Below are 72089 nucleotides of genomic sequence, written 5' to 3'. Positions count from 1 at the left end.
GGATTGACGTAGCAAAATAGAATAGATAGGTAAATGAGCGCCGAATCATGCTCTTGGCCCCCGACCAATAAGAATCAAGGATTGACGTAGCACAATAGAACGGGTGGGTAAATGAGCGTCGAATCATGCTCTTGGCCCCCGACCAATAAGAATCGTGGGATTGACGTAGAAAAATAGAATGAGTAGGTAAATGAGCGCCGAATCACTTTATATATAATTTGAGTGGAAATTGCTGGCCTCACATTGAAAGTTAGACCAAAAGCTCGAATTCTAGAGCTCCTAGGCCACGACCAATAAGAATCAAGGATTGACGTAGCAAATTATAATGGATAGGTAAATGAGCGCCGAATCATGCTCTTCCTGGGCCACGACCAATAAGAATCAAGGATTGAAGTAGCAAAATAGAATGGATAGGTAAATGAGCGCCGAATCATGTTCTTGTCCCCCGACCAATAAGAATCAAGGATTGACGTAGCACAGTAGAATGGGTGGGTAAATGAGCGTCGAATCATGCTCTTCATGGGCCACGACCAATAAGAATCAAGGATTGACGTAGCAAAATAGAATAGATAGGTAAATGAGCGCCGAATCATGCTCTTGGCCCCCGACCAATAAGAATCAAGAATTGACGTAGCACAATAGAACGGGTGGGTAAATGAGCGTCGAATCATGCTCTTGGCCCCCGACCAATAAGAATCGTGGGATTGACGTAGGAAAATAGAATGAGTAGGTAAATGAGCGCCGAATCACTTTCAATATACATAACCTATTTTTTACATAAAAAACTATACGCTTACATGGATTAATTACCTTTGGGACAACCAATTTGAACCCGTGCAACGGACGGGCGCTTATATATAAAATATTTATCGACCATAGTAATGGTAAAAATGAAGGTGATGAGAGTGATGACGATTTAACTATTTTATAATTTTTATGATAGCAACTTTTAATTTGTTACTGTTGCATTTTTTCCTTGGATTAGAACTCGATAGAAACATTAATTAGATTCCACTGATAATCTCTCCGAACCAAGTTGAATCTGTAAAAAAAAGTAATAATTTTCTTTTTTTTTTTTTATTACGAAAATCTAATCATATCTTGAAAATATTTGTCAATTGGTAACTGAAGATGATTAGTACAATTTCAGAACTGGGAAAAAATTACAAAATTTAAGCAAAATCCCCGAATATAAAAACATTGAATTACTTAACTTATGCATTTATATCATAGTAACAAATTCGGTATGACAGACTTAAACCCGTGCAACGCACGGGCTCAACACTAGTTATAATATGATTTCAGGTGATTTTCCTTTGTTGTGGTTAAAAGCTGAATCAAGCTCGATTTTTAGAGTTTCTGGCCCCATCATAGAAAATTTAGACCAATAGGAATTATTGGCTCTCATTTGCCCGTTTCTGTTGCCCATGGATTCTGTGCGGGTGACCCGTGACAATGGTGTAAAGCTTTTAACCCTAAATATTCATTCCTCTTTTTTTTCCACCGCATCCCCTCATCTTCCCCGCGCGCTCATTCTTCTCCTCCATTTTCGACGCTCTCTGTAGGTACATAGAGAATCCAAAGAGAAACATAAACGTTTCAGCGTTCTTATCTTACTCTCTGGAAAATATTTTGTCTCTTTTGTTTGAATTTCATTGTAATCATCACGAGCTTTCGATCGGATTCTCGTGAACTGAATCGTCAACATAATCGTGAAACTGAATTGGGGTTTGTTTACTTCTTTCTTTTTTTAATGAATTAATTGGTTGTATTTTGATTTTGGGGTCTACCACTTCAAACTAATACCAGGTTTTATGATGGTTTTAATGATTACCCATTCTATATTCTTGTATATCTGTGTTTTCCATGATATATCTCGATTAACCATACAAGGTATTCACTCCGCTTAGAATATTCATCACTGGCTATGTCAGAAATCAATCCAATATTACTCTCTTTTTTTTTTTATCGAAAGTGAAGATATTATTAGATGAGGAGAAATATACAAGAAGCTACAAGCGGTAGCAAAATAAACAAAAAACAGAAAGGACTATTACATGAAGATAGTTTCCCATGTATTGTGCAATGAACTTGCAAAGTTCAGATGCACTTTCTTTCCCGCAGCATCTTCCTAGCTAAGAACTAAAGATTAACATCAACGATCAGGTCATCATCAGTCTTAAAGGTATAGTTACGAAGATCACAATTTGTTGAATTTTTTAGTTGGATTGCCATATTAATTGAACAATTTATTATAAATTTATACGCTGGAAAAAGGTCCTGTTATCCATGTAAACAAATATCTTGGTGCATGATTTATCAGGAGAATTTTGGAGGCCCTTATGTATGGCATAATACCTTATGTTAGCTTCCATTTCTCTTGATTCTCCCCCAATTGGTTTCTTTTTTTTATCCAAGTGTTGATGGTGGTTTTTAGACAAGGGGTAAAATCGTAAAACCTTACTATAGCATGACGTCACCGGTGATGCTAAACACATTTATTAGAGCATTTAACGCACTCATGTAAAAATTACCAGGTAATTTATACAAAACCCTTTTTCAAATACTAAATTAGGGTTTCGACATACAAAACCCTAAGTCTACGCATACCGCACAACCATTGTGCAAAAGCATGGCAAACATGCCAAATGTACGTACCGTGCAATCATCACGCAATACATAGTAATTGCACGCACTATGCAATCATTGCGCAAAGCATGGCAACCATGTCCAAAATTCCAAAACGCGCAATCATTGCGTTTCATGGCAATCATGCCAAAACCGAGCCGCGTAATCATTGCGCTTCACGGCAACCATGACAAATCCTAGACGCGCAATCATTGCGCTATATATGGCAACCATGCCAAAATATCAAACGCGCAATCATTGCCACACGCGCCATTGGCACATGCCAATCAACCCTTGCAACTTAGGGCATGCCAAGCCGTGCATACCTAAGGCCAAAGCCGCCACACGCGCCATTGGCACATTCCAAGCAACACTTGCAACCTAGCATGCCAAGCCGTGCAAACCAAGGGACAAAGCCGCCACACGCTCCATGGGAACATGCCAAGCAACGCTTGCAACCTAGCATGCCAAACCGTGCAAACCAAGGCCAAAGCCGCCACACGCGTCATTGGCACCTGCCAAGCAACGCTTGCAACCTAGCATGCCAAGCCGTGCAAACCAAGGCCAAAGCCGCCACACGCGCCATTGGCACATGCCATGCAACCCTTGCAACCTAGCATGCCAAGTCGTGCAAACCCAGGGCCAAGGCATACCCCACATGCCATTGGCACATGTCGTGCAACACTTGCACTTTAAACATCGCCACTTGCACCCGAAGTGCAACCTAAGGCCAAGGCATACCACACATGCCATTGGCACATGCCGTGCAACACTTACACTATTGGCATTGCCACTTTCACCCGACGTGCAACCTAAGGCCAAGGCCTCCACACGCGTCATTGGCACATGCCAAGCAACGCTTGCAACCTAGCATACCAATCCGTGCAAACCAAGGCCAAAGCCGCCACACGCGCCATTCGCACATGTCAAGCAATGCTTGCAACCTAGCATGCCAAGTCGTGCAAACCTAGGGCCAAAGTCGCCACACGCGCCATTGACACATGCCAAGCAACGCTTGCAACCTAGCATGCCAATCCATGCAAACCAAGGCCAAAGCCTCCACACGCGCCATTGGCACATGCCAAACAACGCTTGCAACCTAGCATGCCAAGCCGTGCAAACCAAGGCCAAAACCGCCACACGCGTCATTGGCACATGCCATGCAACCCTTGCAACCTAGCATGCCAAGTCGTGCAAACCCAGGGCTAAGGCATACCACACATGCCATTGACAGATGTCGTGTAACACTTTCACTTTAAACATCGCCACTTGCACCCGACGTGCAACCTAAGGCCAAGGCATACCACACATGCCATTGGCACATGTCGTGCAACACTTGCACTATTAGCATTGCCACTTGCACCCGACGTGCAAACTAAGGCCAAGGCATACCACACATGCCATTGGCACATGTCGTGCAACACTTGCACTCTTGGCATTGCCACTTGCACCAGACATGCAACCTAATACCAAGGCATACCACACATGCCATTGGCACATGTCGTGCAACACTTGCACTATTGACATTGCCACTTGCACCCGACGTGCAACCTAAGGCCAAGGAACGCCACACATGCCATTGGTACATGCCGTGCAACCCTCGCACTTTGGCATGCCGCGCCTACATCAAAGGCCAGCCGGCAAGTCTCTCAAGCTCAACTTATCAAACACCAGCGACATGCTACACGTTTTCCACGAAAACACTCGAGACATCAAAAACGTATGTCACAAACTGGGGGATGCTCACTAGGGTTTTGGTTTGGCGGTCTACAGCGTGTGGCATACACAAATTCCTGTTTCAAGATAGTGTCATAAGAATAAAACGGTTAGTAAATGCAGGGATTAATGGTGAAACGCTCTTCCATTATGGAACATCAATTCCATCAAATTCCATCAATACCAGGCGTTACCACCTCTTCCCATTTAACTCATCCGTTTATTTTTTTACGAGGCCAGAGTACGTTTCACTTTGACTTGTATAAATAGGTCTTACCTATTTCCACCGAAACACAAGTTTTTGTTCAGGGAGAAATACAACACTCAGAAAGGCAACTTTTCTAGCTTTCTCAAAGCGTTCACCTTCTGATACAAGTCAAGTACTACTCTTCCAGAACTGTTCTGGTTCCAACACTCTCTTCGCTTGCAACCTAGCATGCCAAGCCAAGCAACCAAGGCCAAAGCCTCCACACGCGCCATTGGCACATGCCAAGCAACGCTTGCAACCTAGCATGCCAAGTCGTGCAAACCAAGGCCAAAACCGCCACACGCGTCATTGGCACATGCCATGCAACCCTTGCAACCTAGCGTGCCAAGCCGTGCAAACCCAGGGCCAAGGCATACCACACATGCCATTGACATATGACGTGCAATACTTTCACTTTAAACATCGCCACTTGCACCCGACGTGCAACCTAAGACCAAGGCATACCACACATGCCATTGGCACATGTCATGCAACACTTGCACTCTTGGCATTGCCACTTGCACCCGACATGCAACCTAAGACCAAGGCATACCACATATGCCATTGGCACATGTTTTGAAACACTTGCACTATTGACATTGTCACTTGCACCCGACGTGCAACCTAAGTCCCTGAACCCTCGCACTTTGGCGTGCCAAGCCTACATCAAAGGACAGCCGGCAAGTCTCTCAAGCTCAACTTATCAAACACCAGCGACATGCTACACGTTTTCCACGAAAACACTCGAGACATCAAAAACGTATGTCACAAACTGGGGGATGCTCATTAGGGTTTTGGTTTGGCGGTCTACAGCGTGCGGCATACACAAATGCCCGTTTCAAGATAGTGTCATAGAATAAAACGGTTAGTAAATGCAGGGAGTAATGGTGAAACGCTCTTCCATTATGGAACATCAATTCCATCAAATTCCATCAATAACAGGTGTTACCACCTCTTCCCATTTAACTCATCCGTTTATTTTTTTTACGAGGCCAGAGTACGTTTCACTTTGACTTGTATAAATAGGTCTTACCTATTTCCACCGAAACACAAGTTTTTGTTCAGGGAGAAATACAACACTCAGAAAGGCAACTTTTCTAGCTTTCTCAAAGCTTTGACCTTCTGATACAAGTCAAGTACTACTCTTCCAGAACTGTTCTGGTCTCAACACTCTCTTCGCTTCCCTCCCTAAACCAGCCCTTCTCCGCCTCTTTGTGACCGAAGCAAATCCGGAACTGCCATTTCTTGGTTTAGGACAAATTTGTATAGATTGATCTCTCGAATCTAAAGTACTCCCGTGCAGTACATTTGTTTAGGGCTTAGATTTATATCTCGTTTGCCTACGAAATTACCAAAATCAGCAGAAATGATTTTCACCCATAAACAATTGGCAACCACAGTGGGAGATTGATCTTTCAGTTACAATGTCAGTTTTCAATCCTCGATCTCATACTTCGATCCAGACATCAGGACGGCAGAAGCGAGCGATCTGTTCAGAGATCCACAACTCGAATACCAAACAACCTGGTTACCAGTCGCAAACCGCAAGAGATGGCTGGGGACTTCAAAAAAACCGAAAGCAAACGATCCAGTCATCAAATGACTCAAAACGATTGGGGACTTTCCACAATCTCGGCGGTGCTTCCCACAAAACATGATCTTACACACGGAGGATCCCTTTTTTCATCAGGAGATCCGGGAAACCGAGTAAGTCTTTCCTAGACAGAATATATGGTTTACAATTTCAAGTTTTCACGGGAATGATAAAACCAATATCCATGTTATGTTTCATCTCATGTCATCTACCAACACGCAACGTTCACGATTCCATATCTTCCCTGGGATGTTCGTACCGCTTACAATCATAACCAAAAAACGACATCATCCTAAAACGTTCATCCTGAATAATAACCCAAAACTCTCATATGCAGCACTTGTATATCAACCCAGAAATCCAGAAAATCAAAACCATAAGCCAGGTGTTTCATTTGCCTTTAAAAATAAAGAAGAATTTCAGAAGACAGAAGTGCATCCAAAGGAATCCATTCAACAATGGTTTGCTCTTCTCGAAGAAGAAGTCCTTCGTCATTTGGAGGACCGCATGTCTCAGCTCCAACTCTTTGGACAACCTCCGCATCTTGTTGTTTGACCACGTCCGCAGAAGGACCTTTGGTCACCTTGGCCTGCAACCTTGGATCTCAGAGAAACCCTAACGCCCAGTCTTCTTGGAATCAGTTGCATGCCCATGTGTACCTACTTTACATCATAACGATTACCAGTCACTATTCATGAGATAGCTGACGCTTCTACGGTAATATTCGAAGAGAAGAACAATATTTCTAAAGATTTATGGGAGGCATACATATGGATAGGGTTTGCACCAACATAAGACAACACTGGAGTACATACCTGGAATATGCTGGCCCACTTTATTGCTACCGCGCCACGCCAAGACAGCGCCAACGTCGGAACCAGCACCCACGCCAAGCCAGCGTCCATGCCAAGCCAACGCTCGTTCCAACAAGATCCAGCGCTAACAACTTGCATCCTTCCAGGTCCAGCAGCTTGCATATTTTCCAGCGCACTGACAGCTTGCGTCCTTCCAGCACCGGCAACCTGCGTCTTCCAGCGTTGACAGCTTGCGTCCTTCTGATGCCGACAACTTACATCTTCCCAGCGCCGGAAGTTTGCATCTTTTCCAGTACTAACAATTTGCGTCCTTCCAGTGTCACATTTGCACTTCCATCTTGCATATTTACAGCAGCTTGGATCTTTACAATAACTTGCATCTTTACAGCAGCTTGGATCTTTACAACAGCTTGCATCTTCCCAGCGCTAGCAGCTTGCATCCTTCTAGCGTTGCACTTGAACACCACGTAGGGAATCAACAATCCAATTCCATCACACGTAAAGATCAGGAACGACTTCTCCAAAATCAAAGCAAGGAAAATCAGTAAACCCCCTGGGTTCACGAAGACTCTCTTCCTGTCAAGAGATGCATGATTTATGGGGACTTCGCCCACAAAACTATGCGGTCCATGATGAAACATTTATGTGAAATTATATGTTTCCCCAAGGCACAACATCAAGACATATTTGCAGCCCTCAACCGCACCGCATCAGGGAAACAACCTTTTCCAACCAGAGAAATCGTTCCCAAATCCCAACCTCTCTTGGAAGAGCACGATGGATAGATGAAACTGGGGACTCCTAACCACTGTCCGTTTGAAGGGCGTCTAGACTTACAGCACACTGATTGACGCAGCCTCTCCAGCGGATCCTCTTCAATGCTCGCTTCAGCAGCCGCTCCGCTTTAATATCCGCTCCAACAGCCGCCCCGCATCAGCTTTCTCTCCATAAGCTGCTTTAGGATCCGAAGATGAAACTTCAACGTTTTTACTCCAGAAGTTTCAACGTTCTCTCCGAGAACCGAAGCCACTTCAACGCCTCCTTCCTGTCAAGGATCGTGTCGTAGCCGCTGCTCTTTCTTTCTAAGGATCTTGTCGTGGCCGCCGCTCTTCCTTGCCGAGGGTCGTGCTATAATCGCCACTCCTTCCTTCCAAGTTTGCTCACTTACGCATCCTGACAATCCATTTACTTCCATGGTCAGTATCTTCTGATCACATCTGCTGCCAAGAACTGTCGCCGCACGTTTGTCGATACCAGCCAGAGTTTCACCATAGAAACAATCACTGTAAAGATAACCCGTAATCCTCCATATTTTAGTTACGCGTGGAAGAAGTAACAAAATCACAAGTACGAATACACGATGGTGATATCCTTCTCATGGTCAACCCACTGACCACACAAGATGGAAACACGCAAACTACACTTGGGGACTGGGAACATACACAAGATCCCTTCACTGTCGAAGCTCAAAAGACACGATCAGCCATCAGATCACGACCATAAAATCCGAAAATATACAGGAAATGCCTTATTCAATTATTCAAGAGCTCTGAATGGATTGGAAGGTCGAACAACCTAATCTAATGGAAGATTGAGGTATTTCAAATAAGAAGTTTTATTCAAAGATGTGAAACCACAAGCGGGATGCTAATTGGAGAAACCCTAACTTCGCCATGAATATGAAGAAAATAACAGTAAGTCTGCGAAAGCATCAAGATGTCTATGGAACAAAGAGAAACAGCAAAAAGGGAAACTGGTCATCGAAAAAAAATACACGAGTTGCCGACGCCTCTGTCATATATTCTTCAAGCACTTTCCCCAACAATCTCTCGGGCAACAAAGGTTCCATTGTTGTAGTCTTGTAAGTGGTAGTAAAAGTTCGTTGCTCGGACTTGAAAAGATTTTTAAAACAAAAATATATACACAATATTTGTCACAGGATGAAGAGACACTAGGACGCAGGATTTCACAACTTTTCATATCCTTGTGGTTCAGTCATTGATGAGTGCTAAAAAGTGCATATTTATATATATTTTTCTTGGCAATTAACTCATCTTTTGTGCTCTAATTCTCCATTTTAACCCATATTATGTATTTTCATTGTTTTCAAGAATAAATATTTTTATTAATTAATTTTGCATTTTTAGGTAATAAATAAAGTTTGGATGAATAGCGGAGCGGAAAAGAGCAGAAAAGCGGTGAAAAGCCGGGAGGAATTACACAAGGAAGCCGCGAAGAATGTTGTGCACAAGACCAAAAGGCTAGAAGTGGGCTTGAGGAGGAAGAATTGTTCTTAAAGAAGATATGGGCTTGGCATACCCAAGGCCCAAAACCCTCACCCAAATCCATTTCATATATCCATACCCGTTTCCCTTTCTAGCCGTCAGATTGGATCATCTCAGCATCCTACGGTCGCAGCATCGTCAGTGCATCAAACTCTGAAGTTCCTGTCTAACACTACAGCACTTAACTCCATCTCAGACCGTCAGTTTTGATGTATCCCAGATCCAAAGGTCGCTTCATATCCATTTCCATCGAGCCGTTGGAGCATTCTTTCATCTTTTCATCCTACGTCTTTCACCATCCAAACATCAAGACTTGATGAGTCTGCACAACACCCAAGAACCCAAATCTATTAACCCAACCAAACACCCCCTACTCCAAAAATATCGAACCCATCTTCTTCTCCTCCCTTCTCTGCACAGCGACGCTGTCGCCATCACCACCACCTGCTCCGTCTGCCACCACCACATCCACCACCAAAGCCATCATGGCTCCTACCAACTAAACCCATCCCCTATATCATGTCCTATATCCCTCTCAACGACTAATTTCACCCATTTTCACACCTCTAATCCCTAGCTGTGGAGTTGGTGAAATAAGTTGATGATATGGATGTAATTGAAGCATGGGAAAGAACAGAAGACGATAAGGAAGCATGGGTCGAGACTATTGGGAAGAAATCAGAGTTGTTAGGTGAGTAATTTCGATTCCTATTTCTCAACAGGAAACCCTAATTTTACAAATTGGGGATTCTTAGGAATTGATGATTACAACTAGAAATAGAGGCATGGGTAAGTGTTATTGAGTAGATTCAGTGACATTAGGTAGGATTATTTTGATTTAATTTTGATTTTCACCAAACCCTAGTTTTTCTGATTTGGGAATATTTTGGGGGAATTGTAATTGACTATAACTTAGAGTCTTGGGGTGTTGTATATTGCATGCCTGGATTAGCCAGAGCACCACCAAGAGGCCTGGAATAGCCAGGACCTCAACTGTTAATGTTGTTTCAATTTCAGTTCAAGTTCAGTTCAATGTTTTAAACAATTTCAATTCCATTGTCATTTAATTTCATTATGTTCTAACTCCATTTGCTAGGGGTTAGATGATACTCTTGAATTGTAAGCTAGGATAGTCCTTGTTCATGTCACTGTTCTTGTAGTGCTGAAACTAAGTAGGATTGATAATTGGATAGTTGAGTGAATGCACCTGTGATCAGCTGTGCTGTAAGAAGACAATTGATTCTAGGGGTGTAAGAGTGAGAGTAGCCAAGGATTCAGTCCATTTGAAGGACTGTGCTTAATTGAAGTAGGGAAGTTAGTAAACTTAGTGATAAAATGCACCTGTGATTGAGTGTTTTGTAAGAAGACACTCAATGCTAGGGGTGAACTAGAGAACTTAGGGGATTAACCTTCCACTAATGCGGATTGCTAGATAACTGGTTGAGCAAACAAGCCTGTGATCAGCTGTACTGTGAGAAGACAGTTGATGCTAGGGGTAAGTTAGTAAGATTAGTTAAATCATCCATAATCTTCCCTGAGATGAAATAAGAACATGATTTGATTAGGATCTGCCTTAGTTTATGATCAAGATGTGGATTCAAAATCCCTACCATGTTCCTGTTTACTTGCTTTACATGCTACTGTTTTTCAGTTCTGTCACTGCCCTTGGCTAACAGCCTTGGTTTGTTCGTCTTTGTTTCACTGTTTCTTATTCACTACCACTGATTTTTCTTGTTAACTGTCACTTGTTTCATCACTTCAATTCACACCCAAGTCTCTGTGGTTCGACCCTGCCTTGCACACTCACTACAACAGACCTTGTGCACTTGCAGGTATCATTTCTGTGACTCTTTTAGAGAGCCACCAAGAACATGAACATAACATCAGAACAGAGTTTAACAGTGAAGAACAAGTACTGACAGTATAATTGAAATTGAAATTAAACGCACAATCCTAGCACTGATAACAAATAAAGACATGTGATAAGAGTGTAAAGTATATCTACACATGTGTAAAGAAAGATCGGATGTTATGACTACTAATCACCAAGAGATAGTTTTTAGGCTAAGAACCGAATTCTAAGCCAAGCTAGCTGTCCGGATTTACGAGAATTGTGAATGTTCACCCAATGAGTTGGTGATATTTCAGTTTACCCGCGTTATACATCGATAGCTGCACCCTCCTTGCTTATTACAAGACTATTTACAACAAAAAGATGACTCTTTACATGACTCTTATTTACATTGATTACTCTCTTTTATTTTTGGAACAAGAGAGAACTATTGTCTTTAACATGACAAAACATGGAATAAATACTTGATTTTTTTATTTTTTATTTTTTTGATTTTTTGATATTTTTTTTTTTGTAAGAAATAACTTTGATCTTTACAACATAGTGACACTTTTGATACATGAACAAAAAGAAAAACATAATTACATGACTCTTAGCAAGAGGTGGCCCTTATCGAATGCATCCGGTTAAATTCTATGGTTGCTTTTCTTAACGTATCCTCCAACTTCTATCCCAGCCAACCAAAGAACAAGCTAGTCAAGTCTCATTCAGTATTCTAAAGTGATTGGCAATCAAACTTCCTATCAAACACCTTGAAGATCGAGGCTATACATGTATTGGTAGATTGTGCGTGTGCAAGTTTCTTATCACTATGTAAATTGTGCTAGAATCAGGTTGCCTAAATATCTAGACTAAGAATCCTAATAAAAATACATATTTGCACAAGAGTCAACATTTCAAGGTAAATGAGCTCCATTTTTATGTTTTTTTAATTTTTTAATTAATTTTTTTTTTTTCAATTTTTTAATTTTTTTCAAAAAGAATTCAAAAAGAAGGAGTTCTTGTTTTCAATTATGGCATGTGATCGTGGTATCTACTCTATACCCCCAAACCTAAACTAAACATTGTCCTTAATGTTTCAAAAGATGTAAAGAATTATAATACAACATATGGAGAGGATTATGCTGAGTAGAGAAAAAGGAAAGAGAATACCCGATTTCGACGAAAGCAAGATTAGAACTCCATTATTCAAGGCAAAAATCCAACATTTTTTTAGCCGAGATCATATTGGATTAGCACTATATATACAAAAGAAACAAAAGATTTAACTAAGAAACTATCTACTAGATTTTATACAAGAAAATTTGGTTTTTAATGGGATTGGACTTTTTGGGAAAAATTTGGTTTTGTCGGGAGACATTTGGTTTTGATGGAAAAAAGAAAAAATTTGGTTTTTAGGGAAACATTTGGAAAACTTTGGTTTTTATGGGAGAAAAACATTTGGTTTTTAATGGGATAAGGAGACCAAGCCCACTGTTCGGTTTTGCGAAGCCCAGCTACGTTTTTGAAAAACAGGCCCACTGCTGGTGAGTAAAGCTCACTGTTGGTTTTTGGAATTTTGAAATTTTGGCCCACTCGAACTTTGGTTCAGGACCACAGTTCAGAAACAAGCCCAGGTAACAATTTGAAATTCGGGCTCTTAAATAGCCAAAGGTCGAGGCCCAACTGGGCTTTGAAAACGTTTTCTGTTTTTGGGTCAAGCCCACAGTGTAAATGTTTAGTTTTCAAATGGATGTTAAGCCCACAGTCCCAGAAATTTAGTTGGGCTTTGGCTAGCTACTAACTAAAATATGAGGCCCAACTGGGCTTTCAAAAGTTCAGTTTTCTTTAATTAAAACAACAGGCCCAAATCAATCTAAAACCACAAGCCCACAAGAAATTAAACAAACAAGCCCACAAGAAATTAATTACAAACCCAACAGAAAAAATATAAGCCCAAATGTTGGGTTTAATATTACAAGCCCACAAGAAAAATGGAAGCCCACAGTTTGGGTTCTCTTAATGGGTTTAGGCTTACATGTGAAGCACAGCCCAGCTGTTCAGTTTGGTTGCAAAAGCCCAGTTGGGCTTTGGATCATCCTAAGCTTTGGCTTCAACACTCAAGGCCCAGTTGGGCTTGGTTCAATTTCCTCACCTTCTGCAGCTTCAGCCCAGTTGGGCTTGGTTCAAATCAGTTTACTTCACAAGCCCAGTTGGGCTTTATCTTACACCAGCTGCAGCAGCTTCAGTAGCAGCAGGAGCACCAGTTCAGGTTCAAAATGGTGAAGCCCAAATATGACAAAGCAAGCAAGCAAGGGCTTTGCAACAGCAGGTAGCAGCTTCACCAGCAATCAAGGCTCAGCAGCTTCACCAGTTCAGGGCTTTGCACTAGCAGCAGGGGCTTTAAGGCAGCACCAGGGGCAGATTCAGCTAGCTAGCTAGCTAGCAAGCAAGGGCTAGCCAGCAGCTACAATTCAGTGAAAGAGCCTGGTTCAAAGCAACAATTGCACAGCAGCAGCAAGCGCAGCAGAGCAGCAGGGACTCAGCAGCAGCAGCAGTACAGTTCAACAACAGCAACAGGCAGCAACAGGGGTAGTTCAGCAGCAACAGGCTGCAACAGCAGCCACAGCAGCTCAGCAGCAGTCTTGGCCTGGCACAAGCAGGAGCACCACAGCAGCACAAGCACAGCAGCTCAACAGAGGCAGTGAACAGGGAAGAAAGCAAAGAATGCAGGATGATGCAAGAAATGAAAAAATGCTTAAACTAAGATGCTTATTATTACACTAATATATAGATGCAGATGCTCTAAGTTACAGTTAGACTAAGTTACAGCTAAAGATACAAAATTACAGCTACACTAAAACAGCAACATTAAAGCTATACTAAGTTACACTACAGGTGGAAAACAGAAAGGCAAGAGCAATTTTTTTTTTCAACTACACAGCACCAGTCCCCGGCAACGGTGCCAAAAACTTAGTGGCTCTCTATAAGAGTGTAAGAAAATAAGACAATGAAGAAGCCTACTTGTTAACCGCAAGTGCACGGTGTCGATTGTATACAGGGCAAATACGGGTCATTTTCACAGGGACTTGGGTGTGAGTTGAAGCTTTCCTAAGCTAAGCTAGTTCTCTAAGCTAAGCAGTGGCAGTGAACTAATGAATCAATGATTGTGACAGTGGCAGTGATAGTGACAATGGAAGTTAAACAAAGGCAGTGAGCCTAAGGCATTGAACTAGAGCAGTGAATGAAAAAGATGCAGAACTGTGTGAAGTTACTAAGGCATTGAATCCACTTCTTGGTCCTAAGCTAAGGCAACATCTAATCGAATCATATCTTGTTTCATCTCAGGAAATACTATAATGGGTGATTTATCAACTAATTTTAGTCATTAACTCTAGACAATATAGCTCAAACAAAAGAAGTTGTGACTCTAATTCTTTGCCAAAACTAGATTTCTTAAAACATTATATGTAAGTCGTAAGCATGACGCATCAAAAGTAATTTAAACTAAGCATGCGACATCAGACAAAATAACAAATAATTAATAGAAATTATTAAACAATTAAATCTATGCAAAAAGTCATATAGACAATTAATTCATTTACCACAATCATGAAAAGTTGCTTCCTCCGTTGTCCCAGTGATGGGTTCTAGCTCCGCATATTGGAAACACGCTCAAAAGTTGATTTCATTGCTCAAAGGAGGTGTACAAATGATGAAAAGGAGAAAATAATGAAAATCGGGTGTTTGCAACGTTTTTAATTGTTGCAAACACCGTTACAAAGAACGATAATTGAAAAGTGTTGTAGTATGTATGACCCACAGGAGGCTGTCGTTGTTACTGTAGCTTAAACGACTGCCTCTGTTGGTGCTTTGTTCTTCGTGTTCTCTTTTAATGGCAGCAGCAGACACAAGCTCTGCAACTTTTTCTTTCTCGTTCCTCTCGGCTCTGTCTCGACCCCAAAATCTTCATCCTCTTCTCTTCCAACCCAAGATGTTATTTATCACAACAGGAGGAAGAAATCATTCACAATAACTCGAGAATCATCCTCTTTACTCTGGAAAATATTTTCAATATTTTCTTCTCCTGCCAGTTCACGAGAATCATTTTTACGCTGGAAAGTGCTTCAAAATATCTCCCCATCAATAATGTATAATCCGCAATCAATGTCTTGCCTTTACTGCATATATATTTCCCGGAATACAACCAAAAAAATCCCCGTATCTCTTCCTCTGTTTTATGAAAATATTATTTCCTGTTTTGAATCAAACAGCGTGTACAGCCCATTTGATTGATTCCAACACGCATGTTAACTCTGTTAATATCAATCAAATCTTTCCAAAAGATTTCAGCCATTGAATCGATCTCCAACACACCCAAAAATCAATTGGCAAATCTGCCAGAGAGAAAAGATATTTTCCCGCCAAAACTTTAAATTCAAATGAAGAAGATGACTGCCTCCTAACCAAACTGGGGGTGCGAATAGCAGGTGTCCAACTGAGGTGCCCCTTAACCAGTAGTGAGAGTCCGAATAACAATTTCCCTTCAAGGGTGCCCTGGGCAACTTTTCAAGCTGATTTTTCCAAAAATGTTTATTTGCAAAAAAATACCTAAAAACACACAAAATACCATAATAAGGACAAAAACAAGTACTAATAATACGAAACATTGAGGACAAATTAGACACGAAAATGCGTCTATCAAATACCCCCTTATTATTTGCTAGTCCTCGAGCAAAAATAAATAAAAAGACCGAGTTATAAACTCGGGAGGGTTTACCAGAGGTGTACCCACAAAACCAATACTCCAGACTCTAGCTATCTACGCAGAACCTTGGAAGGCACTAAAGAATCTCCTTGGTTGGCATACAATCATTGACTATAGGAGGAAGTACCCTGATGTGAAATTTCAATTGCTGTATACGAGTTTGCACCCAAGTATACTAAAATTCATATAAGTTACAGAGCTCTACTAAGATAGTTTCACGATGGACATCATATTCGGAGTCAGACTAATCATATGGATAGAAAAAGAGATGGATATAGAAAAAATATAGATGGTTTTGATGTTAACTAGGTGAACGATGTTTCTCATACCTGTCTGAAGGCCACTGCCAAAATAAACCTATCCTAAATGACTGAGATAGTCTGACTAATATCAAATCACTGGCATATACAAGGGAACCAGTGTTCGATAATCCTAACTCTAGGTCAACACAACTGGCATATACAAGGGTTCCAGTGGTCGACTTTATTGAATTTTATTCCGTTTGGTCAAATGGTCTGGCCTAAAACTTTTTTTTTTTCAATTGTTTTTTTTTTCAATTATTTTTTTTTTTAATACTCAGTCACTCTATTTTACCCTAGCAGTGGTAACAACTTGAATCGTGAGCCCCACCTAAACACCTAGAGAAACATAGTTTAAAAATAAAATAAAATAGAAACAGAAATGAAAAGGACTCAACGAGATATGGCGAAACTATCATGTTATTTCTAACACCTGAGCTCTGTGCTATTATGAATAGACTCTTTAGATGTTTCCATCTAGTCAGATTGGTCCATCAACTCCTAAAACCAAAATGCTTCCATCCACTTAGATTGGTTAGTGCCATCTTCAATATGCATAAATTTCTAGGCTCTGGAGTTTATTTATTACGCAACTAAAAAGTTTCTCCCAATACCCCCAAACTTAAATCTAACATTGTCCTCAATGTTCTAAAGATAAAATTAAAAACATGAACAAGGAGAAACGGTTACTATTTGAAGTAAAAGAGTTAAGGAAGGATATTATCGTGTTGCATGAGATTGGGTTACCTCCCAAGAAGTGCTAAGTTTAAAGTCTTCAGCCAGATTAAGAAAAAGTTTAGTCAACTCGAACCGTATAACAGTAATCGGAATAACTGTGGGTCTTTAAAACCAAAAAGAGCTGACAAAAGGAGACTGCCACAAGCCAGAGAGTGATAGTCTTCCTTAGAGCTAAGATCCAACAGTTCAGGTTTAAAAGTCTGGAGAAACTCAATTGAAAATAATAATAACCTGAATAACTGGGGGTCCTTAAAGTCAATAATATTTGACTTATACAGCTGACCACAAAGAGAGTGGTGGTCTTTCTTAAACAGATGTGTCGACCCTAATCTCCGAAAATAATTAGGTTTAGTCTCAAAACTTAAAAATTGACACATTTTAAATTCATATGTTCCCACAATTGGTAGAAAAGTTTTTGGTGGGAAAACAAAATCGATTTTGGAATCATAGCCTGGGTAAACCACATCAACCAGAGGATGGGTTTCTGACGACTGAACTTCCTTATGGACACCATTAGATTCAGGAAAACGTGTATGAAGATAATTTTTTAGAATGGTCGAGGCATTGATGTCAAGTCCCAAGTGAGGGACCTTTTTAAGAGTTAAAGCACACTGAGAACGATAATCACCCCCAAACTTAGAGTTTTCGGCGTCTCTAGATAGACTGGTCACAATCTCCCTAATTTCTGGGTTATCAGATTCCTGAAAATGGGCAATTGATTCTTCTAAGTCAGGTTCATCTTCACTAATCTCTATGAGTTCATCTAAGACTACTGCTTCTAAATCGTTCGACTCCAAAACAGTACTCTCAAGATAAACTGGTTCCTCGAAACCATTATCGGATTTGTCATTTACAGTTCCAATTTCTTCATCAACGCTATCCTCTTCATCATCATCATCATCACAATATAATTTATATTCACGAAGTCTCAAGCTTTGTTCCCAACTACATGGTCTATGTTTATAATACTTCTCATAGATCGTTAGAGGTGATTTCTCAATAAAAGTTGGAGTATCCATATATCGTTGCCCACGCATATATTCACCAAGAGTCATTTCCGAAGACGTCTCTTGATAACGAGAATTTCTAGACATATATTCTCGCAACGTCATCGCAGGTGGCGTCTCCTCAAAAGGATTCATCACCGATGAAATATAAACTACAGAGGGATTTTATACAATCACAAACAAGGCCGAATCGACTCCACCAAAGCAAACCTAGAGATTTCTAGCAAACAACAAGCATGATGGCTCACTTAGATTGTTTCTAGACTAGCTTCTATCTCTCGAAGGGGAATTCGTTACAGTTTGAGCAACCCCTATGGATCAATTCGAGTTAAAGTAAGTTGAATAGAGGCGAGGGAATCTCAGAGGAGCTTTGATACCCAAGGCCTCACCGGTATAAGGCGGCGCAGTCACGCATTCAACTCACAGAAATCATCATGAACTTTGGAATTGCTTAAAAAGTGACCAATATTCTTCGAAAAATTTTCCTAACAAGCTCGATACCCTATAGGTCTCTTTATAATCAGATTTTAAAGCTTGGGTTCGCGTTAGGTTTTGTTCTCCTAAAGCGGGCAAGAAAGGAGCGGTGATGAAATCCAAACCCTTATCTTGTTTAGGCCAGGCCTTGCCCCTTACTAGGAAAATAAAGACAGTCTGGTTCGTCCTCAAACAATTAGCACCTTAAGGAGTACAGTAACTCGCTTGCAGGGGATTCGCGAGTGTTTCGATGGACTTACCTCCCGTACCAGACGGGGGATGAACCGTTGTCGTCGACTTGGGCCACGACTCCTATGCCGTGTGCGAACCCGAGGGGCCGAGGTGATATTGTAATCATCGTCCTTCTCTGCACACAATTTTAATATAATTTTTTTTTAATTTAAAATACCCTTCCGTAGGGTAAAAAAATAATGTCCAAGTGTTTAAAGTCCAAAGTACATAAAAAAAATAAAATAAAATAAAATTACAGTTTTCCTCACACACTCTAAAAAAAATTAAAAATTAAATCCTAAAATTGTCCACTTTTCTTCTCTTTTCGCTTTTCGCTTTAAGCTTTTTCCTCTCCAAGTCCTTAATTTTCACTTTGAACCTGCAAAATAAAGACAAAAAGAAACGTAAAAAGGAACAAACAATTCTAAAAAAAATAATAAACCTAAAAAAAAAATCAATCTATATACAAGTCCGCGTCGGCGGAGCCATTTTGTTGTAGTCTTGAAAGTGGTAGTAAAAGTTCGTTGCTCGGACTTGAAAAGATTTTTAAAACAAAAATATATACACAATATTTGTCACATGATGAAGAGACACTAGGACGCAGGATTTCACAACTTTTCATATTCTTGTGGTTCAGTCATTAACTCTAGACAATATAGCTCAAACAAAAGAAGTTGTGACTCTAATTCTTTGCCAAAACTAGATTTCTTAAAACATTATCTGTAAGTCGTAAGCATGACGCATCAAAAGTAATTTAAACTAAGCATGCGACATCATACAAAATAACAAATAATTAATAGAAATCATTAAACAATTAAATCTATTCAAAAAGTCATATAAAGAATTAATTCATTTACCACAATCATGAAAAGTTGCTTCCTCCATTGTCCCAGTGACGGGTTCTAGCTCCGCATATTGGAAACACACTCAAAAGTTGATTTCATTGCTCAAAGGAGGTGTACAAATGATGAAAAGGAGAAAATAATGAAAATCGGGTGTTTGCAACGTTTTTAATTGTTGCAAACACCGTTACAAAGAACGATGATTGAAAAGTGTTGTAGTATATATGACCCACAGGTGGCTGTCGTTGTTACTGTAGCTTAAACGACTGCCTCTGTTGGTGCTTTGTTCTTCGTGTTCTCCTTTAATGGCAGCAGCAGAGACAAGCTCTGCAACTTTTTCTTTCTCGTTCCTCTCGGCTCTGTCTCGACCCCAAAATCTTCATCATCTTCTCTTCCAACCCAAGATGCTATTTATACACAACAGGAGGAAGAAATCATTCACAATAACTCGAGAATCATCCTCTTTACTCTGGAAAATATTTTCAATATTTTCTTCTCCTGCCAGTTCACGAGAATCATTTTTAAGCTGGAAAGTGCTTCAAATATCTCCCCATCAATAATGTATAATCCACAATCAATGTCTTTCCTTTACTACATATATATTTCCCGGAATACAACCAAAAAAATCCCCGTATCTCTTCCTCTGTTTTATGAAAATATTATTTCCTGTTTTGAATCAAACAACGTGTACAGCCCATTTTGATTGATTCCAACACGCATGTTAACTCTGTTAATATCAATCAAATCTTTCCAAAAGATTCCAGCCACTGAATCGATCTCCAACACGCCCAAAAATCAATTGGCAAATCTGCCAGAGAGAAAAGATATTTTCCCGCCAAAACTTTAAATTCAAATGAAGAAGATGACTGCCCCCTAACCAAACTAGGGGTGCGAATATCAGGTGTCCAACTGAGGTTCCCCTTAACCAGTAGTGAGAGTCCGAATAACAATTTCCCTTCAAGGGTGCCCTGGGCAACTTTCAAGCTGATTTTTCCAAAATGTTTATTTGCAAAAAAATACCTAAAAACACACAAAATACCATAATAAGGACAAAAACAAGTAATAACAATACGAAACATTGAGGACAAATTAGACACGAAAATGCGTCTATCATCCATCCGAAAGCAGTATCAGCAGTAGACGACGCCTCAACATCCCACCTCGAAACCGCCTCAGTGGCAGAAGTATCCGTCTCCTTCTCTACATCCACTTCAACAGCCGACTCAGCATAGGACACCATGACTTCCCCAGCGTCACCAGCAACAGTTTCGTTGAGCGCTCCGTAAGCTGTTTCAGTTTATCGTCAACCGCAGCGTCATCTTTCTCAAAAATCTCCTCAGCAACCTCTTAAAAAGGATTCTCCGATTTATCCGTATCGGAATCAAGGACTATGACACCGCCTTAAACAGGGATGTTACGATGGCCTTCACCTACAAGTTTTACAAACTCAGCTTGCTGCCGTTTGAACCGAGAGGCGGACCATTCCGCCCTAACATCTGGTCGTAAAGAAGTTTTATTACATTGGAGCCTCTCAATGCACCAGGATACTTTGTCATCTTCCCGCTCTTCCTCCATATTCACCGAAGCCAAGAGGATCTGGAAACACACCTGCATCTCGCATACATAGGTAGAATACTATAAGATACGAGGAAAGTTTCACATCTGTCCATACAAGATGATTAGGGTTTGGTGAGGAACGCAGGAAGCATAATACTCTCGGAATTTGAATAAGGAGAGGATTTCCTATTTCGGCTAAGTAAGGAGGAGAGGCGAGCCCGCGAAGAAGAGCCAGCGTCGTGCCTAAGCAGTCTGCGCTTTCTTCTGCGCCAGCACTCTGCCCAGCAGTCTGCGGTTTCTTATGCACCAGCACTCTGCTAAGCAATCTGCGCTTTCTTTTGCGCCAGGACTCTGCCCAGCAGTCCGCGTTTTCTTCTGCGCCAGCACTCCTCCAAGCATTCTGCGCTTTCATCTGCACCAGCACTCTGCCAAGCATTCTGCGCTTTCACTATGCTTTCCTACGCCAGCTCCCTGCCAACAATCCGCAATTTTCCTTGCCGCGCTTCCCTTGCCAGCGCCATGCCTTGCCAAGCGCTTTACAAAGCGGCCCACACCCGTTCCATGCCCATCAGTGCTAATGGGTCCCTTTCATGCCAAATCTATGCTAGCAGCTCCACCTCGCGTTCCAAAGCCTAGCCCTGAAGACGCCCAATCATATCGGGATTTGCGCAAAGCTACCAGATGAAAGGATTACGGATGCTACCTACCTCTCGAAAAATATTTTTGAATAAGGAAAGAATTCCCTGTTAAAGCCGTGCATAGAGAAAGGCAATCGGGCCCGCAATAGGAAGATTTGTCACTTCCCAAAAATCGCACGCGCCTCCTTTACTAGCACTGAGACCACCAAGATCCTCTGTTCCAGCCCAATCCATGCCAGCTATGCTCCCCTTACAGCGCCAGACCGTGCCAGCCATGCTCCCCTTCCAGCGCCAGTCCGTGCCAGCCATGCTCCCCATTCCAGCGTCAATCCGTGTCAGTCATACTTTCTTTGCAAGCGCCATGCTCCGGCAGACGGCCCACACCCATTCCAAGCTCATTGATGATGACAAGTCCCTTTCACACCAAGTCTATGTTAGCAGCTCCGCCTCGCGTTCCAAAACATAGCCCCAAGGACACCTAGCCATGGTGGGATTTGTGCAAAGCTATCAGGTGCGAGGATGTGAATTCTACTTACATCTCGAAAAAGGTCAGACAAGTCTCCTTATCCCTCTTTCACGACCTATTATCTCAGTTATATCCTCGTCTGTCACCATCTTATGCTTACCTCGCAACAAGGCCCATGTTACAAGATAAGCAGGGGACTTAATGTTGATGGTGGTTTTTAGACAAGGGGTAAAATCGTAAAACCTTACATATAACATGACGTCACCGGGGACGCTAAACACATATATTAGAGCATTTATCGCACTCATGTAAAAATTACCAGGGTACCCTTTTTCAAATACTAAATTAGGGTTTCGACACACAAAAACCTAAGTGTACGCATACCGCACTTCCATTGTGCAAAAGCATGGAAAACATGCCAAATGCACGTACCGTGCAATCATCACGCAATACATAGCAATTGCACGCACCATGCAATCATTGTGCAAAGCATGGCAACCATGCCCAAAATTCCAAAACGCGCAATCATTGCGTTTCATGGAAATCATGCCAAACCCGAGCCGCGCAATCATTGCGCTTCACGGAAACCATGACCAATCCGAGACGCGCAATCATTGCGCTATATATGGCAACCATCCAAAATCTCAAACGCGCAATCATTGCCACACGCGCCATTGGCACATGCCAAGCAACCCTTGCAACTTAGGGCATGCAAAGCCGTGCAAACCTAAGGACAAAGCCGCCACATGCGTCATTGGAACATGCCAAGCAACGCTTGCAACCTAGCATGCCAAGCCGTGCAAACCAAGGCCAAAGCCGCCACACGCGCCATGGGCACATGCCAAGCAACGCTTGCAACCTAGCATGCCAAGCCGTGCAAACCAAGGCCAAATCCGCCACACGCGTCATTGGCACATGCCAAGAAACGCTTGCAACCTAGCATGCCAAGCCGTGCAAACCAAGGCCAAAGCCGCCACACGCGCCATGGGCACATGCCAAGCAACGCTTGCAACCTAACATGCCAAGTCGTGCAAACCAAGGCCAACGTCGCCACAAGCGCCATTGGCACATGTCAAGAAACGCTTGCAACCTAGCATGCCAAGCTGTGCAAACCAAGGCCAAAGCCGCCAGACGCGCCATTGGCACATGCCAAGCAACGGTTGCAACCTAGCATGCCAAGCCGTGCCAACCAAGGCTAAAGCATCCACACGCGCCATTTGCACATGCCAAGCAACGATTGCAACCTAGCATGCCAAGCCGTGAAAACCAAGGCCAAAGACGCCACACGCGCTATTGGCACATGCTATGCAACCCTTGAAACCTATCATGCCAAGCCGTGCAAATACATGGCCAAGGAATACCACACATGCCATTGGTACATGTCGTGCAACACTTGCACTTTAAACATCGCCACTTGCACCCGACGTGCAACCTAAGGCCAAGTTATACCACACATGCCATTGGCACATGTCGTGCAACACTTGCACTATTGGCATTGCCACTTGCACTCGACGTGCAACCTAAGGCCAAGGCATACCACACATGCCATTGGCACATGTCGTGCAACACTTGCACTTTTGGCATTGCCACTTGCACCCGACATGCAACCTAAGACCAAGGCATACCACACATGCCATTGGCACATGTCGTTCAACACTTGCACTATTGGCATTGCCACTTGCATATGACGTGCAACCTAAGGCCAAGGCATGCCACACATGCCATTGGCACATGTCGTGAAACCCTCGCACTGGCGTGCCGCGCCTACATCAAAGGCCAGCCGACAAGTCTCTCAAGCTCAACTTATCAAACACCAGCGAGATGCTACATGTTTTCCACGAAAACACTCGAGACATCAGAAACGTATGTCACAAACTGGGGGATGGTCATTAGGGTTTTGGTTTGGCGGTCTACAGCATGCGGCATACACAAATGCACATTTCAAGATAGTGTCATAAAAATAAAACAGTTAGTAAATGCAGGGAGTAATGGTGAAACGCTCTTCCATTATGGAACATCAATTCCATCAAATTTCATCAATACCAGGCGTTACCACCTCTTCCCATTTAACTCATCCGTTTATTTTCTTACGAGGCCATAGTACGTTTCACTTTGACTTGTATAAATATTTCCACCGAAAGACAAGTTTTTGGTCAGGGAGAAATACAACAATCAGAAAGGCAACTTTGCTAGGTTTCTCAAAGCTTTCACCTTCTGATACAAGTCAAGTACTACTCTTCCAGAACTGTTCTGGTCTCAACGCTCTCTTCGCTTCCCTCCCTAAACCATCTCTTCTCCTCCTCTTTGTGACCGAAGCAAATCGGGTACGGCCATTTCTTGGTTTAGGCCAGATTTGTATAGATTGATCTCTCGAATCTAAAGTACTCCCATGCAGTACATTTGTTTAGGGTTTAGATCTATTTCTCGTTCGCCTACGAAATTACCAAAATCAGCAGAAATGATTTTCACCCATAAACACCAAGGTAACTATTCTGTCGGCAACATTAAACAACACTGGGAATAAAAATAATATGACAGGCAAGGTTATCTCATTTGTTATGAAGAAACTCAAGTAAGATGTAAGATTGATAATTTTCTTATATACTTATATTCATACAACTTCAATTTATACATTTTGAGTCTTATAACTTTGATCTTCATTGGTTGCAATCACTCGGAGGTATATACTTGATCTTCGAGCTAAAAAACCTAGTAGTGAGTATCATGTGGCTACGTGTTTCATATTATATTAATTAATAATATGATTTCAGGTGAATTTTCTTTGTTGTGGTTAAAAGTTGAATCAAGCTCTCTCCTTAAAGTTTTTGGTCCCACCAGAAAATATATCGGCTGATAAATTTTTTTGAGAAAATTTAGACCAATAATAACAAGAATTTCTGACCCCACCAAAAAATCTTAAATATTAAAAAAATAATACCTTAAGTAAAAGAAAATCTTACCCGTCCCCACGGGAAAATAATTCCTTAAAGTAAAAAATTAATACTTTAAGTAAAATAAAAGTTACACCGGTAAAAAAGGATATACACGGGTCATTTTCTTTTTAAGTTTAGGCTTGGGCAACCAATCTGAGCCCGTGCAGAGCACGGGCGCACATCTAGTAAACCCTAATAAGGTTATTTCTAGTGCTTCAAATCCTAGTTAGCAATCCGGGGTACGGATAGTAGTTCGGGGCTGCATACGTACGGGAATTATAAGGATTTGGATAGGTCGGATTCGGTCAAAAATCCGGTCAACGGTTCGTCGTTCGGACAGTAGTTCGGAACGGCATACGTACGTGCATATGCATTTTATAAATGTGAGTTCAACACTCAAAATTCGGCTCATGTATATGATAAATTGATAAGTATTATGACCTTATTACGAGACTAATTTTATTTGTATATGATTTATAATATGGAAAAAATATTTTAACATGATTATTTAACAAGAAGTAAACAATTTAATCGCATACATGTATTATAAAACGAGTTTATAGACTTTTAAACAAAAATGAACACGTAAAATACTTGTTAAGCAACTAGAAAATTTTAACTGAATAATTGTATGTATATACAAAATCAAACAAAAACCAAACAACAGAATTCTGGTCCGAGAGTTACCTATGAGAGTTCTAGTTCGGAAATATCATTCGGTTTCGATCAGTTCGGATACGTTCACGAATCATTCGTGAGGTCCATATAATCCGGGAACTAGGTTCGGAGTTCAAATAGTTCGGAAGTATCATTCGGATTCGTTCAGTTCGGATACGTTCGAGGATCATTCGGGAATGAGTCGGACAATTACTAACTAGGCTTCAAACAAAGGAAAAGAAAAAATAAACCAAGAAAGAGTCGCCTCCTGATTTCCGCATGAGGGTATTATGGCCATTGGATAATTATACTCCTATAAACGCTACTTGCTTTTCAGAATGTAGGAATTACTATTTAGTCCAATTTTTCATGACCCAGTTAATGGCTAGTCCACCCACGAAAAAAATTTACTCGTTAGTCCAAAAACTTTGTGGAGATTATAAAGTGTATTTTCTAAATGCCTAAAACACCCTTACAGATCTAATTAGTATCAACACATTTAATATTACAAGTAATATGTTACTACATACTAATAGTATCAATATGGTCATACTACATATCAATATGTATTATATTAATAGTAAAAAGAATATGTTACTCGTAAATTAAGTAACTACTCTACTATACTAGTAGTAACATGTGTACTAGTAGACTAGTTTACTAGTAGTAACTAGTACTATACTAGTATACTAGTAGTACTAATAGTAACTAGTATTATACTAGTAAACTAGTATACTAGTAACATATTAATATGTAATATCAATATATAACATACTACATACTAATATGACACTACATATTAATATGTAGTGTCAATATATAACATACTACATATTAATATGTAGTATCAATATTAATATGTAATATCAATATATAACATACCACATATTAATAATGTTACTACATATTAATATGTAGTGCCAATATATAACATACTACATATTAATATGTAGTATCAGTATATAACATATTGATACTAGTAACATATGTTACTACATACTACATTTGTTCTATATATGTTACTACATATTTTACTACATACTACATATTAATACTAGTATACTAGTAGTTACTAGTATGCTACTAGTTATTAGTTACTACATATTACATATGTTACTAGTTACTACATATTACTAGTTACATATGTTACTACATATTACATATGTATACTAGTATACTAGTAAACTAGTATTAATACTAGTATATATGTTACTGCATATTACATATGTTATTAACATACATAGTATATTATATGTTAGGGTTAGTAGAGTAATTTTACTCTTTTCAAATCTTTTTTGGACTAGGGAGTAAATGTTGTTTCCCGCTGGACTAGCCACTAATCCGGATCGGGTTTAGTGGACTAAACAGGAAATCTCTCTTTTTGTTTTTCAATTTTTTTTATATGTCTCCAAATTTTATATGTTTTCTCCTTAAAAGTTAGCCGTAGCTTAAAATTAGACATAACTTAGAAAAAAATTGAAAAAATCCACAAGAAAAAAACAAAACAAGTGATTGATTCTTAAGCACAAACAATGGATAATAATTTTTAAATAAAAAAATATGGTGTCGAATTACCACCGAATTATTTGGAGAGTAGAAAAATAACATCATCGACGTGCAACACACGTGTTCACCACTTGTCTGGATAATGCTAAGAAGTATTCCCTCATATTGGTGGGAAAGCTCTCGCTTCCCTGATTTCAACTATATATATATATATATGAGCTCTCAATTTCCACCACACGAAAAAAAAACATGTCTATGCAGGCGATTTAACAAACTACTACTTGTATTAACAAAAAGAACTAGAGAATCCAATCATAATGTATTGTAAATACTTCATATTCACACGGTAAAAGAAAATATATGGAACAGTAAAGCAGTTAAAGAGAATCAAAAGGATTTGAACTAACCTAGATTAGAGCCGATCCTCCTCCGACTAGAAGAAACCCTGCATTAAAAAACCAATTCCAAAAATTCAGATGTGATACAGATAAAAAAGACCCTTAATAACAAAAAATTGAAAGAAAGAAATAAATAAAGAAAGAAACTATAAGTGACAATTACTCAAATATCGCTCAAAGAGGCGGGGAAGTAATCCTGGGCATATCGCATCAATGGCCGATCCATAATCCTCTATTGATATCACTGGATCATTATTATTTCCGTGTATGGTGCGATCACGGAAAAGCTTGACCAAATCAGTTACAGATTGTGGAGCATAATATTGGACTTTCGGCACCCTAGCAATAGAATCCTGGTATTGATCATGCATAACAGTGTACCTAATGTTCGTGTTTCTAAATAGCTGATCACACATACTCCCATGATATCAGCTACTTTCAGTTGAGTAACATTGAGGGCGTTAGATCTGAACTGGTCACTCAAGTTACAAACGTAAGCAACATGTTGTTCGTGGCTGAGGAAAAGAGGATACGAAAGCAACATAACCTCATGACGTGCCCCGGCATCCCCACCATGCAAATGCGGACTACCAGCTCTGACATAAGATTAAAAAAGAAATAAAAGAAATATATATATATTAAATGGCTAAAGAATAAAAATATAATACACTAAATGGTTAAGGAATAAAACCACAGATAAACACTCTTACCCTCTTAAGAAATTTATAAATGATGTTACAGCGGGACTTGCAAATTTAATAAGGTTTTGATAACCAGGAGTGAACTCAGTGGTTATCATGTCTGCCAAAGAGTTAAATCCGACGGTAGAGTCGGCACTTCCGTCGGCATTAACTGCAATACCAAGCAAAATTAGATTACAAACACTCCTACATTTCAACATATTGTAAACACACAAAAAAACAATAAAAAGGATAAATGAAGGAAAATGGGAGAGATCATAAACACAATTATACAGAAAACATAATAATCATAGTTTGAATGAATACCATTTCCTGTGTCGGTGACAAGACAGTCAATAATCAGCGGATGGCAAAAAGTTGGATCATTGGCCAAAAAGACAATGTTGTCTAAAGTTACTGATTCAATACTCTTTCCTTGATTTAATAGACATATTAAAGCATCCAGAACACCTCTGCATAATACAAAAACGAACATTATTTCGGTATGAGTTCTTTTTAAGATTAAACTCAAGACAACAACAAATAACTATAGAAACTGGTTCGGTTTTTCCTAGTAGCAAAACAAATAAATAAACAAATCCCAAATAAAAATTAAAGAGACTATTTACCTCACCATAGTAACAACTTTATCCTCCAATGCATAATATAATAACTTCCCTTTTCGCGCAACTTTCTTCCAAACGCCTATATAACTCCGAGGGGTTCAAAGTTGATCTAAAACTCCCCTGAGTGTTATGGCATATCCATCATGAATTCACTTCCGAGATCCGTTGGTGCATGGGAACACGGTTGAAAGTATGCGTGGATGGCTTCGGTTGGTATGTTCCCCTTTATTGACATTGTCAACCTCAGAAAGACTTTTGTAATCAGCTTGCGCTCCAGGTAGAGAAAGACGAACCTCAGCTTTCGCTACATTAGGCTTATACAGCAGCATCTGAATTTCCCTCTGATTATATCCCTTAGCCGTACTAAGCTCACGTAAACCAGGAAGAGGAGGAGGCGTAGACAAGTTACCCATAGATCCCTGATTCGAACTCATCCTAAAGTTAAAAAATCACAAATTCAATAAACAATAAACAATAAAAACATCCGAAAGTTAAAAAATCACAATTTAAATAAACAATAAAATAATTCTTGATCCATGACAAGTTTTAAAGTAAAGTGTGAGATGAGCATGACTAGTAATTGAATGGCTGGCTGTAGAAAACCTGCGGTTCCTAAAAGTGGTGCTTAATGACCTCCTTTCACTAAGTCCATTTTTGTTTTCGATTTTCTGATTCTAAATAACTAAAAAAAATAATGAAGATTATGACAGAAACCCGAAAACGAACCTGAAAACGAATCAACTATTTCCAATATAGGAAGATCTAACCATGAACTCACTTTGAAGATCGATAAGAAATCGGACTTTATTAGGGTTTATTTCGGCAGCACTGACTGACTAGATAAATGAAGCGATTCTGAAAGAGAGATTTCCTGTTTAGTCCACTATACCCGATCCGGATTAGTGGCTAGTCCAGCGGGAAACAACATTTACTCCCTAGTCCAAAAAAGATTTGAAAAGAGTAAAATTACTCTACTAACCCTAACATAATGTACTATGTATGTTAGTAACATATGTAATATGTAGTAACATATATACTAGTATTAATACTAGTTTACTAGTATACTAGTATACATATGTAATATGTAGTAACATATGTAACTAGTATACATATATGTAGTAACATATGTAACTAGTAATATGTAGTAACTAGTAACATATGTAATATGTATTAACTAATAACTAGTAGTATACTAGTATACTAGTAACTACTAGTATACTAGTATTAATATGTAGTATGTAGTAAAATATGTAGTAACATATATAGAACAAATGTAGTATGTAGTAACATATGTTACTAGTATCAATATGTTATATACTGATACTACATATTAATATGTAGTATGTTATACATTGGCATTACATATTAATATGTAGTAACATTATTAATATGTGGTATGTTATATATTGATATTACATATTAATATTGATACTACATATTAATATGTAGTATGTTATATATTGACACTACATATTAATATGTAGTGTCATATTAGTATGTAGTATGTTATATATTGATATTACATATTAATATGTTACTAGTATACTAGTTACTACTAGTAAATTAGTCTACTAGTACACATGTTACTACTAGTATAGTAGAGTAGTTACTTGATACTAGTTTACTAGTATACTAGTATACATATGTAATATGTAGTAACATATGTAACTAGTATACATATGTAATATGTAGTAACATATGTAACTAGTAATATGTAGTAACTAGTAACATATGTAATATGTAGTGTCATATTAGTATGTAGTATGTTATATATTGATATTACATATTAATATGTTACTAGTATACTAGTATACTAGTTTACTAGTATAATACTAGTTACTATTAGTACTACTAGTATACTAGTATAGTACTAGTTACTACTAGTAAACTAGTCTACTAATACACATGTTACTACTAGTATAGTAGAGTAGTTACTTAATTTACGAGTAACATATTCTTTTTACTATTAATATAGTACATATTGATATGTAGTATGACCATATTGATACTATTAGTATGTAGTAACATATTACTAGTAATATTAAATGTGTTGATACTAATTAGATCTGTAAGGGTGTTTTAGGCATTTAGAAAATACATTTTTGGTAGGCATTTAAAGATGTGAGAAAATAAGAGTAAAAGAATGGATGCCTACAGTGATACCTGCAAGTGCACAGGGTCAAATTGTAGTAATATGTGCAAGACAGGGTCATTCCACAGGGACTTGGGGTGTATTGAAGCATTCCTAAGCTATCAATGGTTGCAAAGCACTATGGCAGTGAGCAAGGCAAAGATGGGAAAACAGTTAACAAAGCAAAGCAAATGACATGAAATTTAAGAACCAAAACAGCAAAGCAATATGGCAAAACAGTTAAGAACCAAGGCTGTAAGCCAAGGGCAGGGAGGAGTTTGTGCACTGATTTCCACCTTGTGTCCTAATCAAGCAATGCAATTCTAGGTTGAGTTGAAGACCTTGAGCATATATTAGAATGGGAGGAAAATCAGCTTGCTCACTGATATGCCCCTAGTATTGACTGTCTTTTGACAGCACAGTCAATCACAGACATACCAGAGCACTGATTACTTCCCATTGCTCAAGCAAAACAGGCATCAAGATAACTATCCTAGCAATACATCAATCAACAGTGCACTAGGCTTCATCTGAGCCCTAACTGAAGAACTAGAACATGTTTAACACATTAAATAACTGGAATTGAAACATTGAACATAAACAGAGCATTGAACTGAACATAAACAAACACAGAAGACTTTAAAACAAAAACATGAACTGAATTGAAACTAAATAAGAGCAACTGAACTGAAACTAAACAAGAGTAATGGAATAAACATGAACTGAAACTAAATAAGAGCAATGGAATAAACATGAACTGAAACTAAATAGAATTGAAACATGGAATAAAAACAAAGATAGTTGAAAATTAAACACTAACCCTTGAGACCCTGGCTATTCCAGTGCTCTTGGGTGACACACTGGCTAATCCAGGCATACCTCCAATCAAACACCCGTAGTCCCTATTTATACTTACAATCCTCTAACCCAAAAATCCCCAAATCAGAAATTAGGGTTTCACAAAATTATATAAACTCACCTAATCTCTGCTAGACACTCAATGGCGCTCACCCATGCTGCTACATCCTCAATTGTTTCTAACCATGCCTCCAACTCGTCTCTAGCTTCAATCTATTTCATCAATTTCTAATCCTAGGGTTTCAGTTGAACTAGGGTTGAGAAATCGATGAAATAGGTGGAAAGAGAGTTGGTGAACGTGGTGGTGATGATGGATGTGGAATTGATAGATCAATCTGACGGCGAGATACAAGGGAGCTTGTAGCTACCGTTGGATGCGGAAGTACAACGAAACTGACGGCTCAATATGGAGTTAGGTGCTATAGTGTTTTTCAAGAGCTTCAGATTTTGATGCACTATGATGAAGCGACCGTAGGATGATGAGATGATCCAATCTGACGGCTGAATATGAAGACGGGTATGGATATTGGAAATGGGTTTGGGTGAGGGTTTTGGGCCTTGGGTATGCCAATCCCATATCTTCTTTAAGAACAATTCTTCCTCTTCAAGCCCACTTCTAGCCTTTTGGTCTTGTGCACAACATTCTTCGCGGCTTCCTTGCGTGATTCCTATCGGCTTCCACCACTTTTCTGCTCTTTTCTGCTCCGTTATTCATCCAAACTTTATTTATTACCTAAAAATGCAAAATTAATTAATAAAAATATTTATTCTTGAAAACAAAGAAAATACAGAATATGGGATAAAATGTAGAATTAATGCACAAAAGATGAGTTAAATGCCAAGAAAAATATATAGAAATATGCACTTTTTAGCACTCATCAAATACCCCCAAACCTGAATTTTACTTGTCCTCAAGTAAAACAACACTAAGGAAATCCTACCTATGCCACTGTCGCTGGTCTCTCGAATGCATTTAGCGTATGCACTAAGCCTTTTAAACCACTAAGTGTCCCTAGTGGACGAGTGAAGTCTCGTGAAGGTTTGCTTAGAACGTACCTACAAAGTTCTAGGTCAAAATATAAGCTCAGATTCCATCAAATGTGACATGTGCAAGACAGTCTAAGCTCACAGCAAAATGGAGATGTCAATCTAGCTATCAAAGGCACAATCCTAGCACTGATAACAAAAAAGGACATGTGATAAGAGTGTAAAGTGTATCTACACATGTGTCTAGAATGACCTGAAGTTATGACTACTAATCACCAAGAGATAGTTTTTAGGCTAAGAACCGAATTCTAAGCCAAGCTAGATGTCCGGCTTTACGAGAATTGTGAATGTTCACCCAATGAGTTGGTGATATTTCAGTTTACCCGCGTTATACATCGATGGATGCACCCTCCTTGTTTATTACAAGACTATTTACAAAAAAAGATGACTCTTTACATGACTCTTATTTACATTGATTACTCTCTTTTATTTTTGGAACAAGAGAGAACTATTGTCTTTAACATCGCAAAACATGGAATAAATACTTGATTTTTTTTTATTTATTTTTTTTTGATGAAATAACTTTGATCTTTACAACATAGTGACACTTTTGATACATGAACAAAAAGAAAAACATAATTACATGACTCTTAGCAAGAGGTGGCCCTTATCGAATGCATCCGGTCAAATTCTATGGTTGCTTTTCTTAACGTATCCTCCAACTTCTATCCCAGCCAACCAAAGAACAAGCTAGTCAAGTCTCATTCAGTATTCTAAAGTGATTGGCAATCAAACTTCCTATCAAACACCTTGAAGATCGAGGCTATACATGTATTGGTAGATCATGCGCGTGCAAGTTTCTTATCACTATGTGAATTGTGCTAGAATCAGGGTGCCTAAATATCTAGACTAAGACTCCTAATAATTACATATTTGCACAAGAGTCAACATTTCAAGGTAAATGAGCTCCATTTTTATGTTGTTGTTTTTTTTCAATTTTTCAATTTTTTTGGAATTTTTCAATTTTTTCAAAAAGATGGAGTTTTGTTTTCAATTATGGCATATTATCGTGGTATCTACTCTATACCCCCAAACCTAAACTAAACATTATCCTCAATGTTTCAAAAGATGTAAAGAATTATAATACAACATATGGAGAGGATTATGCTGAGTAGAGAAAAAGGAAAGAGAATACCCGATTTCGGCGAAAGCAAAATTAGAACTCCATTATTCAAGGCAAAAATCCAACACTTTTTTAGCCGAGATCATATTGGATTAGCACTATATATACAAAAGAAACAAAAGATTTAACTAAGAAACTATCTACAAGAAAATTTGGTTTTTAATGGGATTGGACTTTTGGGAAAAATTTGGTTTTGTCGGGAGACATTTGGTAACTTTTGGTTATTTAAAGGGAGCAAAGAGCTTTGTGTTTCTTGGGAATTTTGGAAAAGAAATTTGGTTTTTTATGGGATGAGGAAAATTTTTGGTTTTTTTAAAGGGAGCAAATCCTTTTGGTTTTTAATGGGTTAAAGAAAAAACTTTTGGTTTAAATGGGATGAAGAAACCTTGGTTTCTATTCGGGAAAAAGCCCAGATAATGGGTAGATCTTTTAGTGCTTTTGGAGAGGCCCAGCTGTGAGTTTTGAAGAAGAAGCCCAGCTGACGTTTTTGAAAAATAGGCCCACTGCTCGCGTGTAAAGCCCAGTTGTTGGTTTTTGAAATTTTGGCCCACTCGAACTTTGGTTCAGGCCCTCAGTTCAGAAACAAGCCCAGGTAACAATTTGAAATTTGGGCTCTTAAATAGCCAAAGGTCAAGGCCCATCTGGGCTTTTGAAAACGTTTTCTGTTTTTGGGTCAAGCCCACAGTGTAAATGTTTTGTTTTCAAATGGATGTTAAGACCACAGTCCCAGAAATTTAGTTGGGCTTTGGCTAGCTACTAACTAAAATATGAGGCCCAACTGGGCTTTCAAAAGTTCAGTTTTCTTTAATTTAAACAACAGGCCCAAATCAATCTAAAACCATGCCCACAAGAAATTAAACAAACAAGCCCACAAGAAATTAATTACAAACCCAACAGAAAAATGGAAAAAATTATTACAAGCCCACAAATTAAAAATGGAAGCCCACAGGTTGGGTTCTCTTAATGGGTTTAGGCTTACTTGCTTAAGCACAGCCCAGCTGCTCAGTTTGGTTGCAAAAAGCCCAGTTGGGCTTTGGATCATCCTAAGCTTTGGCTTCAATACTTAAGGCCCAGTTGGGCTTTGGTCTTTCTTCTCCTTCTGCAGCTTACAGCCCAGTTGGGTTTGGTTCAAATCAGTTCACTTCACAAGCCCAGTTGGGCTTTATCTTACACCAGCTGCAGCAGCTTCAGCAGGGACTCAGCAGCAGCAGCAGGGAGCAGCAACAGGAAGCAGCAGCAGCAGCACAGGCTCAGCACCAGCAGCAACAGGAGCACAGCAGCAGCAACAACCACAATAGCAGCAGCACCAGGCAGCACAGGTAGGCTGCAACAACAGGAAGAGCACCAGAGGCTCAGCACCAGCAGCAGCAGAGCAGCAGCAAGCGCAGCAGAGCAGCACAGCAGTAGTTGGCAACAGCAGCAGCAACAGGCAGCAGCAGCAACACAGTTCAGCAGCACCAGAAGATGGTACCTGGTGAACTCAACAACATTCAAAACAGTTAGTCAAAGCAGTAAATCAAAGATGCAGGAATGCAATATAAAAATGATGTAAATGCAATATGCAAGTTACAACTAATGCTAACAACAGATGCAGTTGGGGATAAGATGCAAGAAAAACTTCAACAACACAGCACCAAGTCCCCGGCTGCGGCGCCAAAAACTTGGTAGGCATTTAAAGATGTGAGAAAATAAGAGTAAAAGAATGGATGCCTACAGTGATACCTGCAAGTGCACAGGGTCAAATTGTAGTAATATGTGCAAGACAGGGTCATTCCACAGGGACTTGGGGTGTATTGAAGCATTCCTAAGCTATCAATGGTTGCAAAGCACTATGGCAGTGAGCAAGGAAAAGATGGGAAAACAGTTAACAAAGCAAAGCAAATGACATGAAATTTAAGAACCAAAACAGCAAAGCAATATGGCAAAACAGTTAAGAACCAAGGCTGTAAGCCAAGGGCAGGGAGGAGTTTGTGCACTGATTTCCACCTTGTGTCCTAATCAAGCAATGCAATTCTAGGTTGAGTTGAAGACCTTGAGCATATATTAGAATGGGAGGAAAATCAGCTTGCTCACTGATATGCCCCTAGTATTGACTGTCTTTTGACAGCACAGTCAATCACAGACATACCAGAGCACTGATTACTTCCCATTGCTCAAGCAAAACAGGCATCAAGATAACTATCCTAGCAATACATCAATCAACAGTGCACTAGGCTTCATCTGAGCCCTAACTGAAGAACTAGAACATGTTTAACACATTAAATAACTGGAATTGAAACATTGAACATAAACAGAGCATTGAACTGAACATAAACAAACACAGAAGACTTTAAAACAAAAACATGAACTGAATTGAAACTAAATAAGAGCAACTGAACTGAAACTAAACAAGAGTAATGGAATAAACATGAACTGAAACTAAATAAGAGCAATGGAATAAACATGAACTGAAACTAAATAGAATTGAAACATGGAATAAAAACAAAGATAGTTGAAAATTAAACACTAACCCTTGAGACACTGGCTATTCCAGTGCTCTTGGGTGACACAATGGCTAATCCAGGCATACCTCCAATCAAACACCCGTAGTCCCTATTTATACTTACAATCCTCTAACCCAAAAATCCCCAAATCAGAAATTAGGGTTTCACAAAATTATAAAATTAAACTCACCTAATCTCTGCTAGACACTCAATGGCGCTCACCCATGCTGCTACATCCTCAATTGTTTCTACCCATGCCTCCAACTCGTCTCTAGCTTCAATCTATTTCATCAATTTCTAATCCTAGGGTTTCAGTTGAACTAGGGTTGAGAAATCGATGAAATAGGTGGAAAGAGAGTTGGTGAACGTGGTGGTGATGATGGGTTTTGATTGATTTGGTGGAGAGAGTTGTTGGTGGCGTTTGGTGGAGATGGCAGGGGAGAAGGTGGTGGTGATGGCATACGGGTTCTGCAGACGGAGAGGGGAAGAAGATGGAGAAGTCGATGGGAAATTTGGGTAAGGTGTGTTTGGTTCGGGTATAGGGAATTTGGTGTTTGGGTGTTGATCGGGTACAACAAGTTTGATGATTTGCGATGCTCAGCCGTTGGATGTGGAATTGATAGATCAATCTGACGGCGAGATACAAGGGAGCTTGTAGCGACCGTTTGATGCGGAAGTACAACGAAACTGACGGCTCAAGATGGAGTTAGGTGCTATAGTGTTTTTCAGGAGCTTCAGATTTTGATGCACTATGATGAAGCGACCGTAGGATGCTGAGATGATCCAATCTGACGGCTGAATATGAAGGCGGGTATGGATATTGGAAATGGGTTTGGGTGAGGGTTTTGGGCCTTGGGTATGCCAAGCCCATATCTTCTTTAAGAACAATTCTTCCTCTTCAAGCCCACTTCTAACCTTTTGGTCTTGTGCACAACATTCTTCGCGGCTTCCTTGCGTGATTCCTATCGGCTTCCACCACTTTTATGCTCTTTTCTGCTCCGCTATTCATCCAAACTTTATTTATTACCTAAAAATGCAAAATTAATTAATAAAAATATTTATTCTTGAAAACAAAGAAAATACAGAATATGGGATAAAATGTAGAATTAATGCACAAAAGATGAGTTAAATGCCAAGAAAAATATATAGAAATATGCACTTTTTAGCACTCATCAACTTTATAATCTCCACAAAGTTTTTGGACTAGCGAGTAAATAATCTAGTCCAAAAACATGTTTTTGGACTAACGAGTAAATATTTTTCGTGGGTGGACTAGCCATTAACTGGGTCATGAAAAATTGGAGTAAATAGTAATTCCTACAAACAAAAATTTGATATCATTATTTGTGCTCATTGCATAGCTAATACAAAGGGCTTTCCAAATATATAAAATTCATAAAAATCCGACATTTAGTTTAAAAGATATGAGATTTTTAAATATATAAAAAGTGTATTTACTTTTATATCCCTGTAAACATTCTTTATACCACTTCTTTAAAATCTAACGGCTGGTAAGAAAGAAGAAGTCTAGAAAAATCTAACGGACAATAACAATAATTCGGAAGGAATTTTATTTGTGAAATCTAACGATGGAATTTTAAAGTTTGGGGATCCAACGGTTACATTTATTTACTTAAATTTTGCAATCCCTTATTACTATTAAAAGGGGAGATAGATATAGTTTTCCATATTTTTGTCTATTGATTTGATACAACTTATGTTAGAGCTGTAGTTGCCAGTGTCATTTTACAGAAAGTGGCAGTTTGAATAGAAAACTTCCCTATTAGTTTCTCTGTGACAAGTGACAACTAACATGAGTAGGATGAATTATGACAGGTCCAGAGGTGGGGCAAATAACATTTTTTGTGTGAACCTAAATGCTAATGGCTATGTAGACTACTGTTTTTATGTGAACTAAAGATGGGCTGAAGTTTTTCATTCATTAATAAGTTTCACAAGAACCTACTAGTAGAGTTCTTTATTATAACACGTTTCCGTCCTCTCGTAACCTGCTGGAGGAGTGTTTGGATAATTGATACTTAAAAGAATCTGCTAAGAATCCTTATTCTTATGACTTTGTCTATGAACTGGTAGATTCATATACCAACTGTCGTAATATCTCACTGCTCAATCATCATGATGAAGGCAGACCTGTATTGACTTTGATTTATTTTGGCAACTTGACTGTCAAGTCCGCTAACACAATCTAGAAATTGTTACAGAGTTTGGGTCTCTTTTGCGATCAAACATTTGATTGATTCTTCCAGCTAGGGAATTTTTTACATTAATTAGCACTAATAGCTCCTCACCTTTTCTTAATCTGTCTGGTTTATCACCCTCCTCTTTCTTACATGGAGTAGTTCCTGAAGCTCAACCACTTTCATTAAAATATTTTGAATTCCTTCTTTGGTGGCAAAACTATGCTGTTGGACTGGAACAATTTTAATCACAAGTTTTTGGGCCATAATGCTGATTTTAAGTCGGGCAAGAAAAGATTTTCATTACTAATGAGAAATTGAAACAGAGTTTAGATCCTCCACGATTGCATTACCAATAAAATTAGGAGGATATGAATTCCATACTTTTGAAATACTAAATTTCCTACTATGCCTAGCAATTTTATCAGCTGCCCTATTACACAGCCTGTTAATGAACTTGCATGACAGCGAAAGGTTTTTGCCTAGCTTCTGCACATTCCATAACAAGCAAAAGCCCTCCACATTCTGCTTGTTCCGATCCTACATACTCTTCTGTGTAGATGCCCATCTAATTTTGCAAGTCTTTACCTATTTTTTAAGATAACCCCAAACAAATACCTTTCATGCAGTCATTATGACAACCCCAATACAAATAGGATGAAGTTGCAGAGCCCACTAGGAAAGTCAGCTGGTTGGATCTCCTTTGGTGCTTCAACTGCATTCCCTTCTGTCAATCTTGCCAGATAATGTGCAGGCTCATTTTGATCCCTAACAACCTTTCATTGCACAATTTTCAGCCCCATTAGTTTTCTTAATTTTTTGTGAAAACCAAACAAGCCCTGCAAATGCTTTCTGTCTCCTGCGATCACGTAAGTGGCAAGTACCAGCTATTCGGAAAGTTGACGAAAAGTTGACGAGGCAAGGAGCTCAACAGCTTTTTGCGCATTGCAACCCACAGAAAGACGGAGATACCCATATTTGACAGCGAGATCAAGACCAGTCTTTAGTCCACTCGGCACTTGAAAGAGTTCTGATCCTCCTACTTGAGAGGACCAAGTTGCAGCAATTATAGACCGGACCAAGCTATTGCGTAAATACATACTACTTCTGATTTTGAACATGACGCGACAAGTATATCGCACAAAATCAAAGTATTGCCGCTAGTATAGAGAATGTTTAATTTGATGAAAATTGGAGGGTCGGCCAGAAACGAGCCAACCCTATATAAGATTACACAAATTATGTCGGCCATATGTCTTGATAGCCATACAGCACTTACCAATCTATGGGTAAGCGTGGCATATTTAGCCAACCGACCCTTTTGATTTTCTTCAATCCACGGAACTCTTTTCTTATAGGACCTTCATTTCATCCTGTTTGCAGTATTAAACGATGTGGGACTATTTTCTCGTCTCATTCTTGACAGCCAATATTCCAGTCGACGCAGTCAGTGCCGATATCCTGCCCGCAAAACCATTCCATTTGCGTAGCTTGACGGTTAGCTCGTGTCCCACGCCTTTCAAGTTTTACATTCCTGGTATCTGCAATGGCATTATAGGTCATTGGATCCTCCAACACATTGGGCACAACACGCAACTCACAGCAGCCAAAAGTGGGAGATTATGACCAACAATAACAAGTGGTCAAGTAGCATTTGAGTATATTCAATAAACCACAACAGATCAGCCCTCAACCTCTACACCTGCCATTGCTCACTGGCTGTATGGTTTGGTTAGGGCATATCATTGAGGAACGTGAGCATGACCGTTATGTTCATGGCTCGTGCAGAATTTCTAAACGGCCTTTTCTTTATCAGATATAAAATAAAATTCAGTACTTCAATTACAAATTTCCAAGTATCATGTATTATAACCCACATTTTCCGTATTACATCATACAAGACTAGGGCGATGAATCTGCATCATCTATACAATTAGCCTTTTGGTCACCAACTCGCAAGTACAATAATCCCGCCTTACCCAGAAAACTAAGAGCAGGAACTATCAGCACGATTATTTTTCTGAGCCTTTAACAGATGGGTTATGTTTACTGTCTTGTTGTACAGCCCGTGAAACAAATGTAAAGACTTGATTGCGGCGCCTCCCAAAACTGACTGAAGAAGGAGAATAGTCTGATGTGCTAAGTCTGGAAACTCCAGAAACAAGGCTATCTATAGTCTTATCCACATCCATTCTGCTTGCCTCTGCCTCTGCCTCTGCCTCTGTATCATCTTCTTTAACATCTTTCTTACTGATCTTACTACTGTTCTTCTTATCAGGTTGTTTTTGCTTATGATGCTTCTTCTGCCGGTGTTTCTTGGATGCTTGAGCCTTCTTGAAGAACTCGAAAGACATTGGGAACTTATGCTTGTCTACAAGGTGTTGCTGCCGACTTTTGTAGCTTTTTAGCTTCATTTCACATCCTTCCACTAGGCATTCATACTGTTTCAGACATACGAATGATGATTAATAAGGTGTTTAAAATTCATAGTAATAATGTAATCGGTGCAGGAAAGGGAAGGGAAGAAAAAAAAACTCTCCCTATAAGTTAGGTTGTACACAGTAAGTAACATCTAAGATCATTGGTTTAGACTCTTGTAAAAAGTTGAGCTTTACTTATCATGAGTAGTGCCTGAACAAAATTTCTTCACTTGAATAGACACCACAAAGAGAGACCATATTTTCTACTTAATGATGTTTACCCATTGAGGTATTACTGTGTCTCTGTGCGTCAATATTCGTTATTGACACTGCTAATAAGAAAATCCATATGCAAACAAAAATTTGCATAAGAGTTTATAAATATCTATAGTCATTATCAACATAGAACATAGGACCGCTACTCGGACAAAACCATCATATAGGAAATTAACAGAAAGAAGTGAGAAGTACCATTAGATAGCCTCGTGCAACTTTCGCCTGAAAAAAAGAATCATGTGCTTCAGAGACATGTATACTAAGCAGGCGTGATGTTGGGAACACTCTTGAGCACACTGAACAGGATGCAGTATGCCGAGCATGGTAGTGTCCTTCAAAGTCTTCCAAAGAATTTAGTCGTGCACCACACCCGACAATTGGACAGTATAGAGCCCTGTCCATAAAGAAGTAAAAACATAATGATTATTTGAGGGCCACAAGACCAAGAATCTTGGAACACAACAAAAAACAAGCACATACAGAAGGATATAAGCTAATATGCCATGGACGAAGAACAGCAATTTAGTAAGAAAACTAAAACATTGAACTGTTAATCGCAAAATAAAAAAACATGGTAAGTATAATGTTGAATAAAAGCCAGTAAACTTGCTTACGAACGATAATTGGAGAATTTCACATACACGGAATTGGAACCGGTTTCGAAGTATATAAATGATGTCAGCTAGAGCTAGAGAATTCCAAATATCCATCACATGAACCACCCTGATTTTTCATCAGACTGCAGGACAGATTAATTTTTCACTACCCCTATTTATGAAAACATGCATATTGGTTGAACCCAAGGTAAGGTTGCTTTTTCATGTATACAATTATCTGGTCAGTGACTCTGTATCTAGCCAGTAAGGGATTCATTTCTTGCTGAAAATATGCATCATTGGTTCTGCTATAAAAGTTCTCGTGGAATATCTGATAATACTAGATTGTTTAACTTGAGAAGCAAGATGACCAGAATTTTACTTGTGAAAATTTTATCTTATTAATCACAACTGACAAGTAAAATAATCACAAACTCACCGACTCAAATTCGTTAACACAACCTCACCTACTCAATTTTCACTTACAACCTCAACTGACTTTTAACTACACTCAGTCTCAACTTTACTTGCTTCACTTGATTGTCGAATGACTTCATATGGGGTGGCACATCCCCTATTTATACTATCTAGAGGACGAACTTACCTAGACTATTCTAGATACACACAACACTAGATACTAGTGTATTCTTTCTTCAAGGACTGACTTAGGCAGGACTTATCTGGATGGTATGCAATACTTCTCTAGATGGAAAAGTTGGTGGTGGAATTCTGACACTCCCCCTCAACAATCGGTGTTGAGGGGTAGTGTTGAAATCCACGCCCACTTGTCTAACCTAGAGAAATCTAGATAATTCAAGATCCTATAGGATCCTAGCTAGCTAAGTAGGTCCTTGAAGGAAGAATAAAACCAGATAAGTCTGGTGTGCCTCTATAATAATCTAGGTAAGGTAGCTAAGTTGATTTAGCTAATAGTTTGATAGTATATGTCTAGGATGTCCTAGACATGGTTAGATGGCAATCTATAGAGAGCATTCTTGGTCGACGAAAATCTAGACATGGTTAGGTGGCAATCTATAGTCCTCATTTGAACATCATCGAGTAAAGTGAGCAAAAGTAAGGGAGTTGTGAAAACAGTGAGCGAGAGTGAAACTAAATAATTCCAAGTGAGTTTGTATGTATGAGGTTCTGTAAAAAGCTGTGAGTGACCCAAGTTGTAAGAATTAAACATGTGAATAGTAAAAATTAAGTATTTTGTAAGTAAAATTCTGCCCACTTTTGCTTCTGAACTTCAACATGAAGTAACTGCTGTCAATATATCACAGGCAAATAGACACTCAGGAGTTAGGATAACAACCAACCAAACAACCCTGAACTCTATTTCCCAAGCAGTCAGGATGAGCCCACATAAACCTTTTCTCCTCAAGCCTTGCACGGTTTAACTTGATAGTTAGTTAATACTAGTACTAGTAGTGGAAAATTTGGCTTAAAAGATCCAATAACATCATGTTACAAGTTAGATTAGACGAAAAACAGCTTACCGGACTTCTTCATCTTCCATATCCTGAAGTTGATACATTTCATCTTCAGTTATATCTAACGCAACCTAAATAAAAAACAACGATATAAAAATACAAGAAAATTTGAAAATTTTGAGGGTAAACACACTTTTTAATTATGTCTCTGCCCTAACCACTATCCAGACTTAGTTGGAACAATGGTAATTATATGAATAAAAACCCCTTAATTCCTAATTTTGAAAAATTGATCAATAAAAACAATGTACTTAGGGAAATGAAAAGGAAAACGAGACCTGTTTGGCGAGAAGCTCTCTTTCTATGTTGCCTGATGTGAAGAAGGGGGAATCTGGCCTGAATTTTCGAGGAACTGGATTCCAGTATGGAAACCCTAATTCATTTCTCTCTGCAACCATCGCCATAAGGATTTCTTCGGATTTTCAAAATTTGAAGTACTCTCGAGTCGAGTCTCGACGAAACAGGTTTTAGGGCCTTTGGGGTGTGTCTATCAAAATGAATGACACTTTACAGAAACACCATACCCTTTAAAATCAATCCCATATCCCAGCCGTTCATAAACATATGTGGGTCAATTATGGTCGGTCAAATACAGGGAAATTCAGTTGCCTGATAAAATTTTCCATATAATAATAGAGTTTTTTCGAACGTTCTCGTTAACCGGAGCTCCACATTAATTCTGATTTCTCGCTTTACTTTTTTTTTTAGTAATAGAATATTAAATTTTAAATAATAGAATAATGTGCTTTCTAAAAATAAAATAACTAAATTTTGAAAATTTTTAAAAATCTATTTTTTTTGCCTCCCATAACAAAATCTTAAAAATCTCCTAACATGCCGATAATATATCAAATCACGATTCTATCATGATAATCAAAAAAAATAAATCCAATGATCATCACGTAATGAGAAAATGGATCGAATGATCATCACGTGATGAAAAAATTGATCGAATGATCATCAAGTGCCCGGTGTCCATTGTCCATTTACATACACAAAAAACGTATTTTCCTAATTACATCCCAAACTATCAATTAAATCGAGAAAAAATAAAATTTCAAAAAAAAACCTGATTAGCCCGGTCATTGATCTCTATTCTGCAAAACTTGATAGGCCCGGTCATGAACCTCTTTTCCGCAAATCTTTGTTGGTGGTCCTGCACATCAATTAAATTTTTTTAGTGATCCGTATGAATGATTTGGAACAAAAATTATTATTTGAATAAAGTTAATACAAAAAAAATGTGCTAATACAAAAAAAACTATGATTTCCAAAAATCATTTTTTTTTATTTTTTTTCTATAATTATAAAAGCATAAAAAATGTAAACAAAATCCTTACGGATTATTTTTATTATTAAAAAAATATTATTTCATGATTAGTAATTTATAATTAATTAAAAAAACAAATAAAACGTAAACAAAATTTTGAAAATAATATTTAATGATTAATAATATCTTTCCAAAAAGATACTGCAACTACTTTGGTGATTTCTTTATATTGTTCATTCAAAAATATTAATTTTCCTAAAACAAATACTTTCAAGTAAATACGATAGGTAAAAACTAATACAAATAAGGAAAATATGCGACCTTATCTTGCAAAAAAATATTAGTTATTCTATATATATTTTGATACTGATTAATATTATTCTCAAAACAGAATCATTCTATTTATGGGTTTGGTGTCTCTATATAAATCATTGACCAAAAGCTAACCTCGACCATTTTTTCCACACTGCTTCTCTCTTGCTATGAATTTTTTTTTCATTAATTGTTGATTGACGGGCGTTGTTTGATGTGTAGGTATCTTCGAAATCGTGATGATTGACATTGCAAATGCTATTGTAACAGGAGTCACATGGAAGAAATTGGTAAACTTTTTTTTGTCTCTTTTGAATTCTGTTGTTAAAATTGTTTGATTTGCATGTCCCCTGAGGGTGCCACGGTTGTTGCTGATTGGTGCGGCAATCGATATTGGTTCTTTTTTCGAGCTTCGAGATGATAATATAATAAACTCAAGCGAAGGTATGTAATTTTTTTTTATTTTGGTGTTATTTATCTTAATTACAAATCAGAAGGATTATCATCCGGTAGGAAATTAGTTGGAAGCCTAGCAACAAGCTGAGCTACAACCCCCTTTTGAATAACTACTCCTAATCTATGAAAAAAAAATCACCAACCCGTACATTAGCATCATGACTAGTTATATAATTTCGTAGACGCTTCAGAAAATCCGTGGTATCGTCCCCAAGCTCTCCTAAGATGGTAAAAGCAATTACCCCAAAACCATATCCTTGTGACGTGCACTTCTCCAAATATTTGGAATTTTTACGAGAAACAACATTCTTGTAGCAAGACCCGGAGTAAAAGTACGTACACCACCTCCAGTAAAGGGTGAAACTCCAGTTACGTCAAAGCACATGTCTCGCCCATTTTCCCAATTATGCACAAGGATGTCAGCTGGTCTCAAGGCAGTGTCATTATTGGAAATAAGTCCCAAGTCCACCTCTTTCCTTGCTGGCACGCCTGCTCGAAAACACATGCCAACAATCATATCTCGCACCAAATCATGTCTAAACTTGAGACCAACCTCATTAGAACAATGCAAGACATGATCCCCAAAGACGTCCATCTCTCTTTTGCAAAAAGGGAAAGAACCACCAACTTCAAAAAGAGGGATCCCGGGCCTATATCGGAGAATTGCACTAAACTGCCTAGCTCCAATTCGTTGATTAAGCCCCAAAACATGAATTGCCATCAAAAAATCCCAAGCATGTTTTGTTTCGTTACATTGGCACAACACTGAATCACGCTCCGTCAAAACATAACTGGTTGGTAAGTTCTTCTTAATTGCATCAAAATAGATAGTTCCAGAGAGTTCATCGAAGAGGTGACAAAACTACTAGTGCAAAGAGAAGGAATAATACCAGGTAGAGAGTTGAAGGAGTCAACGGTTTGCTGGAGTGAAGAGCCACACCCATTGATACTGGTGTTTCTCAAAATGAACGTCTGCAAGTCTTGGGTCTGCAAGTTAGAAGCGGGGAAACAATGATGCTTGGTATCTTGCGTAGTATAAACACCCAAACCGCCGTGCTTGAATGGCAGGGTAGAGAGTTTCTGCTGAAGAAGACCATAACCAAGCCCATCTTCTATAATAATGTGCCCGAGGAATTAAAACAAACGCGAGTCAAACAAGTCTTGAGCTTCCTGTAAAAACTCTGGTATTGTAGTCCGAAGTGTGAAGTACAGTCGCGACACCCCTGTGCAATTCCTAAATAAGAGCAATTCACATTGAGGGTCCTCGATCTTCTCAATAGCATCTATAAGAGCCATAGTTTTGCGCACTCTACCGACAACCATATTTTTGTTATTTTTGGTGTTTATTTGGAGTTTTTTTATTTTGTGTATTGCATTTGTTGATGGTGAATCTGTTGATTTTGTTGGTTGAAGCCCTAATCGACTTAAATTTTTTGATACTCTTAACAAAGCTTGCGAGAATTATAGGTTAATTAAGGTGCATATCCACTCCGGTACTTTTTAATTCGTTGATCATGGGTAATCCAATTTTAAGTTTCTTTTATAAATGGTATCTTATTAAATCTCACAGTATTACCAAAAATATGTCAAAAAATCATTTTGAATATATTCAATCCTAATTTAAATCCCAATAACTAGACAACTAAATTTTACATGATCGTATTAATTACTAAATATATAAAAAAAATCATCTAAAAATCCTGATCAATCCTATTATAGGTTAATTAAGGTACATATCCACTCCACTACTCTTGATAATCCAATTTTAAGTTTCTTTTATAAATGGCATCTTATTAAATCTCACAGCATTACCAAAAATATGTCAAGAAATCATTTTGAGTATATTCAATACTAATTTAAATCCCAATAAGTAGACAACTAAATTTTACACGATTGTATTAATTACTAAATATATAAAAAAAATCATCTGAAAATCCTGATCAATCCTATGATTAAAATTATAAATACGAATTAAGTTGAAATGAATCAAAATTAAAACTATTACTCATCACGATTTTATCGCATAAAATTAAGACAATTATAAAATTAAGTCAATCGTCCAGCGTCCAATTTATACTTTTAAAAATTAAACTAATCCTAGCTAATTACAATTCTAATAATTTAGATTGAGATGAAGAAAAAAAATGCTATCGATGAATGATTAAAATTTAAAATAAAAATACCTCGAACAACGGATGATTATCCAGTGATCAAAGTATACTTCTCCGGCGGCTGATAAATTGACAAACCCTGTCAAATAGTAGAATACAAATTAAAATCATTACTAAAAGAAAGAAAAAAAATATTAAGCAAGACATTCAACATCAATCCTAAAAAAATAGAAAAAGAAAACCAAAAATTATGGGGAAACAACAAAGTTTCAATGTTAACTTCATCCCTACCAAAAAAACAAAAGAAAAGAGAACTATCCCTGGAAATGCAAGACATGCTTAGTATTTTTTGTTGACAAAAATATACCAGAAAAATAAATTTCCCTAACCAAAAATGTAAAGTGATAGATACTTTACAGTAGTAGTATTTATTTTTCGTGATACTTTTCATTACAAAAAGAAACAAACATCAATTAAGCATTTCTATTCTTAGATTGTTTCAAAAGATACTCAATATACTTTTTTGCACCAAGTAAAATATTTATCCAATCATATTAAAACTTTCAAATATTTTTGATATGGATTAATATTATTTTCAAATCAAGATTTTTAATTTATGGAATTTGTAAATCTGGTGTTTCTCTATATAAAGAGTTTCGCAAAGACCAAAACCTAATGTCCACGATGCTTTTCTTCCATGATCATATTTTTTCTTGTGGTTTGGGGTTTGTTTTTTTGTCTGATTTTTATTTTCTTGCGGTTTATGATTATTATTTTTTTTGATCTATTTTTCCTTTTTGTTTTGCAGGTATTTATCATGTATCTGTCGTGAACTTTTTGTGCTCGATCATGCACCTGCTGTAACCGCCAAGCAATATCAAGGTATAAGCTCATTGATTCTTGCAAAAATTGATGCAGTATCGAACACCATGGTTGTTTATCATTTTGCAGCATCAACACGATTTGCATTGGCAACTCTTAGTATTATTTTTATTTATGTTGTAGCTGCTTCACCTGCTTCTAACTATGGTAATAAAGGTTAATTCAATTTTTCTCTTTTTATGTTTTTAATTGTTGGTTGGGTGTGTTGTCAGTCTTATACAATTGACTATCGTAGCCTAATTTATGGTCATAAGAATAAGTGAGGTTGTTACAAGGCTTAACGCAGCTCTTTATTTTTGGTTGTATTTTATTTTGTTTAGCAGATATGTCAAAAACTACACATGATCGAAGAATAATCTCTCTTACGAACACACTTCTGGTAATTCTTCATTCAATGGAAAAATTGGTAGGGTTATCTTTTCTTTTTTCTTTTTCGTTAGTATGATACTTAGACTATAAATCATGAAAGCTTCTAATTTGACCTTCAAGTATGTAGTAATGGATTTGACGTTTAAGAAATAAGGCCTAAGAAAATCGTGATTCTCGGTTTCTATGTTTTATGTTATTCCATAAATCAAGTTTGGATTTGAAGTTCAAGAAATAAGGCCTAACAAAATCAGGATTCTCGGTTGCTACATTTTATCTGATAATAAAAAAACTATAATAGATAACATATGAATTGCAATATTATGTTTCTTGACATTGTTCATTCCACAAAGGAAAAAAATATGAACACTTCACAAGGTCAATATTTTTTGTCCAAAAATATTACAGCAGCTATAATGGGCTATATAGTATTTCATAAAAAACTTAAAATAAAAATAACTTTAAAATCTAATGTATTGCATGATTTTGTTTCTTATATGTATGAGAATTCTGAAGAGAGAAGGACAATATATTCCATATATAGGATTATTCACGGATCAGAAAGAAATATGAATGCTTCCCTCCCGCGTTGGTCTCTGTTTCTCCTCTACATAGGGCCCTTTAGAACGTTAACAACAACATCTGATGCTTTTGACATTTTAGGCGGTTTTGAAGATTTTTTTTTTAAATGTAGAATTTGTGAGTTAGATTTTTATATGAAACTTAAACATTTCAAGCATCAAAGTAATTCAGAATTTTATTTGTAGTTCAATCAAGTTTTATTTGAGGGTAAAAAATCATCAACCAAGTTTTTCCATACAGTTGTAATTTCGCAGGATTTTACAATCTGGTTTTTTAGTGGTAATTAGTTGAATTGATTTTTCTTATTCAGGCGGTGCTATATAGACTCAATTTTTATATCGAGGGAGGCATATATCCAACTAGGACTAAGAAACAACCACTCTTTGTACAACTACCACCTGCACTATAAAAGGTTTGCAATCGTAAGTCATTCTTGGAAGCTCTTTAATTTTTTGTGTATTATGTCGATTTTAGGAGACATTCAAAACATACCATAAATCGCTCTTGGAAAAATGATTGACTAAGTCCATACTCTCAATTTTGTTGTATTTCTTTTGCTATAATAATTCTGGATTAGGTGAGAAAAGTTTGTTTTGACATGTAACTAATGATAAAGAACATGACACTATTTAGATCATACCATTGATGATAGGTGAAAAAGTTTGTTTGTTTTGATAGGTACTACTCTAACCTACTCCTTACAGTGTAAATGGTATCCCAACTTCCGGCGGGATAAATTATAACCCAAACGATGAAGACAGTCGGTTGTGTTGCACTAAGAATGTTATAGAGTTAATGCACTAGAGTTACGGAGGGTTGTGCATGGTTTCATTCATCATTGGATTGACCCATCTATTTTCACAATTATGATTTAATATTTAGTCTAAAAGCGCTAATTTCCTAAATTGAAAAGCCGATAAAAGCGTTAAAGGTAATTGATTCTCGGGTCCTACTGTATCATTATTGTAGCGTTTCGGGTTCGTAAGTCTTTCGTTATTTTACCAAAAAGTCTTAATGAATCGTTGGAAAAAAACCACAAATAGACAGTCTCCTCACATACCCTAAAATTGTGGGCCCAAAAGTGGCCCCTGCTCTTCGGAGTGGAGGGGTCCACCCTTCCTGTCTCTATACGATTCTAGCGTGGTTTTTTTCAAGCGGTTCATATAGAAAACTGTTCTACAAAAAAGCCTAGAAGCAAGGAACTCACCCCAACGGAGATGCATAAAAGAGGGGGTCTGGAAAATTCCACCAATCATGCAAGAATGTGCATTATGTGGCTAGTATTGTGGATTGATATCACTGAAAAATTTTAGCTAAGGCTAACCTTTATGGTCATTTAAGATTCAAGGTGAAAACTGTGGCCTAATGTGTAGATTCAAACCATTGATCAAACAAATGCTTTAACGCGAAGTTGAATCAAGTTTTCTGTGTAACCATTTAGCGCTAAAAAATTTTAACTTTTGTGCCCAACCGTTGGGCTGCAAAGAATCGGAACCATCATATTCACACATCCATTTGTAATCCTAAGTTATCTTATTTGATTTACGGGACTAAGAGAAACTTACTTCGGGCAATTGTTCATTAATAACATACTAAAACAAGATTTACTTTGGTGGTTTTAGTTTTAGTGTTGGTTATCTAAGATAGTGTGTGAAATCTTTATACTTAACTCTTATAGGCTGTATAAGTTCTTATGTCGTTCCTCCGCCAAATCCTTAGACACGAATATAACAAACTCAGTAGTTTTTAAATTTTGTATTAATTATTTTTCATGCAAAAAACATACCAGTGCATCGCGCGGGTGAAAAACTAGTAGTAAAAAAAAATCAGAGGAATATAGGTTGAACCTTAAACTAAACAGGCGGATCTGAAAAATATTTTATTAAATGGTGTTAGGTAAGGTGGTGCTCAACCTTTTCTCTGATTGTGTTAGGTAAGGTGGTGCTCAACCTTTTCACTGATTACATAGGTCATGGACCATGGTGGTTAGACTAATAGGGGTATGTATGTACAATAAAACTTCAATAAATTAATAATGTTGGGACTACCAAATTCTATCAATTTAGCGAAGTATTAATTTATTAATAAATTAATAATTTATTAAATTATGAAAACATTCTAAATTTATTTTTAAAAATAAAATAAAATAAAATAAAATAAAATATTTATATTAAACTTAAAGGTTTCCTAACATTGTAAACTTCGGTCGCAACAACTTCGGTCGCAACAAAATGAAGATATACAACTCGTCGAAGATGAAGGTATTAATGAACTTGGATTGATAATCAAGGATTTGAATTACCGTAATCAAATAAATATTGACATTTTGCTAGACTATCCAGGTGAAAATGATAACATTACGGAAATTTGGGCATAAAGAGAATTTTTCGGGAGTGTTGTATCAAATCCCCAATAAGAGGAACTAGAGGATGATAGTTGTGTCATTAAGCCAGTTTCTCGTAAATCTAAATGATTTCCTCCTAGAATTTGAAAAAGGCACTCCTAACTCCTCAATAGATTACAGAAAATCGAAGATGATGTCCAGCGTTGCATAAATGTGAATAAGAAACAAGAAACTTTGGAATCTTGTTTTAGTAATGCACCAATAATGTAATATTATAATGATTATTAATTTATATTTAAGTTGGGCCCTATTGGATACTCAAAAATTTTATTGTCTTATAAGTTTAGCGAGGTTATTAATTTAATACACAGGCCCAAGTCGGGACTTGCAGAAAATATTATTTTAGCGAAGTTATTAATTTATTGCAGATTAATTTATTGATGTTCTACTGGACTGGATTAGGAATATACTTAATAATACTAAAGATATTTTGGAACCTCTTCCCTTTTCTTTCCAAACCAAATAAGGAAAAAAAAAACTAGTTTCTTCAAAACTCAATCCTTGATCCGTACGGTTTTGGTTTAATTTTTCAGATTTACCAGATGGATGGGGTTTGTTTCCTAGTATATATTTATCTTTCGATAAAAGAAATTTTTTCTAAACAATTTATTATGGTTTTCTGATCGGTCTGATGGTTTCACAATACTATTAGAACATGTTTTTTTATTCTATTGTTAGGTTTTTTTGGTGGATTTGGATTTGCATTGTTATCAAGCATGTTATGGATGAAAATGATCTACTTCGCCAGATATGGAGATCGTTTGTGAAAAAACTAATTTGGGCATATTACTTCCATTTTATGGAAGCATCTGCTATATCTGATGGTCAAGAAACAAAATGGTTTGAAACCATTGTAGGGATATTCAATCCTTCAACGGGCTGTAGAAGTTTAATGCGATTATCTTATCTCGTTTCTTTAAGTTTCGATTGTGGATCGTGTACTATCTGTATTGTCTTGTTTATTGATATAATTGATCAATGTAATCCTTCAAACCTCAATTTGAATGAGGTATTATAAGTAAAATTTAGGGCTTCGTTTCTATAAAAAAAAAAAACCCTAGGTATTCAATTAGGATATGTACGGAATCGTTATATATCGATCGTATTCAATTTGGATTTTTTTAGATTCCACAATTATCCTATGTATTATAATTCATTTACAATTTCTTGAGATATTTGATAAGCAAGATATACAAAGATTCTTACGGATATTTGTAGTTAAAATATGTATGTTATTATCTCTTCATACTAATCTCAATCCAAACCGCAAGAGTTTCATAGATTTTTATATACATTTTATTTTTATTCTTTTTTTTTATCAAACTATTCTATGTTTTTCCACCACCACCACCACCCATTACCACCAATACCAACCACCACCACACGCCACCAATCATCGCCAACCACCAACGACCACTACTACCATCACCCACCAGCACCATCACCAACCACCACCATCACCCATCCTCACTAACCACCATCACCCATCCTCACTAACCACTACCATCACCCATCAGCATCAATCACCACCACCATCCACCAATACCGACCACCAACCACTACCAACGCCATCACCCACTAGCCACCACCAGCACCGTCAACTTGGGGGGACATTTCCAACCAACGATGAATCATGAACATCTTTCAAAACATTTAGTTTCTCATAATTCGGTCAGAATCCTCAAAAAAATCCAGAACTAACGTTTGCAATTCTTGAAACCCAAATAATGTAATAATATAAATACTAGACAATGACCAAATATCTCACAAGAATTTTAACAAATAATTGAAGTTTCGTAAGGCTTTAAAGGACAAATGCCTAAAGTCATACGTATTATGCCGGGAAATATTATCACAACAATGAAATCAGATTTATAAAGGAAGTACACAAGAAATTAAGTATCATCATATACAGGTATGGTTTGTACAAAATTAAGTGAGAATGGAAATGACAATAAAAATAATCATTATCTGAACTTTTAGAAATCTCAACAGTTTTTCACAAGCAAGAGAAATCAATCCAATGAAGACGGGTTATCAAACCTACCTCGAATTCCCCTTAGGTTCTTCCCTCCACTCTCAGATGGAAATCCGACATGCTCTCTATTATTTGTTTATAAACTTATATCTTGTATTCTCTTTTCAGTTTAAAATGCAATAAAAACACTTAATGTATTCCTCTATCCCCCCAATAACGGTTTTCATATGTTTTATGTTCTTCTCTTATTCTCCTAAATTTTATCCCTAGTCATTTTACCTTATGTATTCTTGGAGTTATTATAAGGGTAGACTAAAACCCGAGGACTTTCTGGTTTCCTTTTACAACAACCTAGCCTTAAGGATAGTGGTGTAGCAAGGTCTATAACACGTTAAACAAAATTCTTAAATAAATTCTAAATGAACACGGCTAGCTTTATTATTCAATCGCAAGCTTTCAAAAGTGTAATGGTTCATGAAACATAACCAACCCCGATCCTAACGCACCCACAAAAAAGGAAAATAAAATTTCCGGGAATTACATAGATGGTGTTAGTTGCTGGGAATTTCTTGGTTAAACCCACAAGTGTTTGCATGTCAAACCTGGAATCACCAAATTTTGGATGTCAAAATTATACTCTTGAATCATACTACTATAGTCAGCTTTAGATCAAGTTAGACTTAGGTTGTAGAGATGTATGACAGAATACTTTGAGTTCCCCGAAGAATTAAAGACTAAAGAACACAAAAGCCATTTTGATCAAGTTATTTAAAATCTATGTAGTAGTAACGATTTTGGTTTCTTTAATTAGTTTGTTTCTGTTGTTTGTTCGGATAACTTCTTTCTTAGATAAAAATTACAGATTCGTGATGTTCAATTCTTGGTTTTCTAAATTATTTGCAATCAAAGTATTTTAAAAAGTTATCTTTGTTTTTAATCGGAGAAGTTACTACACCGAAGTCACTATTCCTTCATTTTTTTAGTCGGAATTGTAGACTTCGTTGTTGATTTTTATTTTATTTTTGAAATTATTAAACTAGTAATTGGTTACCGTATATGGATCAGATTTGAGCCCATGCAGTTCCAGGCAACAAAAAAAAAACCTTTTATGACACCCTCATGAAGAAGAAAACAAATGTAAAAATAAAATAAAATTATGTTTGTGTATGATTACCTCCGAAATTTATGTTATACTAATTTGATAATTTGTTAATTGTAGGTCGATTTGTTATCAAAATCATATGGGTGGAGCATTAGTTAAGTGGAAATCAATTAACGGTGAGAATAACAAGAAAAGGCTTGATAAACATAACAAAAATTTATGTCTTTTTTGAAAAGCCAATTTGTCATACCATGGCTTTTACGTGTTTTTATATTATTGTCAAAGTATGACTCGAGCTCACTTCTAATAAGAGAAGTTATTTTTCCAGCGCCTTTCAATTGTTAAAATATAATTGATTCGAAAAAACTACAAGTAAAACCCTTAACTTAAACAAAGAGGTGTAAGTTGTTAAAATGCAGAAGGAAACTAAAATAGGAAATACAATGCTAAAATAAAATTCTCCCCAGTTTAACAGATTTTTTCCAACCGAGTAAAGAGTATTTTTCTATCTTAAAGAAAAAGGTTAAGGAAAGAACAAAGACAAATGTAATTGGCATCGATATGGAAGGAAAATTTCAAGAAGTCCGAGAACAATGATTTTTATCGTATTTTGAAATTGTAAAACAAGAAGATAGGTATAAAGATATAGATTGTTTTATGATTCCTTTTTGGTACTTTAGTTTATCAGGAACAAAGTATTTTATTGTTTTCTATCATAACAAATAAATTTAATATATGAAAAGAGCTCAAGGTTAATAATAAAATGGGTTAATGTGTGAAATTGTTTTCTTGTAAGTGATCTTAATGCATATTGTAAGTAAATTGCGATAATTAAAATTTTTTATTAAGTATCTTGATTGATATATTGAAATAGTATAGACAAAGTAACTTTTAAAAGAAGTTATAAATCTAGAAACACATGATTATTTTTAGAATAAGCAAAAATATATAAGTTTTCATTACATTGGATTTGGAAGAGGTTTTGCTAGGTAACAAATTACTAATGATTAAAATTATGATAGATGAAGACAGACATTGTAGGAAAAGGAAATAAAATAAAAACAACACTCCGAGTTTGTGGTGAGAATCTTCTCACTCAAGGGAAAGGAGTTAAAGAAAACATAATAGCATAAATTAATTAGAAAAAACTATCCTCTTTGGATATCGAAATCCTTAATCATGAAAAAACCAAACATTAGCCAATCAAACAAGAGAATAACGACAAAAGGCTTGATAAACATAACAAACAAATTATGTCTTTTTGATAAGCCAATTTGTCATACTATGGCTTTACGTGTTTTTATATTATTGTCAATGTATGACTCGAGCTCACTTCCAATAAGAGAACTTATTTTCCCAGCGTCTTTCAATCGTTAAAATATAATATTTAATCGAAAAAACTACAAATAAAACCCTTAACTTAAACAAATAGGCGTAATTTGTTAAAAAAGCAGAAGGAAACTAAAATAAGAAATACAATGCTAAAATGAAATTCTCCCCAGTTTAACAGATTTTTTCCAACCGAGTAAAGAATATTTTGTTATCTTAAAGAAAAAGTTTAAGACAAGAACAAACACAAATTATTTTGTTATCTTAAAGAAAAAGTTTAAGACAAGAACAGAGACAAGTGTAATTGGCATCGATATGGAAGGAAACATTCAAGAAGTCCGAGAACAATGTCTTTTATCGTATTTTAAAATTTTAAAACAAGAAGATAGGTATAAAGACATAGATTGTTTTGTGATTCCTTTTTGGTACTTTAGTTTATCAGGAACAAAGTATTTTATTGTTTTTTTATCATAACAAATAAATTTAATATAGAAAAAGAGCTCAAGATTAATAATAAAATGGGTTAATGCGTGAAATTGTTTCCTTTGTAAGTGACCTTGATGCATAATGTAAGTAAATTGGGATAATTAAAATCTTTTATTGAGTATCTTGATTGATATATTAAAATAGTATAGACAAAGTAACTTTTAAAAGAAGTTATAAACCTAGAAACACATGATTGTTTTTATAATAAGCAAAAATATATAACTTTTCATTATCATAGAATTGGAAGAGGTTTTGCTAGGTAACAAATTACATGTGATTAACATTATGATAGATAAAGAAAGACATTGTAGGAAAAAGAAATAAAATAAAATAAAAACAACACTTTGAGTTTGTGGTGAGAATCTTCTCACTCAAGGGAAAGGACTTAAAAGAAAACTGAATTGCATAAATCAATTAAAAAAACTATCCTCTTTGGCTATCAAAATCCTTAATCATGAAAAACCAAACATTAGCCAATCAAACCGAAAATAAAAACAAAGATAAAATTCTCGATCCCAATAACTGTTGCTAATGAACTCTAAGTTTGGAAAGAGTGGAGTACCAAACTTTAAAAACCTCGGTGACTTATATAAAGTATCAATCTCGAAAGCAACTCTGAAAAAATTTGTATTAAACCTCGTGTATGTACAAACAACCAACCCAAAAATCGACCTCGACCCTGTAATACACTGCATCAATAACATGATAATCGATCTCTCTAGGGTTTTCAGTCGCATGCTTGATTTCCTCATCAACAAGTGCACTAAATCGAGTACGGTGTATAATAATTCCTGGATTTTCATTTTTACACACAAGAGCAACCTTTGTAGCAATGTTTTCTCCTTCATAATTACCATCAAGCCACAAAAAAAGCTGACCACACTTTCTAGCCTATTCTATTAAATTTTTCTCATACTCTTTGTTAGAGCATAACTCGGTTGAACCCACCAAGCGATGGTATGTCAAGTTTGGTTGTCATATTTTAGCGAACCAAAATTCATTTAAAGAGTCACTTTATTATTTACTAGAGTCAACTTCGTATAAGTTAACTTCAAAGTATTAGGATATGAGACATTACAAGTATTACGTGAAGACTTGAAGAATGTGAAGAAGTAAGGAGCTACAACGACGGCATCATCCTTCCACTTGAGGTTAGTAACATTTGACTTTAACTGTTTCATTCCCTAACGTATCTTTCAAGTCGTGCATATTAAAAACATTACTACGAAGTTATGAATGATTATACTCTAGTTAGACGTAGTATTAAGGAATACAATACGAAGTATAACACTTATCTATTGAAATTCGTATATAAGACATCGACATAATCGATTCAATGCTATAGTGATTATGTACGTGTATGAGGTGAAGATTTCGTCCTAGGACAAAATATTTTACATTCCTTTAAAGGAAGTACATTCATAAACTTGTTTTGTGAATCGAAACGAAAATCGCTAGGATTATTGGTACTTGTTATTCATTGAAAATATTTTGAATTACCAATATGCGCGTTTAGTATAACCGCTCATGACTTTCTTATGTTCTTGATAAAACTATTCACAAGGCCTGACTTTTGTATTAGTATGACTTTTATTAGTGAAACCGATCTTAAGTAATCACCTGAGATGGTATGATCGATTTGTTGTAATTGGTATGACCAACTCTAGATATTGGGGAACCGATCCTAGTAAGAGGTGCAACCGATCACAAAAGGGAATCGATCCTTGTAAGAGGTGCGACAAGTTTCTAGTTATTGGGAACCGATCCTATGAACATGTGCAACTGAAAAGACAAAGGTATCCAAATATACCTCAATCTAAAACTTTTCCACCTATAAGTCCTTTTTCCGAAAGTTATTGTCTATGTACTGAGTCAAAATAATACAACTAATCGGTTCACACTTCGTGTGATCGTCTATAGATACGAGATCGAGACAATACAACAACGAAGTGTGTTTACTTGATAAGAAGTTCAGACTTAACCAAACACAACAGGATTACTATCAAGTAAATATGAATTACGTTTGTGTATTTTACTTCTAATTATAATAAAACAATTATAACTACGAAAATATAAAAGTAAAAGACACAACAAAATTTTGTTAACGAGGAAACCGTAAATGCATAAAAAACCCTAGGATCTTGTCCAGAATTGAATACTCTCAGGATTAAGCCGCTATAAAAAATAAAACCAACTTCGTATAGTTGAGGCCAAGCAACTAAACCTATAGTTCACCTAGTTCCGTCTGTATTCCCACGCCTCCAACTTATGAATAAGTCACGTACTTGGAACAATTCCTTTGGTTTCTATTCCAAACAGTAATGGAACAACAAATTTGTTTAGTATCAACTCTTTTCACCAAGTAATGTGAGTTCTATAAAAGGCTCTTCCGTTTATCTTAATAAACTCATTTGTTAGGTCCTTAGATCCATCCACTAACGACTACCAAAGTAATCGCCTAGATTTTGCAATCAATACCTTGAATCACAAAGAATAGTATTGATGCCGATTTACTCAACTAATCAATCCAATCTACCACAAGGATAAACTGATTATAGTTGGATCCTCTTTATCCGATATAAGTATTGTGCACACCAAAGATTATGAACCCAAATCAAAAATATTCAAAGTCTTATTTGTCTTCTAATCTTCTTAGATATTCAATAAACACCTGTACACAATAAACTTGAATCTCTTGTGATCAAACGCACAGAACGGAGTCTATTAACAATGGATTATCACAAGACATCTTTAGATCTACAAACATTCTAAAGATCCCCGTCGAAACTTCGATCTAGTTTGAGTGAATCTTATATCAGAAGAGAAAATTCTCAAACATAAACAAACTAGGTGCAATCAAAGTTCAACAACCGTTAGTCAATCGAATCAATCGAAAAATAATAATAAATCGCAATTATCTAGTTTCCCACCAACGGTACTAATAGAGCTTCTCAATCCCAAAGAAGTGTTTAAACTGAACGATCGTAAGATATTTCGCCTAATTAGGATACTTTCCTCTCCGAATAGGCGGTTCCACCAGTAACAACACAACTAGGTAGTTTTGCTGGCTCTGAGGATTAGTTTGCTCGAAATGCAAACTTTTGTATTTATAGACCATGGAAGTTTGGGCATCAAGGAATTTCCAAAACTGAATATATTCTCAAGATATAAAATATATTCCAGATTCGGTTTCCATAATTCCTGGAAATGCTTTTTCCAAACATTGGCCGAAATTCTCTTAGAAAATCTCCAATTAGTAAATGCACACTACCAAATTTTCATTTTCTTAAAAATGAAATTAACAACCTTAATTAAAAGATTCTTAACTTATATTTCGATCCGGTATTTTCCTTTAGATATTATGGAATATCTTTGAACAATAAAAGATAAGTGTTACTGCACATGTTCAAAGAATGTTGACATCTTTACTTTGTAAGTCCTCTTTCATACTTACAATCTTAAAACCGATTTGCCACATTTCCAAACAAGTTTACAATTGGTTCATCTGAATTTCAAGAACTACGTGATTGATTAAGAACACTCAATCAGAAATCATGGTTTAACGGTTCTACCAAAACAAGTTTCGGTTTTACCTCCATGTGAGTATTGTGCATAGTCTCACTAGCTTTCCAAAAATTCGGTTGACTAGGTACTAGGATTATTCCCCACATACTTATGGTAACTACTTGTATTTGCTTCACATGTCCATAGGATCGGTTTCCCCATCACTAAAAACGTGTTGCATATGTTCATAGGATCGGTTCCCCCATCTGCTAAAAACGTGTTCCACCTCTTACAATGATCGATTCCCCTTTGTGACCGGTTGTACCTCTTCATAGGATCAGTTCCCCTTTTCCTAGAGTTGGTCATACCAATAACACTAAATCGATCATACCATCTCAGGTGATTAATTAAGATCGGCTTCACTAATAAAAGTCATACCGATACAAAATTCAGGCCTTGTGAATAGTTTTACCAAGAAAATAAACAAGTCATGAGCGGTTATGCTAATCACACATATTGGTAGTTTAAGAGATACGTAATGAATCACAATACCAATAAGCTTAATAATTTCCCTTTCGATTCACGAAACAAGTTCATGAATTTACTTCCTTTAAACGAATGTAAAACATTGTTTCCTATGATGAAATCTTCAACTCATACCCATACATAATCACAATAGTATTCAAACGACTGTTTTTTAACGGTTAAGCAATAAGCCTCATATTGTATTCCTTAATACTACGTCTAACTAGAGTGTAATCATTCATGCTTCGCAATTATGTTTTCAATATGCACGACTTGAAGATACGTTATGCAAGTGGAAGGATGATATTGTCGTTGTAGCTCCTTACTTCTTCACTTCTTCAAGTCTTCGCAATACTTATAGTGTCTCACATCCTAATACTTTCAAGCTAACCTATATGAAGTTGACTCTAGTACATAATCAAGCGACTCTTTAAATGAGTTTTGATTTACTAAAATATGACAACCAAACTTGACATACCAATGCTCGATAGGTTCAATCGAGCTATGCTCTAACAGCAACACGTTTTTAGTTATTGGGAACCGATCATATGGACATATGCACCAAATACAAGTTATATACCATATATATGTGGGAACCGATCCTAGTACCTAGTCAACCAAGTTTTGGTAACTAGCGTGACTATTTCTAGCACCCACATGGAGGTAGAACTGAAACTTATTTTGGTAGAACCGTGAAACCCATGTTTGGTAATTTGATAGGATAATCAATCACATAGTTCTTGGAAGTCAGATGAACCAATTCTAAACTCGTTTTGGAAGTGTGGCAAATCGGTTCCAAGATAGTAAATATGAAAAAGGATTTACTAAGTAAAGATGTCAACATACATTGAACATGTGCAGTAGCGCTTATCTTTTATTGTTCAAACATATTCCTTAGTAGCTAAAGGAGAATCCCGGATCGAAATAAATCGAGAATCTTTTAATTAAGGTTTTTAGTTTTATATAATTTTAATTTCCATCAATTAAAATGCATATCTTTAGAAAATAAAAATTGGTAATGTGCATTTACTAATTGGAGATTTTCTATTGAGATTTCGGTCATTATTTGAAAAAAGCATTTCCAGGAATTATGAAAACTGAATTTGGAAATATATTGCATATCTTGAGAATATTTTCGGCTTTGGAATTTCCTTGGTGTCCAAACTTCCTTGGTCTATAAATATTGAAGTTTGCATTTCAAGCAAACTAATCCTCATAGCTAGCAAAACTACCTTGTTGTTTTGATACTGGTCGAGTCGTCTATTCAGAGAGGAAAGTAACCTAATTAAGGGAAATCTCTTACGACCTCTCGTTTTAAAGACTTCTTTGGGATTGGGAAGCTCTATGTGTACCGTTGGTGGGAAACTAGATAATTGCAGTGTATTATTAGTTTTCGATTGATTTGACTGACTAACAGTTGTTGAACTTTGATTTCACCTGGTTTGTTTGTGCTTGACAATCTTCTCTTCTGATATAAGATTCACTCAAACTAGATCGAAGTTTCGACGGGGATCTTTAGACTTTCTATAGATCTAAAGTCGTCTTGTGATAATCCATTGTTAACAGACTCCGTTCTCTGTATGATTGATCACAAGAGATTCAAGTTGATTGTGTGTTGGTCTTTGGGTTCATAATCTTTGGTCTGCACAATACTTTTTTCGGCTGGAGGATCCAACTATAATCGGTTTATCTTTGTAATAGATTTGATTGATTAGTTGAGTAGATCGACATTAATACAATTCTTTGTGATTCAAAGTATTGATTGGAGAATCTTGATAATTACTTTGGTAATTGTTATTGGATAGATCCAAGGACCTGACAATCGAGTTTATTGGGATAAACGGAAAAGCTATTTGTCAAACTCATATCACTTGATTGAAAAGAGTTGTTACCGAACAGATTTGTTGTTCCTTTAATGTTTGGGATACGAACCAAAGGAATTGTTCCAAGTGCGTGACTTATTAACAAATCAGAGGCGCATGGATACAGACGGAACTAGGTTTCTTGGTCTCAACTATACGAAGTTGGTTTGGATTTTGTATAGCGGCTTAATCCTGAGAGTATTCAATTCTGGACAAGGTCCCAAAATTTTTTTTGCATTTGCGGTTTCCTCGTTAACAAAATCTTGCTGTGTCTTTTACTTTTCTATTTCGCAATTATAATTGTTTTTATTGTAGTTAGAAGTAAAACACACAAACGTTAATTCCTATTTACTTGAGAGCAATCCTATTGTGTTTGATTAAGTTTGAACATATTACCAAGTAAACATACTTCGTTGTTGTATTGTCTCGATCTTGTATCCATAGTCAATAATACAAGTTATCTGATAGGTATCTAAAACACCTCTAATGTTTATGCTTTCTTTGCGAGTTTTCATGTAAATTATGTATCTTATGTGTGCTTTTGAGTTATTTAGGTACTTTGGAGTTATTCGGAGCAAACGAAGAAGAAATCATTCATTTGGATCTAAAAAGGTAAAATGGACAATTCACTGGCAAGATAGCCAACGCTAAAGAGCAGCTTCCATATATTGCTAAAGGGAGGTGCAAATCAGATAGGGGTTGTGTCTCATTGAAGCACCTTCACCTGGGTGCCATTATAAATTTTCATCATTACTAAAACCTTAAGTTGAGAGGAAGTTATTTCTTCTCATTCATTTCTGCATCTATGTTGGAAGGCGGGTGTTGTGCTGTTAGAGAAATTCAGAGAAAGTGAGAGATGCTGAGAGTTTCAATCAAGAAATGGAAGAATAGAGAGGAAGAAGGTGGAGTTCAGTTGGTCTGAGAATAATTGGGTTTGCTGACGTTGTGTTGAGATTGAGAGGAAGAAATCTGAGATAGAATTAAGGGTTTGTGGTTAATGTTTTAATGTCGATTGAAGATGTTGGAGGAGGAATTACAACTCTGTAATGAAGCAATTGTAAGTACTGATGAATTTTGAGTGGGGTTAGAGTTTAATTAGAGATTGATTCCAGAACTGGTTTGATTTTGAAACGGAGATGGAGTTAGGGTTTTAGATTGAAGAAATGGAGAACTGCAGCTGCAAAAGATGGTTTTGAATTGGAAGATACAGGAAATGGGAACTGCAGGTGGCCTGAGGTGCTGATTGTGCTTGAACTGGTGAAGCTGCAACAGAAGGATTCAGGGTGTTGGTGTGTAGAAGAGGATGCAAATAATGGCTGTGACAGTAATTGGTTTGAGGAGGTGGAGATAAGCATGGAATATTGAGCTGCTACTCAAATTGCAGATGCAGATGTTGTTGCGTCTGTCGGTTAGGGAAGGAAGTGGTACTGAGGTTCAGAAGTTGCAGTTCTATGGGATGATGTTGCAGTTGGTCAAGAAGCAGAAGCTGGGTTCATTTGTTGCTGCCAGAGACAAGATGGTGTTGCTGTTTGTGCTGCCATGGTTTTGGTAATGGAAATGATGGGAGTCTGGTGGAGCTATGAAGCGAGTAACTAGTGCAGGTATATGCGGTAACAGATGGAGAATAAGGAATTGAAGTTAAGGTTTGAAGAAGAATCAAATTGAGCAGTGGGTTTTGATGATTGCTGCACAGAGCCAAGGAGCAACTGCAGTTGCAGAGAGTATCCGGTGATTCAAGAAGAGAAAGTTTTGGTTGTGGTTGAAATGGAATGACTGAGATAAGGGAACGGATGCAATTGCAGGTTGGTGCTGGTAGATTGTGTACAAGAATGTTGCAGGAATTGCAGGTAGACTGGAGGAATTAAGATGGATGTGGATGCAATGGCTAGATGAATGTTAGGATTAATACAAATGCAGTATTGCAGTCGTGTCAAACCAAGACAGAAGAGGAAATGAAACTGCAGTGTATTGAAGCTGTGTAAGCTGAGATGAAAGTGTTGGATTGGTCCTACTGTGAGATTGCAGAGATGGTGGCTGCTGTCATGGTGGCAATTGATCGAAGCTAATGGGTGATGCTGTGACTGAATATGAGCTGGAACTGAAGGCTTGAAATGAATGAATTGGCATTATAGGGGAATTGCAGGTTATGAAGCTTAAGATGAGGGTTGTATGAACTGCAAGAGAATGGTATGTGCTGCTAAGAAGGAACTGGTGCCAAGGTCAAGAAAATGGGTTTGAGTGGTGCCATGAATTGGTGTTCAGTCAGCTAGCTAGATTTCAGTTGAAGCAGCAAGGATTTGCTGGTGATTAATTGCAGTTTAGTACAGGGAAATGGCATTTGTAGGCGCAATTTAAGGCGTAGATGTTATAGATTTGGATGAGGATGTTGTTAGTGTCTAAAGATGGCAGTGGACTGCAGCAGCTGGAGTTATAGTGAAGCCGCGGAGTTGGTGTTGCTGCTAGCTGAAACTGAGGTTGAGCTGAAGTCCTGTAGCAGAAGGATGAAATGGTATTGCAGTGAAGCCAGTATGGTGGATTGCCTACTGGTGGTGATGCTGTCTGGTTGAGTACTGGAGCTGTAAGGGATTGTTCGAGGTATTGCAACTGCAATGAGAACAAGATTGAAGAGGTGTTGTGAAGAAGAATCGTTGATGCTACTGAAAAGCAAGAAATGGTGTTGCAGCAGCGATTGCAAGAAGTTGGATATTGCAGGTTCATTGTGTTACGGAGTAAAGGCATAAACTGAATTGTTAAATATGGAAGTAAATGAATGTAATGTAAATGTGCAGGGGAGGGAATTGCCGTATCCTGGTGCTGTTTTCTGGTGAAAGTGAATGGCTTGTCGGTTCTATGAGACTGACAGGCTTAGCCAAGTATTAAATGGACTGATGGGCTTTTGAATTGGGCCAATATTCAGACGAGCAAGTGGATTTAGAAAGAATCTTGATTTTGGGCATACTGAAATCTTACTAGGCATACTGTAAAAAGACAAAAAAAAGTTGTGAAATAGCAAAATCAGATTACCCCTTAACCTAATTTTTTTTAATGACAAATCTACCCTTTACGTATTAGTGTTAGTAATATTGATAAGTGATTAAACATTTTGTTTAGTGCTTAAGATAATTTTCAGAATTATGAAGGTTGTTTAGATGATTTTTTGGATCATGGTTCGGCGAAACAGGTTGAGGTTCGGCTCACATCTATGAGCCGAATCTACCAATTGATGAACGGTTCGGCTCACTGAATCTGTTTACTGCATGCGCCGAACCTATATTTTTCAATTCCAACCCTTTTGCTAGACACTAGTTCGACTTATATGAAAGTTTCATAGTAAGCCGAACAACATCCTGAATAGCCCGGAAAAAAAATAATTACTGGTTCGGCTTATATTTCGAAAATCGTATGAGCCGAACATCAATTTGTTATTTTTTGGGTTAAAATATTGTTATTGGTTCGACACATATTAAGAATATCGTAATGGCCAAACCTCGTAAATGTGCTAGGTTTGGCACATATTATGATTATCGAATACGTCGAACCCCTATGCATCTCTATCTGTGACTAGGTTCGGCTTGAAATTTCATGACGAACTGTTCATATACACTTACAGGAAGCTTTTGTGAAGAACAGTTTGGCTAAAAACGCAACTCAATTTTGAGCCGAACCCAACACTGTAACCGTCATTTAATCGATGAAAAACAACAAATAGAAGATTGGGTTTGTAAAACTTACTTTCTTATCCTCATTCCTGGAGTTGGAGATGCAGTTGGTTCAATTTCTGGTTCAATTGGTGGCTGATTTTCAGCTTCTACACCTTCATCTTCAATTGGTTCTTCTTCTTCAATTGATGGATAAGAAGACGATTTGGTTTGCCTAGTCCCTGCTTTTCTTTGTACGAATCATTATGTGGTTGAGTTTAATCGACGATCAAATTTTTACTAATCGACAATTAATAACGATGATGATTTTTTTTCACAGAAGGGGGAAGAGCTCCGCTAGAGGAGGAGGAAGACGAAGAGATGTTAAGGGAAATTGATTTTGATTTTTTAGAAAACTGATTTTAGATTTTTGTATTAAGGGTATATATGTAATTGAACTACCCATAGGATACCCCTTATAAGGTCACTCAAGATGGGACTATTGTTTTGTACGCCTAGAGAGATTTAGGTATGCTCAAAATCAGGGTTCTTTAGAAATCGTAAAAGGCAGAGGACTATAAAAGAAAGAAGGGTTATAATCTCTGATGATATTATCTCTTCCTCTACTTTTTGCCTAGGGCTTAGAAACATGATAGGTTTTTTCTTCCTTCTTGTTATGAACTCGATTGATATGAGTAGTTAATCTTATTAATGGTTATGGATTAACTTGATTTCACAAAACATGATTCTTTTATTAATAAATTAGTTTTGTTTCATAATTATCGATCTTGATTCACTATATATATCGCCATGTATGATTTGAATATTTTTTTAGTTAAGTGGCCAATTGATTGAACTCTTATTCACATCTAATGCTAATTTAGGGTGTTTCATACGTAAAAGTGATGCATTTTGAATACAAGTAGCATAAATATGGTTATTGCTTGTAGTGATATATCCTAGTAACCGTATGTGAACCGCGACCTTTGTTAAATCGGATTAGTGCTTTTACATATTCGATTGCTTTGATTGGCCTGATTTCATAGAACTTAATGCATCTAGGGAATTAAACTTGATTAGTGCTTTTACAAGTTAGGTTGTTCTCTTAGATAGAATTCATATTCGCATCTTTTAATATGTTTGTTGATGATAAAAGGAGATTTGTGGGATATTCTTGCGATCAAGATATCCTAGGGTCTTTGATAATGAGAGATTAAATATCAATTCTAATTATTAAGACAGGAACATGTTAGTGAATGAAAATGAAATCCTTAACCAATATCTTTAGATCTTTGATTTGCTTGTTAATTACTTTTCTTTTCTTTTGTTTTAGTATACTTTTATAAAAATCAGAAAATCCCCCTTGTTACTTATAAGAAACCATAACATATTGACAACCCAAGACCTCTGTGTGAGAACGATCCTTTCTTGCCCTTGCTTCATAATATATTTTGAGTAGTAAGAAAGTGTAATTATTTTTCACTTACGACATCGATCATTATCTTGTTGTGGTATTGTCTCGATCTCGTATCCATATACGATCACACGAAGTGTGAACCGATTAGTTGTATTGTCTCGACTCAGTCCATAGACAATCACTTTCGTAGAAATGACTTATAGGTGAAGTTTTTTTAGATTGAGGTATATTTGGGTAGCCTCGTCTTTTCAATTGGTATCAGAGCAGGCAAACATGAAAAGATCTAACAATCTGTGTTTGGTGCGATCCAACCTATAAGAATTGAATCCTTATCTGGTTCAGTTAACGTAATAGCAGGATTCGACATCCCTAAGGTCCCATGGTGGAGGACACGATTGAAGAGTGCAATACTCTCATTAAAGGAATCATCTAGAAGTTGGTTGAGAACTGACAACTTCTCAAGAAAGCCTCTCTTAAATTTAAGAGACAACTCATTAATTTCCACTTTTGATGGATACCCTAAACAATGAAATCAATACAGTTCAACAAGGTTTTTTGTTGACCTGAATAGGTTACAAAATATCTCTTCAGTTGCTTCTATCTCTCATTGTGATCTCTTCCCCCAGAGAAATTGCTATGTTGAAATCTTAAATTCTGTGAGTCTTACCTTTGGTCATGTATCAAGTATATTCACAAGTAATCTTGTTGGATTAGATTTTAGAAGCAACCATATGGAAAGATATTTACAAACAGAGAATCGAGTAACTCGAAATGTAACTAATAAAGTAAGAACTCTCACTATATTAAAAAATAATATTGTAAGAGAATCCTATTACAATATAAGTCGAGTTAAGATAATACTTCGAACTTATGAGAACAAGAAGTATCTCTTCATATTCTCCATGAAAAGTAGCCATATGCACTTACCTCACAATGGTTTCTTCGAAACCAGTGACAGGCTAAAAGGTATGAGTAATCTAGATGAGTCAAGTTGTGTTATAACCCATAACTCATGGGTTGATCTTCATTTATGTGGGCTATTTCGGTTCCTAAATATCCGTGAATGGATAGGTATCATTCCTATTGAAAGAATCTATTACCGAAAATATGTTTTCTTAAAAATTGATGTCTCTTCAACATAGGAAATAAGAACTTGGATTACTATGCAAGTTATCATAATATTTTCGGTCAAGGTAAACGTTTTGATTTCTTAAAATATTTGTCTTGAGGTTCTCATAAGCATACTTTTAAGGATGATACCTAATGAATATTTAAGGAGAAAACTGACAACAATGATTCTCTCCAAGAAACTTGCTCGAATGCTCAAGGAAAAGTTCTACCAAATTATCTATGTGGTGAATGGAGTAACCTGCAGAGAAATTTTCAACGAATACTGTATTCACGAGATTGAGAAATATCTTGATTCCCTGGAATCAGACAGGCTAACGTTGTGCAACAACACATGCTATCATTTAGTTCAACTCATATCATCTTCAAAGGTGCATGCACCCAATTTACTAGATGGTGTACTAGACCTAATCGGGAGAAGAGTTTTGCTTAGCAAAAGAGTCTATGTTGAATGGAAACGAGTACTCTATGATAAGGAGTTGATAAAAACAGCCCATGTGAACTCCTCAAATAATGCTATGCATCTTACCATCTCTCTTAATCATTATGAGGATGCCTTGTGGAAGTTTCAGCGTCTAATCGATGAGATTTCGTCATAAACAGAATTATTAGTGGGAAGGAAGTAGACTATAGTAAGAATACTTCTAAAAGATTAAGTTATTTGCTGTAATACTTAATTTTGAAAAATATACATTACTTTGATTATTTCAATAAAGTCTATTATCAATAAAACTATCTTATTATGAATAAAATTATTAGTTTATAATTTTTATTATGATAGTTTTCCTGAATGCTTTATCTTATTACTATGTATGTTTATGACATGTTTGATTTCGGTTTAATGACCTTAATATTCGATCTCATATGATCTTAAACCTTATGGTTTGGGTGTCTTTTTTGTTTAACAGGATTAATTTCTAGCCTATGTTGGTAGGCTTTACCAAAGGATCATGAGGGCTTCTGTTTGAAACAATATGTGTGAAAAAGCGGGGGTCTAACAACCACACCCGATATTTCGATTAGTAATCTGTATGGACTAACTCTAATATACTTTTAATAAAATCAGCTAGACAGTCAGACTCAATATTAATAAAAGTATATCAAAGAGTTATATCTCACTTTCTCGATTCAATACTTACTCAAGCAAATAGAAATCTACTAGTCTAATTGAATACAAGAGAAACCACTTGAACGGTACCAAAGACCAATGTTCAAGGATCAATCAATTTGAATCAACAACCAAAGGTTTGATTTCCTAATTGGTCGATTCAACGCACAACTGGTGATATTTCAATTATATAACAAAATATAATGCGAAAAAGAAATAACACAGGCACCAGAAGTTTTGTTAACGAGGAAACCGCAAATGCAGAAAAACCCCGGGACCTAGTCCAGATTGAACAGACACTGTATTAATCCACTATAGACACTAGCCTGCTACAATTAACTTCGGTCTGGACTGTAGTTGAACCCCAATAAATCTCACACTGATCCAAGGTACAATTGCACTCCTTACGTCTCTGATCCCAGCAGGATACTACGCACATGATTCCCTTAGCTGATCTCACCCACAACTAAGAGTTGTTACGACCCAAAGTCGAACACTTTAATAAACAAATTTGTATCACACAGAAAATTCTACGGTAATATATAAATATGTCTCCCACAGAAATACCTACGAGTTTTTGTTCCGTGTTTTGATAAATCAAGGTGAATAGGAACCAATTGATAACCCAGAATTATATTCCTGAAGAACATCCTAGAATTATCAATCACCTCACAATAATCTTAATCGACTAGTGAAAGAAGATATTGCGGAATTATAAACGATGAGACGATGATGTTTGTGACTTCTTTTATATCTTTCAAATCGTAGAAATCAATCCCAAGCCAATCTTACATTTGTACTTAGTACGATAGAAACAACAAGATCAGATCACACAACTACAAGAAAAGTAGTATCGGTCTGGCTTCATAATCCCAATGAAGTCTTCAAGTCGTTAACCTAAAGGGTCTCGATAGAAACCTAAGGTTAAAGGATAATCGGCTCTATCTAATATAACTAGTATCACACAAGAGGTGTGGGGATTAGGTTTTCCCAATTATTAGAGTTCTCCTTTATATAGTCTTTCAAATCAGGATTTGCAATCTAAGTTACCTTGGTAACAAAGCATTCAATATTCTCCGTTAGATGAAAACCTGATTAGATTCAATCTAATATCTTTCAACCGTTAGATCAAAACTTAGCTTGTTACACACAAATGAAATGTACGTTTATTTAGGTTTGTGAAACCGTACCCAAACATGTACACTTAGTTGGTTCAACAGTAGTTAACCAAATGGTTAGCCATATGAGCACTTTCATATCAACCATATTCTTCTTTACCACAACTAGTTCAAATGACTCGAATGAACTAGTTAGAGAGTTGTTCAATTGCTTAGATCTTATAGAAGTATACAAGACACAATCGAAGCAAAAACGATTTGATTAACGCGAATCGATTCATGAACTTTATAGCCACGGTTTGCAAACTTGCATTCCTTAGTTTATATAAGTTTAAGTTCACGAATAATCGTTTTTAGAAAATAACCAACTTAAGTACGCATACTGGTACGCGAATTTAAGTACCCAGAATAAGTTTATTTTCAGTTCACAAACTCCTTCAGAAATTCACGGGATGCGAACTTCCGACAGTACGCGGACTTGGTGCATGGACTTTAATTCCGGTTTTCCTGAGCAGCAAAGTACGCATACTTTGGTTCAAGGAATAAGGATTTATACATGTATGATTTACCACACAACCATGGTTATGTAATCTAACCTCTCATTTCAACCATTGAAACATTCTTAGAGGACGTTATATAGTTGTTGTTCACACACTATTTTTCGTCAAAGCAATTTTCAAGTAATTGAAACTTAATATGACTTTCGTCACTAGTAAAGATAAACTTGGCCAAATCAAAAGCTTACCAACACATATTTCGAGAAATAGATAAGAGAGATAATTAAACTCGGCTGGAAATAACAAATGTGTATAAACGAAGTCTATATAGCAAAACGACTTTTATCTCAAGATAGGAGATAGAGTAGATAGACTTTTGAGTGATAGATAACTTCAAGTCTACACATACCTTTTAGTCACTGAAGTTTTACCAGTTCCTTGAGTATTTTTTTG

General features: G+C 36.9%; 1 protein-coding gene and 1 non-coding gene across 2 annotated transcripts; both read right to left on the bottom strand.

Annotated features, from left to right (window-relative positions):
* Nucleotides 1–39968: 39968 nt before the first annotated feature.
* Nucleotides 39969–40100, bottom strand: LOC113276903. The gene has a single exon (XR_003324694.1). It is a non-coding gene; the product is annotated as a U11 spliceosomal RNA (small nuclear RNA).
* Nucleotides 40101–40566: 466 nt separating this feature from the next.
* Nucleotides 40567–44041, bottom strand: LOC113271690 (zinc finger protein 511-like). The gene is made up of 4 exons (XM_026521591.1): nt 43840–44041; nt 43568–43632; nt 41668–41866; nt 40567–41217 (listed from the first exon to the last, which is right to left on the bottom strand). The coding sequence occupies exons 1-4, from the start codon at nt 43963–43965 to the stop codon at nt 40789–40791; spliced, it is 819 nt and encodes a 272-aa protein (XP_026377376.1). The 5' UTR covers nt 43966–44041; the 3' UTR covers nt 40567–40788.
* Nucleotides 44042–72089: the final 28048 nt, after the last annotated feature.

Source organism: Papaver somniferum, chromosome 4 (genome assembly GCF_003573695.1).
Source record: "Papaver somniferum cultivar HN1 chromosome 4, ASM357369v1, whole genome shotgun sequence".
NCBI lineage: Eukaryota > Viridiplantae > Streptophyta > Magnoliopsida > Ranunculales > Papaveraceae > Papaver > Papaver somniferum.
The sequence above is the reverse complement of the archived record's forward strand: the minus strand, read 5'-3'. Positions and strand labels throughout refer to the sequence as shown.

What these genes read in the sequence shown, in the direction of transcription:
- LOC113271690 (XM_026521591.1), bottom strand. Translation starts at nt 43,965, where the DNA reads ATGGCGATGGTTGCAGAGAGAAATGAATTAGGGTTTCCATACTGGAAT. An exon ending in GAGAGCTTCTCGCCAAACAG is followed by an intron (nt 43,633 to 43,839) that starts GTCTCGTTTTCC and finishes TTTTTTATTTAG; the next exon opens with GTTGCGTTAGATATAACTGA. An exon ending in ATGGAAGATGAAGAAGTCCG is followed by an intron (nt 41,867 to 43,567) that starts GTAAGCTGTTTT and finishes CTTTATGGACAG; the next exon opens with GGCTCTATACTGTCCAATTG.